Below are 72,089 nucleotides of genomic sequence, written 5' to 3'. Positions count from 1 at the left end.
CTGGACTGCCGAAAGAGATTCTGGTCCAACCCCGAGTTGGTGGAGACATTTTGACTATACTTGGGCCCGCCTGACCCCACCCAAAATGGCGCCGGTATAAACGAAACTCGCAATTCCCCGTTGTGTTCCGGATGCTCAGACTTGAGATCATGAAATATGGATGCAGTTCTTGAAGCACATGGCGGGAGGGGATGAGTATTGCTTGAACATTCGGACAATGAATTGATATTAAGTTCTGACGCATCATTAATTACAGTATTATTGAAAGGTCGATTTTTCAACACTGATGGTACTTGCCCACAATGAATTTTCGATATGATTCTATTGCACTTATCGTACCTTGATGAAATAAAATGACCACCGACTCAGTTATGTTTTCCTCAGATAAATATGCCCTCATGTACAGCCCCAGTCTGCTCCGTGGCTGGCCCACGTGGTTTTAGGCCTGCATTTGTGCGTCATCACTTACGTGGTTGTATGCCTGCATTTGTACGTCATCATTTTTTAATAAAGATTTTGTGAAAACCAAATATAATAGTAGCTCTTGGATTGGTAAGTTCTAATACATAGCCATTGTGTCCGATCTACGTAAAGTACAGGCGAAATAAAGCAAGTCGGTTACTGAAAGGTCAAAAAGCAAAGTACCCAGAAATAGTGAAAATGTAAATGATCCAAGCCTGTTACGTGTATTTTTTTCTTTTGTGCAACATAAGGCAATCGATAAAGGTCCCGGGGTTCTGTTTTACCTTGTATGCCACATATCTCAGGGAAATTGTTTCAGATGTCCCTAAACCAGACCCGGTACCACTGTAGACCGCCCCGCCTACTCGAAGGAGAACACGAGTTCAACCCCACCCTACACTGACTGCCCTTTTGTGTCGAAGACCCCCCCCACACAAGATCCGCAATACCACACGTGGACGATCTATGCAATGTACAGTCCATCAATGATTATGCCCCCCGCACTACCAGTCCCTCTAGGCTTAAAACGCAGAGATGGAAGGGACTGCACCCCGGGGAGATAGGTCGAGTACGCGGTAAGTAAAAACCTTTTTGCGTTTATGCGCGCGGATGTGTCTTAAAACGCTGCCCCCAACCCCTCTTGTTCCCCTTCTCACCGCAGGTCACATCGGAACATCGACTAAGGTATGGAGAAGACCTAAGCAACGAGCCATGGTTCCGCGGGGAAAAATGATACATTATCCATGGGGACTGCCCCTGAGGACATGACGACTTTGGGTGATATGAATGCACGCGTGTATGACCAAATGTGTACAACTCGACAGGCTATACGTTGCACGCGTTGACTCGATAAGAGAGATGTTTTTGTACGACTTGAGTGATGATCGAACGACCGATGGAATGGGGAAAGAGGGGGTCTGAACATGGTGCCTCTTTGTTTACGACGAACAAGCATAGATATAACACTCCCTTACTTAGAAACGACTCACTCTCTGAACCCAACACTGATTTGCGAACGATCCAACACATTACATACATGCACCTCTCGCCATTTTGTCGGTTTTTTGCGCGTTTTTTTTCCCTTACACAATACCATAACAGAAACGTGATAGTGCTTCGCATGCAGAGAGCTCATTGATAAAGACATATTGTCTAACCACTAGCATTTTCATGTATCGTTCCTAAACTGAAAGGCCAGAGACCTTCATCCATTTATTAACATATAATGAGCCTTATTTATGTTAAAAGTGACACACCGGCGGCGCAAGGCCTTCATAAATCTGCCCCAATATACTTCCTCATAAGAGTGTATAATTAATTTTGCTAAACCATATTAATTTTACATCAACTATACCGTTTGTATTTTATGTACTAGTGGCTATACCGATTACTTTGTTTTTTGCAATGTCTGCACTCGTATTAGATAAGAAACTTGCCTTGAAAACAGTGCATTTCTGAACAAACATTTCAAATATACACGTTCTCTCTTTTAATCCATAATCTCAACTAAAATGATTGTATATTGAAACAGTATTCATGTGTTCCACGTAACTTCAGCTGTACTAACTTAATATTTTCTTTTGTCGACCTGATTTACTCATACTAGAACCCACAGGCCTATAACAGCCCGTGAACCCTTTCTTTTACGGTACATGACAAAACAAACAGTTACAGACTTACCTTTACCAATGCTTTGTACGATGTACAACAGTGACAGTCACAAAATAGATATTCGTTTGACGGAAGTCTCAATTATGCTGCTATCACTGCAACCAAAATTCAATGGCACAGATATCCAGTCAATACAGACTCATATATGTCTCTTCAGCCAATCATATTTCCTCCCGCAAAATTTTGTATTCAAATTTACATTTCAGTTGGTTGTCCCTCACAATATTTTCAATGTCACATAAAAGTCACCCATCACCCACTGCCATCTCTGGCTGTTTCCATGGTAACACCTCATTCTGCACCTGGCTGAAGGCACAGGTCAAAAGTTCATATCTCAACGTTCTACAGCAAACTAACAACACTGTTTTCCCTCCAGAAACACCTGCCTATCCACAGCTCTGTTACATGTCATTTTACATAACATTAACATGCAACGTAGTCTTCAATCTTCACGTATTAGAATCAACCAATCATTTTTTGTTTTTCAACCACACCAAGCCTCATCCATTTTTTTATCCTGACTTTCAGCTTCTAACTGCCATTCCTCTTCCAGAACCCATCGGAGTACGAGTGCATCTGCCTTGAAAATGAAGGTTTGGCTTTTAGGACACAGCTATATTCACTGGAGTGGAAAATATGCAGCAAGCAGACGAATTTCCAACCTTGATTTACCAAATGTGCAGATAACGTGGATTGGGCAAAGAGGATTAAGATGTCACCAATTAATACCATTGGTGAAAACTTTTATGCATCTCCCAGAACCAGACCTTATAATTGTGCACTGTGGTGGGAACGATCTAGGCACATTGACTGGGGTAGGTCTGGAAATGCTTCTAAAAGACACCTTTAGACAATTGATGACACTTTTTCCTCGAACTGCCTTGGTATATTCCAATATATGCCAAAGACAGAAATGGAGTTGGTCCAATCAACATTGTGCACAAATTGAGAAAGCAAGGAGACATGTTAATAAATCAGTTTCTGCTTTCCTCAGAGATTATAGCATGGGTTCTATTTACCACAACAACTTGCGTTACCACATGCAAGACATCTATAGGACAGATGGTGTTCATTTCATGGATGAGGGAAACAAAATCTTCCTCTGCAACATCAGACTCTGCATCGGTACTTACTTATAAATGCAGAAACAACTCAATTAACACAAGGGCTCTTTTCAGAGCCACCTTATATCAAAGCACTCAAACTTCTGATTTATCTCCATTTTCACACTCTTGTAAATAGGTGTGCGCGCACCCCGCAACTTAAAAAAAATATATATATATATATATTTTCGCCTTTAAGGACCTTACTGCACCCCCTGAGAAAACCTACGCAGCAAAACAATCTCTACCTTCTCGCCTTTCCATGTTCCAACGCTTTGAAATGACAATATATTTACTCGCAGTGACAAAATGGCGGTCAACACTTCCTGATTTCCTTCGAATCGAACGTTAACAGACGTCACGCAGCAAAAAAAAATTCCGCTCGCGCGCAGCCGCTTGAGTGCGCGCACCCGTGCACGAGTATAGATTTATAATTGACTTTAACTTTAATTTTCTCAGCAACTACTGAACGGACTTACACCATTCCAAAAAAAGCGTAATCTGCGAGCCGGACTCTACAGTTTTGCCAAATTTCTTATAAATCCATTCAGCCGTTCGACCTGTAGCCGTGTCTAAACGTCCTATGGAAAATAACATGGAGAAAACACGTTTTGGGACCCCCCTTTTATCTCAGCCCCCACTTCACCAATCCCCCCCAAACTTTCAGGGAAGGAGCGCAGCGGACCGAGCCATCTTCTTTGAGAAATTCGCAAAGATTCATCCAACAGGGCCAAAGTTAATCCAAATAGAATGTTGAGGATTTCCTATGGAAACTAGGTCCTAACTATAACTACCTACTGGCGACCGCCAGTAGGTAATATATATATATATATATATATATATATATATATATATATATATATATATATATATATATATATATTACCTACTGGCGGTCGCCAGTAGGTATATATAGTTAGGATTTTTTCTCTATGGGATTTTTGAAAATTCTATGTCTAATAACTTTGGCGTTTGTGGACGGAATTGGCTGAAATTTTCAGGAAAATGGCACATTTTGTTTCTGAGCAGCCCCTGAAAATTTTGGGGGGGTTCGTCAAGGGGGGGCCGAGAAAAAAGGGGGGTCCCAAAACGCGTTTTTCCCATGTTAATTTCCATAGGGCGGTTGGCCTCACTTTTAGCCCGAACGGCTGAATGGATTTGCACGAAACTTGGAAAAATTGTAGGGACTGGTAGCCCGATGTGCCTTTTGTAGGTCTCAATATATGTGCTACAGTGGATTTTGAGAAATTAACGTTTAAAAAAAGATATATATCTGTAACAGCGGACTGGGCAGCGGCCCAGGACGCGGACTTTTCGCGCAACGGAGCTTTGTGAAGCGAAGCTGATTGGTTCTCCGGCGTCTGTCAACATTCCAAACAGTCCGTAGCGGCCGCCATCTTGTCTCTCGGTAGGATCGAGAGACAAGAGGAGGTCAAAACAAAGGGGGAAATAACTATAAGGGGGCATAGTAGATCCTCGCTGACCCTCTAGGTTTGATGTGGAGGTTTTAAAAGGGCCCCGCGGGGCAAAAAAAAATAATAATAATAATCGAACGGCTGAATGGATTTGCACGAAACTTGGCAAAATATTAGGGACTGGTAGCCCGATGTGCCTTTGCTAGGTCTCAATATATGTGCTCCAGTGGATTTTGAGAAATTAACGTTCAAAAAAAGATATATATCTGTAACAGCGCTCCGCTTCGCGTAACGGAGGTTTGCGAAGCTGATTGGTCATTCTGTCACTGGGCTATAGTTGGGCTACATCTGGCTGATATTTGGGCTACATTTGTTTTTTTGTGTGTCTGGCGGCCATCTTTGGGCTACATTGGGCTTCATTGGGCTACATTCGGCTAATTAGCAAATAGCTCATCGCAAACTAGGAATGGTAAAGAATCGCTATTTATTCCTTAAAGTTCGCTATTTAGGAAATGCAAAAAACTTTGATGATACATATGGCGGTTCATCTCTAACAAGATAAGAAGCATAGGGATACATTTATGATGACTGGCGCATCACCAGGGATGTGTTAGTCATTCTGTGCCGCTGTTCCGTCACCTATGGTGTGCTGCATTTACAATGCGGCGCATCATGGGGCAAAAACAGCACAGATGCGTGATGTATCTGTGCCGTAAAGGTGGCGCATTGCTGGAGTTGTATCGCAAGTGTGATGAAGCTCCAGCAAGGGTCGGGGGTGCCCCTGTCGCAGGGTTTCTGTTCTCACACAGAACTGTGGACAGAGGATTGGAACCTCGGCGAATGCATTGCTGGAGTTGTATCGCAAGTGTGATGAAGCTCCAGCAAGGGTCGGGGGTGCCCCTGTCGCAGGGTTTCTGTTCTCACACAGAACTGTGGACAGAGGATTGGAACCTCGGCGAATTAGGGTGTCCCAAAACTCACGTTAGTAATCAAAAACTCCTTAGCAAGCTAGGTACAGTGTCACATTGGATATAACAAACTCTCAATGTTTAGACAATCCAGAATATGAACTTATAGTACCTCAGGATACGTGGAACTCATGAACAGTCGGTCGTTATAGATTTCTTAGAAACCAGAACATGGAGTTAAGAAGAACAGATGTGTATTTGAAATGTTTATTTACTAATGCCGTCTTCTCAGGCGTAGTACCTTAGATAATAAAAGTACACATATTATCAGTAGCAAAATTACCAGCATAGTTACTAGTACATAAAAAGTGAATGGTGATAGTATGTTAACATGCTGTAAATGAATAAGAGTTAGCAACACTTATAAGCAGCCGCGGGCCGTGGAGGGAGTTACGGTGAGGCAGGGAGGCGGGGAGGGGGAGAAGCAGGGTGGAGAATACAAGTACACATATTATCAGTAGCAAAATTACCAGCATAGTTACTAGTACATAAAAAGCGAATGGTGACAGTATGTTAACATGCTGTAAATGAATAAGTGTTAGCAACACTTATAAGTAGCCGCGGGCCGTGGAGGGAGTTACGGTGGGGCAGGGAGGCGGGGAGGGGGAGGGGCAAGGTAGAGAGGGCTCCACCCTGCTTCTCCCCCTCCCCGCTTCCCTGCCCCATCGTAACTCCCTCCACGGCCCGCGGCTGCTTATATCTCACCCTCCCTAATACACATATTATATTATTTGCTAAGAAGGTCTCTTTGTGTTGGTTTAGGGCGTGCCCATACTTTAGTGTCTTAGATTTGAAGGAATCACATCAGCATACACCAGCTCTCTCTTCATGTGAACCGCATCAACTGTTGTGTATGTGTGTTCGGCAAAGCAATATAAAACCCGCCTCATGCCCAGAATTGGCAGAAGTTGCACTTATGTTATGAGTATGAAGTCGTGGAGATCAGACCTCATAACAATTCTGTATCGTGTTGTTCTTGAAACTTTAGCACTCGCTGTACAGATATAGTTTAACAAGTAAAGCAGATAGTAGACCAATAACATATTATTCTCATGTAAACCACGATGAACTACTAGGTGGAAAGCTAAAGCAACAACTAAGTGTCTTGTGCAGAAGTTGCAAAAAAGGAAAAATGGCGTTTAAACCGGTAATGAGCCCATGCTAACTTAACACGGTGTAAAGATATCCAGGACCTAGATGACACCTCCCCATGATCCGGAAACGAACTGAATAAGATAATAGAAGTGCCATCTCATGAGAGCAGATTGCAAGTTTATATGTGGACGGTCCGCAAGGTAAAGCATTAAAAACTAGGAAAATTTAATGCTAAAGAAAAATAAAACAGCCAAGTACTTTATCGAGTCTTAAGCCAATAGGCAAGGTAAATAATAAAAACTTGACAAATAAGTCAATGAATTGTCAATGAAATGCTAGTACTCAGCATATCAAACATGAAAAAGGTCTATGACATAACTGTGTATGTAAAATAAGCTGCAACAGCCTCCAATAGGAAGTCACCGTCTTCATCCGAAAACAGTTCAGCCATCCAATTTAAAAGCGGAAAAGAACATACGTGCTCTCCCAGCACCGGATCCTCTATCACCATCAGAGGACAGCTCGGTGGGTTTTCAAGAAAGCTCTGTTCCAAGAAAGACTGTGCTGCCGCCAGTAAATTCCAGGGACCAAGTAGTCCATGCATCAATGCCACAGCCATAATCCTTTCGCCAGGACAAACCAACTCGTGAGTAATGATAGGAGTCATCAGCTGATTAAAGTCGACGTCAGGAGAAACCGGTCCGCAGAGACACAAATCAATGGCCCAATCGAAATCACAGGTCAGGCAGTGAAATACAGGCTGGACACAGGTGAAGTAGGAGAATCGAAAAGATAATCCATATGCCGTGCTTAATATCGCCAACGGCATTGTGCCATAATATTCTAGCATGCGATTGCGGAACAGTGTCAGCAGCTGCAGGGTGGGAGGTTGCATAGGAGGGACATCCATATTTAAAAATGTAAAAAAGCACAAGAGCGTCCGCTGGTAATGCAAGTAAAAATGCCAATCCACGAACCAGAGTGGAGAAAATGGAATGAAAGGAAGCAGGGATGACTCCAAAGATTTTCTCAAATGAAGTCACGAGACCACTGGTAACAACTTTAAAAAAGTGCGCCAGGGACTTTGTGGAGGATGCGTTAAAGATAGTCGGAAACATGTTGCTGAAATTGAAAGGCAAATCTTAATTGAAAAGGGTGTGCACCTCTGTACGGGTGTTCGCTATGTGAAGTACGAAAGTTTCACGGGCCGAACTCAAGGCCACCTCTCTCTGAGACAAAAGAGCTCTTATTCTTGCCATGCCGTTGAAACGTGTCCCAAGGTTGGTATTTGTGGCCAGATCGAAAACTCCCTATGTTCATGTGTGGGAGGAAATAGAACATTTCTGCAGCAAATAACCCGTTCACTTACTGTTACGATAAAAGGAATACTTTTAATTAACTCAGAACAATCTTCATTATTGAGCATCAAATAACTACCATTTTCCAACAACTTGAACGTGGGGATGATAGCAGGAACTGGCGTGCCTTGCAACACGCAAGCCATATTTGGTCGGTGTTTGTTGCATGAACCGTGTAACTGTATGTGCCTACACATTAGTGAATGATCTGGCGTCTCAGTGCATTCCTCTCCATTCAGATAAACTTCTTGATCATCTTTGAAACATCTGTATGTGTATGGAAGCGACCAGACCTCATGAAGAAAAGCACTACCTAAAGGTTCATAACGACCTATTGGTATATATTTCATACAATTTGAAAACTTATATAAAGCAAAAGGCAGCGTTATTAAACCGTGGATAAGGCATGTTGCCAAAAAACCCGCAATCCTCTGCTGATGATGTCACTGAGCATGTCATGAATGATGTAATATGTGACATCATCAGCAGTGGATTACGGGTAATAGTATCTCTAGTTTACTCCCCTATAGCTGTCTTTCTTTTAACATAAGTGTCTGTTTCCTTCCCTTATACTTACTGTTTTTGGTTCGCTTCCGGTTCGCGTACCGGCGAGCGAACTGGGAAGCGAACTAAGAGAAATAGAGGTTGGCACAGTTCCAAATATTGTACCAATTTTTGAATAACGGGGAGGTAGTTCTGAAAATAACTTTTTTTTTTATTTTTCTGAACATTTTTTTACTGTTTTTGAATTTTTCGGAACAGTTTTATATTTTTTGGGGTTTTTCTTGGAGGGGGCAATGAAAACGATTTATTGTAAAGGGCTCAACAGGAGCAACAAAACAAAAAAAAGAAGTATTTATTATTTTGGGCGTTTCGTACAAACTTGCATATGATAGTCAATAGCTCTGTTGATCAGAGTGATGCTTTTTTCTCCGTAGGAAATGAATCCATCGCAAAATACGCAGATGTATTTTACATCACCAAATCTCATTTGTATATTTGGCACCATCTCCCTGCCCTCTGGTCCCGTTACTTCCGGTACAACAGATCTTCTGGCCATAATAGGGAGATTATCTAGGTCGTTCCGAAACTGTGCAGCACTGTAGTTGTTAGGATGCCACCTAGTCATATGGCGATGCATTGTGTAGTTTCCGAAACTGTATTTTTTGTCGGTCCCTCTGGACAGTCTATCTTGACATATAAGGCAAGTTACGTATCTTGCATTTACTTTTTTCTGACCTTTGGGAATTTTAAAAAATTGCCAAATGAAGTTTTCTTTCCGGTGAGACGTCCTGGGCTGCTCAGGCAAAAACTGCCTCTCTTCGTGCTCGTCCTCCTGTTCCTCTTCTTCTTCTTCTTGTTGAATTATAACTTGAGCAGGTGGTCCACTCTTCCTTGGATGTGGTGGAGGTGGTGGGGAAGCACCAGCTGAAGCTACTAAAGAAGCCATTGCTCAGTGATCACAAAGGGTCTTTCTCTCACAATGATAAAGTCAGAGTGAGGAAAGAAGGAGGGATTTTCATCATTTGGGAAAAACAAGAGTTCTCAACCAATCAAAAGTGTTCATTTTAGATTATATGACCTAGTCTTACATCATTAGGAAACCAAAAGTGAAATGAACCAATGAAAAGTGTTATTACCAAGTCACATGACTTGCTGTGTTTACGTTAAGCGCTTTGCAGGGCCTCCCGGTTTGCTTCCAGAAACCTGCGCTTTGCGACTCGCTTCGCGTACCAGTTCGCTAACGTAGTACGTCATATGACGTATCACGTGACAACGTGAAACGTCATGCGGACGGGAGGCGTCACGATGTTGTTTTGTAACGCGGCACTTGCGGTAAAGAAACGTTTACCTGCTCGCGGTCTATTTCGCGGCATCAAGGTCAGCTAACGGGAAGCTTCCCGATTTGCGAAGCGGGAACGAAGAAAAAAAAATATTTTAAAAAAAAATTATTCATAAACATATAAAATATATTTTTGGATTTAAAGAAGAATACATTTTACAGCTACAGATATTAGCTGTTAAAAAACCAATGAAATTCACAGAAAAAACCATAGGTTATGGACCATATATAGTTAGGAATTAGCATTTACAAAACCTTGAAAATTCACTGAAAAAACCATAGGTTATAGACCATATATAGTTAGGAATTAGCATTTACAAAACCTTGAAAATTCACTGAAAAAACCATAGGTTATAGACCATATATAGTTAGGAATTAGCATTTAAAAAACCTTATTTTACTCACACAAAACCATTGAAATTCCATATATAGTTAGTTGCACTAACTATATATCGCGCACCCGCAATCCACTGCTGATCATGTCACATATTACATCATTCATGACATGGTCAGTGACATCACTGATGACATCACTGATGACATCTCAATTGACATCACTGATGACATCACTGATGACATCTCAAATGACATCACTGATGACATCACTGATGACATCTCAAATGACATCACTGATGACATCACTGATGACATCTCATTTGACATTACTGATCACATCACTGATGACATCATTCATGTGATAATACGATAAACCTCTTCAGACTCTAATATAACCTTAGATACACTCAGTGTAAACAGACACTCATAGACTGTCACTCATCCATGGAGTTACTCAGACACTTAGTCAGTCATGCAAAGAATCAATCACACCTCCATTTCCTCAACTATACAGTTATACACACCTTACTTATTCAAACATATACTAAAACATATTTACTCACTTATACAATCCTGGATACAAGTTCACAATGATCCATACAGCCACTCACACATTCACTGGCTCTTATGCACAGTTATTTATATATGGTAACTCTCACATGTACTGTGTTTTACATATGTACTTACTTTGACATGTAGCACTGAGATATCCATTCACTCACCAATACACTCATGCACACAGTCAACCGCCCATACAGCTGTTTCCACATGCACTTTTGAACCCATACATCCAGTCAATCAACTGCTCACACATCTATGCAGAGAGTCATACACCTCCCAGCCACCCACACACACACTCAGTCTCCCATACAAATGCTTGGGCAACCAATCAATAACCCATACAGTTAATCATATAGCTAATGATCAACACATGCAGCAGTTTACAGAACAACAGACATAATGATGCACAAATTAAGACAGTTTAGTCACTAACCCATGCACTCAGTGAGACACATTTAATCAGTCACTCATACAGTCAGCCATGCCCCTACTAAATCCTTCATCAAGACACTTATACATCCATTCATTCTTCAATATGTAAGACATATTTTAACTTTACAGAATTATACAGTCACTGGATGACGTCATCAGTGATGTCATCAGTGATGTCATTTGAGATGTTATCAGTGATGTCATCAGTGATGTCACTGACCATGTCATGAATGATGTAATATGTGACATGATCAGCAGTGGATTGCGGGTGCGCGATATATAGTTAGTGCAACTAACTATATATGGAATTTCAATGGTTTTGTGTGAGTAAAATAAGGTTTTTTAAATGCTAATTCCTAACTATATATGGTCTATAACCTATGGTTTTTTCAGTGAATTTTCAAGGTTTTGTAAATGCTAATTCCTAACTATATATGGTCTATAACCTATGGTTTTTTCAGTGAATTTTCAAGGTTTTGTAAATGCTAATTCCTAACTATATATGGTCCATAACCTATGGTTTTTTCTGTGAATATATCTATATATATATATATATATATATATATATATATATATATATATATATATATATATATATATATATATATATATATATTTATATATATATATAAATTATATATTCACTGAAAAAAACATAGGTTTCAGAGATGTTATAGTTATAATTAGCATTTAAAATACCTCAGAAATTCACTGAAAAAAACACAGGGTGTTATAGATAGTTGGACATTTCACTCACACAAAACCATTGAAATTCCCCCATTATAGTTGGTTGTACTAACTATAACTCCTGCGCCCGCAATCCACTGCTGATGATGTCACATATTACATCATTCATGACATGGTCAGTGACATCACTGATAACATCACTGATGACATCTTAAATGACATCACTGATGACATCATCTGAGTGACAATCTGATACATCTTATCATACACTAGTATAACTTTCCAACACTCATTATAAAATATGAAGTACCATACTTGAAACCATTGACACACCAATACAGGTTTTTAAAAACCCACTTAGTGATTCCTACATCTACACACACATCTAAACACTTACCTATAGATTCACTCATACATGGTAACAAAGATCAATAGAACACTATTAAATATACTTATACACCTACATCAACATTATACACCAGCACACATCCTATCCGCTTATGCAGTCATCCTACTCACTTATGCAAACAATTGATCATACTTATATTTACTAAGCTACACACTTACACAAACACTACTTTATTTATTCATGTAGATAGTAACTCATACTTAGGGCTCGATTAGGATCGCGGATTTCCCGCATCCTCCGGGCTGGCGGAAGCCCGGGCCTGCCCGAAGGATGCGGGAAAACCGCTGCTGAGGCACAAAAGACCCACCGCCAAATTAGGATGGTGGTGGGTCTCCATATCCGTCCGCAGCTTTTCCGCCGCAGTCGCCTTCCGACCGTGGCGGAAAAGCTCTAACATGGCTGGCGGTGTCTATCAGACACCGCCAGCCATATTAGGATGGCGGAAATCATATGCTTTTCCGCCGTGGAAAAGCATACGGACATTGACTTCGGGGGCCCGTTGCGGGCCCCCTTGGTGAAGGGGGGGTGGGGGGTGCACATGGGGGGTACCTATGGTACCCCCCAGCATTTGCGTGGACAAAGCAGCAGGCACCGCTTGAAGCTGCACCAGGCCGCAATGTTAAAGATTGAGGATGTGACCGCCACCCTGGCGGTCACATCCTAATCTGCACGGAGGGACCGCCGCAGCTCCTGTGGACGGTCCCTCCTACACTATGGTGGCGGACGGACTCAGGTCCATCCGCCATCATAATCGGCCCCTTAGTGTGTTATAAAATCACTATTACAAGTATACCGTTATCCATACGTCACTCATACAATCACTGACTCTTTTGTATACTTATTTATATACAACAACTGTCACATCCACTGCCTTTTCTATTTCTAGTTTGTTGGACATGTATCATTGACAAATATATTTACTCATCATCACACCCATAAAGAGATTCACTCACCCAAACAAATGTTTCCGCATACAGTCTTAACCTCATATAGCTACTAAATCAACTATTTACACATTTTTGGACAGTCACACATCACCCACCCAATCACACACAGATTCATTCACTATCCCATACAAATACTCATTTAACTAAATAATAACTAATATACACTTTCACATAGCTAGTAACCAACTTATGTAGTAGTTTTCACAAGAAGAGATAGAGAGTGATAAAAGTATTGACAAAGTTTAATCACTATCCTATGTATGAATCTTCCCTAAAACTGAACGGGTCCGAGACAGAGATCATGCTACTAGGGAACAAAGGATCCACCCTCCCGCCGAACATCTGGCCCACCTGTTTGGGGGAGCCCTCATCTCCAAAAAAGGAGATCAAGAGTCTGGGGGTCTGGATGGAACAGGACCTATCCTTAAAGTCCCAAGCCAAAAAAGTAGCGGGAACCTACTTCGGCCTCCTTCGATCGGCTCGGAAGGTCCTGCCCCTCCTCCCGCAGACCTCCCGTAAGCTGCTCATCCAAGGATTGATCCTGTCCAGACTGGATCACAGTAACGCCATCTTCCTTGGAGCGCCGGAATCCACCCTCTACAAGCTCCAACAAATCCAGAACGCCGCAGCACGGCTTCTCACGGACAACCCAGCCAGATCAGCAGCCAGACCAGCACTGAAACTGCTGCACTGGCTCCCAATACAAGAAGGGATACAATTTAAATCCCTCTGTCTGGCACACAAACTACTACAGGACAAGGGCCCCCCCATCCTTAAAAACCTAGTCGTGCCCTATAAAGCCTATAGATCACTCCGCTCAGACCACGAACGCCTAGAGAAAAAAGGCACGGACAGGGGGACGACGGTTCTCGGTCAACACAGCCAAACTGTGGAACTCCCTTCCCCTCATACTTAGGAGCGAACCTTGTCATCTCCGATTTCGGAAACTCCTGAAAACCCACCTCTTCCCCTGATCTCCCCTCTTTTCTCCCTGTCTTCCCCTCTGATTCCGCTGTCTTGGTCTTTAGCGCTGGGATGCTTTCGGGTTACTACGCGCTCTATAAACCCACATTCATTCATTCATTCATTCATTTAGTGAGACACTTTATATTCGTCACTTAGACAGTCAATCACATTGCTACTAAATCCTCCTTTCAGACACTTATACATGCACTCAGTCTTCAAGGCAGATTGATATATATACATATATATATATATTCACAGAAAAAACCATAGGTTATAGACCATATATAGTTAGGAATTAGCATTTACAAAACCTTGAAAATTCACTGAAAAAACCACAGGTTATAGACCATATATAGTTAGGAATTAGCATTTAGAAAACCTTATTTTACTCACACAAAACCATTGAAATTCCATATATAGTTAGTTGCACTAACTATATATCGTGCACCCGCAATCCACTGCTGATGATGTCACATATTACATCATTCATGACATGGTCAGTGACATCACTGATGACATCACTGATGACATCTCAAATGACATCACTGATGACATCACTGATAACAACATCCAGTGATTTTTTGTTTCTATAAAGTTTAAATATGTCTTACATATTGAAGAATGAGTGGATGTGTAAGTGTCTGGACGAAGGATTTAGTAGGTGCATGACTGACTGTATGAGTGAGTGATTAAATGTGTCTCACTGACTGCATGGGTTAGTGACTAAACTGTCTTAATTTGTGCATCATTATGTCTGTTGTTCTGTAAACTGCTGCATGTGTTGATCAGTAGCTATATGAGTAACTATATGGGTTATTGATTGATTGCCCAAGTATTTGTATGGGAGACTGAGTGTGTGTGTGGCTAGCTGGGAGGTGTGTGACTCTGTGCAGATCAATCTGTACTTGTATCAATGATTGTATAAGAAGGTAAGTATGTGTTAGTATATGTTTGAAAATGTAAGGTGCTCTATGTTTAACTGTATAGACAAGAAAATGGAAGTGTCATTGATTCTTTACAGGACTGACTAGGTGTGTGAGTAACTCCATGGATGAGTGGCAGACTGTGAGTGTCTGTATAGGTGTATGAGTGCATATGATAGTGTTGTAAAGATGAGTGATTGTATGTATGAATGATTGTATGGGTGAATGAGTGAAGGTGTGTGTAGACGTAGCAATCAGTGAGTGCGTATGTAGTAACTAGTATTGGTGTGTCAATGGTTTCAAAAATTATACTCTCTTTTTAACACTGGGTGAAACAGAGGTTATATTAAAATGTGAGGAGATGCATTGTATTGTCACATGAATGATATCATCAGTGATGTGGTCATTGATGTCAAATGAGATGTCATCAGTGATGTCATCAGTGATGTCATTTGAGATGTCATCAGTGATGTCACTGACCATGTCATGAATGATGTAATATGTGACATCATCAGCAGTGGATTGCGGGTGCACGATATATAGTTAGTGCAACTAACTATATATGGAATTTCAATGGTTTTGTGTGAGTAAAATAAGGTTTTCTAAATGCTAATTCCTAACTATATATGGTCTATAACCTGTGGTTTTTTCAGTGAATTTTCAAGGTTTTGTAAATGCTAATTCCTAACTATATATGGTCTATAACCTATGGTTTTTTCTGTGAATTTCATTGGTTTTTTAACAGCTAATATCTGTAGCTGTAAAATGTATTCTTCTTTAAATCCAAAAATATATTTTATATGTTTATGAATACATTTTTTTTTTAATATTTTTTTTTCTTCGTTCCCGCTTCGCGAATCGGGAAGCTTCCCGTTAGCTGACCTTGATGCCGCGAAATAGACCGCGAGCCGGTAAACGTTTCTTTACCGCAAGTGCCGCGTTAGAAAACAACATCGTGACGCCTCCCGTCCGCATGACGTTTCACGTTGTCGCGTGATACGTCATATGACGTGCTACGTTAGCGAACTGGTACGCGAAGCGAGTCGCAAAGCGCAGGTTTCTGGAAGCAAACCGGGAGGCCCTGCAAAGCGCTTAACGTAAACACAGCAAGTCATGTGACTTGGTAATAACACTTTTCATTGGTTCATTTCACTTTTGGTTTCCTAATGATGTAAGACTAGGTCATATAATCTAAAATGAACACTTTTGATTGGTTGAGAACTCTTGTTTTTCCCAAATGATGAAAATCCCTCCTTTTTTCCTCACTCTGACTTTCATCATTGTGAGAGAAAGACCCTTTGTGATCACTGAGCAATGGCTTCTTTAGTAGCTTCAGCTGGTGCTTCCCCACCACCTCCACCACATCCAAGGAAGAGTGGACCACCTGCTCAAGTTATAATTCAACAAGAAGAAGAAGAAGAGGAACAGGACGACGAGCACGAAGAGAGGCAGTTTTTGCCTGAGCAGCCCAGGACGTCTCACCGGAAAGAAAACTTCATTTGGCAATTTTTTAAAATTCCCAAAGGTCAGAAAAAAGTAAATGCAAGATACGTAACTTGCCTTATATGTCAAGATAGACTGTCCAGAGGAACCGAGAAAAAATACAGTTTCGGAAACTACACAATGCATCGCCATATGACTAGGTGGCATCCTAACAACTACAGTGCTGCACAGTTTCGGAACGACCTAGATAATCTCCCTATTATGGCCAGAAGATCTGTTGTACCGGAAGTAACGGGACCAGAGGGCAGGGAGATGGTGCCAAATATACAAATGAAATTTGGTGAAGTAAAACACACCTGCGTATTTTGCGATGGATTCATTTCCTACGGAGAAAAAAGCATCACTCTGATCAACAGAGCTATTGACTATCATATGCAAGTTTGTTCGAAACGCCCAAAATAATAAATACTTCTTTTTTTGTTTTGTTGCTCCTGTTGAGCCCTTTACAATGAATCGTTTTCATTGCCCCCTCCAAGAAAAACCCCAAAAAATATAAAACTTCAGAAAAATTCAAAAAAAGTAAAAAAAGTTCCGAAAAATAATAAAAAAAATATAAAACAACAAAAACAATAAAAAAAAAGTTCTTTTCAGAACTACCTCCCCGTTATTCAAAAATTGGTACAATATTTGGAACTGTGCCAACCTCTATTTCTCTTAGTTCGCTTCCCAGTTCGCTCGCCGGTACGCGAACTAGAAGCGAACCAAAAACAGTAAGTATAAGGGAAGGAAACAGACACTTATGTTAAAAGAAAGACAGCTATAGGGGAGTAAACTAGAGATACTATTACCCGTAATCCACTGCTGATGATGTCACATATTACATCATTCATGACATGCTCAGTGACATCATCAGCAGAGGATTGCGGGTTTTTTGGCAACGTGCCTTATCCACGGTTTAATAACGCTGCCTTTTGCTTTATATAAGTTTTCAAATTGTATGAAATATATACCAATAGGTCGTTATGAACCTTTAGGTAGTGCTTTTCTTCATGAGGTCTGGTCGCTTCCATACACATACAGATGTTTCAAAGATGATCAAGAAGTTTATCTGAATGGAGAGGAATGCACTGAGACGCCAGATCATTCACTAATGTGTAGGCACATACAGTTACACGGTTCATGCAACAAACACCGACCAAATATGGCTTGCGTGTTGCAAGGCACGCCAGTTCCTGCTATCATCCCCACGTTCAAGTTGTTGGAAAATGGTAGTTATTTGATGCTCAATAATGAAGATTGTTCTGAGTTAATTGAAAAGGGTCTGCACCTCTGTACGGGTGTTCGCTATGTGAAGCACGAAAGTTTCACGGGCCGAACTCAAGGCCACCTCTCTCTGAGACAAAAGAGCTCTTATTCTTGCCATGCCGTTGAAATCTGTCCCAAGGTTGGTATTTGTGGCCAGATTGAAAACTCCCTATGTTCATGTGTGGGAGGAAATAGAACATTTCTGCAGCAAATAACCCGTTCACTTACTGTTACGATAAAAGGAATACTTTTAATTCAGATTTGCCTTTCAATTTCAGCAAGATGGTTCCGACTATCTTTAACGCATCCTCCACAAAGACCCTGGCGCACTTTTTTAAAGTTGTTACCAGTGGTCTCGTGACTTCATTTGAGAAAATCTTTGGAGTCATCCCTGCTTCCTTTCATTCTATTTTCTCCACTCCGGTTCGTGGATTGGCATTTTTACTTGCATTACCAGCGGACGCTCTTGTGCTTTTTTACATTTTTAAATATGGATGTCCCTCCTATGCAACCTCCCACCCTGCAGCTGCTGACACTGTTCCGCAATCGCATGCTAGAATATTATGGCACAATGCCGTTGGCGATATTAAGCACGGCATATGGATTATCTTTTCGATTCTCCTACTTCACCTGTGTCCAGCCTGTATTTCACTGCCTGACCTGTGATTTCGATTGGGCCATTGATTTGTGTCTCTGCGGACCGGTTTCTCCTGACGTCGACTTTAATCAGCTGATGACTCCTATCATTACTCACAAGTTGGTTTGTCCTGGCGAAAGGATTATGGCTGTGGCATTGATGCATGGACTACTTGGTCCCCGGAATTTACTGGCGGCAGCACAGTCTTTCTTGGAACAGAGCTTTTTTGAAAACCCACCGAGCTGTCCTCTGATGGTGATAGAGGATCCGGTGCTGGGAGAGCACGTATGTTCTTTTCCGCTTTTAAATTGGATGGCTGAACTGTTTTCGGATGAAGACGGTGACTTCCTATTGGAGGCTGTTGCAGCTTATTTTGCATACACAGTTATGTCATAGACCTTTTTCATGTTTGATATGCTGAGTACTAGCATTTCATTGACAATTCATTGACTTATTTGTCAAGTTTTTATTATTTACCTTGCCTATTGGCTTAAGACTCGATAAAGTACTTGGCTGTTTTATTTTTCTTTAGCATTAAATTTTCCTAGTTTTTAATGCTTTACCTTGCGGACCGTCCACATATAAACTTGCAATCTGCTCTCATGAGATGGCACTTCTATTATCTTATTCAGTTCATTTCCGGATCATGGGGAGGTGTCATCTAGGTCCTGGATATCTTTACACCGTGTTAAGTTAGCATGGGCTCATTACCGGTTTAAACGCCATTTTTCCTTTTTTGCAACTTCTGCACACAACGCTTAGTTGTTGCTTTAGCTTTCCACCTAGTAGTTCATCGTGGTTTACATGAGAATAATATGTTATTGCTCTACTATCTGCTTTGCTTGTTAAACTATATCTGTACAGCGAGTGCTAAAGTTTCAAGAACAACACGATACAGAATTGTTATGAGGTCTGATCTCCACGACTTCATACTCATAACATAAGTGCAACTTCTGCCAATTCTGGGCATGAGGCGGGTTTTATATTGCTTTGCCGAACACACATACACAACAGTTGATGCGGTTCACATGAAGAGAGAGCTGGTGTATGCTGATGTGATTCCTTCAAATCTAAGACACTAAAGTATGGGCACGCCCTAAACCAACACAAAGAGACCTTCTTAGCAAATAATATAATATGTGTATTAGGGAGGGTGAGATATAAGCAGCCGCGGGCCGTGGAGGGAGTTACGGTGAGGCAGGGAGGCGGGGAGGGGGAGAAGCAGGGTGGAGCCCTCTCTACCTTGCCCCTCCCCCTCCCCGCCTCCCTGCCCCACCGTAACTCCCTCCACGGCCCGCGGCTGCTTATAAGTGTTGCTAACTCTTATTCATTTACAGCATGTTAACATACTGTCACCATTCGCTTTTTATGTACTAGTAACTATGCTGGTAATTTTGCTACTGATAATATGTGTACTTCTATTATCTAAGATACTACGCCTGAGAAGACGGCATTAGTAAATAAACATTTCAAATACACATGTGTTCTTCTTAACTCCATGTTCTGGTTTCTAAGAAATATATAACGACCGACTGTTCATGAGTTCCACGTATCCTGAGGTACTATAAGTTCATATTCTGGATTGTCTAAACATTGAGAGTTTGTTATATCCAATGTGACACTGTACCTAGCTTGCTAAGGAGTTTTTGATTACTAACGTGAGTTTTGGGACACCCTAATTCGCCGAGGTTCCAATCCTCTGTCCACAGTTCTGTGTGAGAACAGAAACCCTGCGACAGGGGCACCCCCGACCCTTGCTGGAGCTTCATCACACTTGCGATACAACTCCAGCAATGCGCCACCTTTACGGCACAGATACATCACGCATCTGTGCTGTTTTTGCCCCATGATGCGCCGCATTGTAAATGCAGCACACCATAGGTGACGGAACAGCGGCACAGAATGACTAACACATCCCTGGTGATGCGCCAGTCATCATAAATGTATCCCTATGCTTCTTATCTTGTTAGAGATGAACCGCCATATGTATCATCAAAGTTTTTTGCATTTCCTAAATAGCGAACTTTAAGGAATAAATAGCGATTCTTTACCATTCCTAGTTTGCGATTAGCTATTTGCTAATTACAAATTACCCATTCATTTCCTTCATTTCCATAGGGCGGTTGGACTCACTTTTAGCTCGAACGGCTGAATGGATTTCCACGAAACTTGGCAAAATTGTAGGGACTGGTAGCCCGATGTGCCTTTGCTATGTCTCAAGATATATGCTCCAGTGGTTTTTACGAAAATTAACTTTGAAAAATATATATTGGGCTACATTGGCCTATATATATGTTGGAGCCCAAATGAAGCCCAATGTAGCCCAATGAAGCCCAATGTAGCCCAATGTAGCCCAAAGATGGCCGCCAGACACACAAAAAAACAAATGTAGCCCAAATATCAGCCAGATGTAGCCCAACTATAGCCCAGTGACAGAATGACCAATCAGCTTCGCAAACCTCCGTTACGCGAAGCGGAGCGCTGTTACAGATATATATCTTTTTTTGAACGTTAATTTCTCAAAATCCACTGGAGCACATATATTGAGACCTAGCAAAGGCACATCGGGCTACCAGTCCCTAATATTTTGCCAAGTTTCGTGCAAATCCATTCAGCCGTTCGATTATTATTATTATTATTTTTTTTTGCCCCGCGGGGCCCTTTTAAAACCTCCACATCAAACCTAGGGGGTCAGCGAGGATCTACTATGCCCCCTTATAGTTATTTCCCCCTTTGTTTTGACCTCCTCTTGTCTCTCGATCCTACCGAGAGACAAGATGGCGGCCGCTACGGACTTTTTGGAATGTTGACAGACGCCGGAGAACCAATCAGCTTCGCTTCACAAAGCTCCGTTGCGCGTAAAGTACGCGAACCGGAGCGCTGCCTGGTCCGCTGTTACAGATATATATCTTTTTTTAAACGTTAATTTCTCAAAATCCACTGGAGCACATATATTGAGACCTACAAAAGGCACATCGGGCTACCAGTCCCTACAATTTTGCCAAGTTTCGTGCAAATCCATTCAGCCGTTCGGGCTAAAAGTGAGGCCAACCGCCCTATGGAAAACTCAATGTTAAAAACACGTTTTGGGACCCCCCTTTTTTCTCGGCCCCCCCTTGACGAACCCCCCCCAAATTTTCAAGGGCTGCTCAGAAACAAAATGTGCCATTTTCCTGAAAATTTCAGCCAATTCCGTCCACAAATGCCAAAGTTATTAGACATAGAATTTTCAAAAAACCCATAGAGAAAAAATCCTAACTATATATACCTACTGGCGACCGCCAGTAGGTAATATATCCATATCCATACTAATATTATAAAGAGAGAGCCCGAACCTTTGAGGCGGGTAATCTCAGTAACCACAGCACCAATCACAACACCCAATACAGCGTTGGAAAGGGCAGTCGCAGCAGAAGGACATAGGCTATGCAGACGGATAAAAAAATGTATAAAACAAATTGCAAAAAACTACATCATACAGAAGGCCGAGGGTCAACATAACATCAAACAGGAAATGATGTAATAATGTGACTCACTATATTGAGACTGAGAGCCTGGTGCCAAATTGATCGTGAACAAGGGATATGCTATCCCGAAACGCGTAGATTTGTGCCTGCCTGCTTGAGAAACTCCATGCTTTGAGGATTAAATAAAAAAAGCACATAAGTGAAGCCAAACGCAAGTTCGTCCCGTTTTTCTCCCAGCTGGGGGAATTGGTTGTGGATTTAAATGCGGCATGGTTCTGCCGTGGGGATTTACGAACCGGCGAGAGAGCACTGCAAATTCTGGCGAAAAGGAACTGAGGGGGTATCAATATATATATATATATATATCCATCCATACTAATATTATAAAGAGAGAGCCCAAACCTTTGAGGCGGGTAATCTCAGTAACCACAGCACCAATCACAACACCCAATACAGCGTTGGAAAGGGCAGTTGCAGCAGAAGGACATAGGCTATGCAGACGGCCACCATATACATTTAAAAGGTAAAAGGACTGTGCCAGCAAAGTAGTCCCTTATGGGCGTGTCTGCGTTCTGCTGTGGGCGTGTGCTGGGTGCGTGACAAATGCTGGAGGCGTGTGGTACGTTCCGACCTTCATGCCATGTGAGTCTTAAATGCGCCGCATCAAGGGGCACGCTGGGGGTGTGACACGCTGGGGCCGTGACAAACGCTGTGGGCGTGTGTCCGCGCCGTGGGCGTGTGTCCGCCCTTCATGCCATGTGAAGCACCAATTATGCAATTGCGCCGCATCAATGGGCACGCTGGGGGCGTGACAAACGCTGGGAGCGTGTGCTACGTTCCTCACCTAATGCCATCTGGGTCGTACATTAATCAGATCGTCTGCTGTGGCCGTGTGCTGGGGCGTCACAAAGGCGTTCACCTCGAATCTTGGTAAGTAACCATTTGCAGGACTCCCTTGGGGGCCTGCCCGTTGTCTCACACATACTGAGGGTGCCGAATGCAGTGTGTGCCTTGGCCTGTGTGCGTCTGAAAGGGCCGAATGCAGTGTGTGGCTTGGCCTGGGTGCGTCTGAAAAGCACTCGGGCCGAAAAGCTCGGTGTGGGTCATAAAAAAATGAGAACAGCGGGAAACAATCCTTCAAGACTCACACAATTCTATTTGGTAGACGGTCGCCGCTGGCCTCAAGCGGGCACACGCGACTGAGCGTGTCTGCAGGGACAATTACTGCAGCCTGTCATGCGCGCTGTTACTGAACTATCACATTAAACCAAATTACACGCGCTGCTAACATCAGCCATGGCTGTAGCCGGGCTCAGGCGGCGGATCACTACACTAATTACATGCGCCTGCTAACATGATCCAGGGCTGCAGCTGGGCCTCAAGCGGGGGAACACGCGAATGACCGTATCTGAATACACACATTACACACATTCTATTTCATACCCGGACAATGTCGGGACGGGCTGCTAGTATATGTATGTATATATATATATATATATATATATATATATATATATATATATATATATATATATATATATATATATATATATATATATATATATATATATATATATTCGCTCCAAGTCCCTCTAAAGATCCCGGGCACTCGCGGGTGGGTGCAGCTTGCGGTTGAGGGCCCCCGCACTAATACCTCGCTCGGCTTCGAAAATAATCTGTTTTCAAAGAACTGCACTCGTTAATCCAGTAAGGTACTCACACCACCAGGTTTATTAAGTCAGAGACAACAGACGCGTTTCAGCCTAAAGCCTTCGTCAGTGTTGATAGCACTGCTTGTGCTGACTCTGTTTTATATGCATTGCTTCCTGTTAGCAGACAATGATGATGGACTACAGATGTGTGTCAAGTATGGGCGCCATCTTGGAAGATGCCTCTATACATATTATACATTTTTATACATATTATTTACATTGTATATGTTCCTATATCAGGCATCCTACACATTGAGGCGCACTACTTGCCAGCACATGTGTTCGGAAATATTTAATAATCTTGCCGTGTATCGGCATTGCTCCCCTCGAAATTCGAAGGGAGATATTGGGGGTGTGAAGCCTCGCATTCCCAATTTAAATTTCCTTTAGTCCATCCAGCCATGTATTGGCTTAGTATAGTTTTACTATACTATTAGTTTGTTTTACGTTAGTATAGCATAGCATGTGAGACCCTGAATGTGGCAGTGAGTGCCCGGTGTATGCCATGTGTTCGTGCGTGCAAAACCCATACAATTGTGATGTGATATTGTAACGTGTCATGTTCATTCGAGACCTCCTTACATATCAACATTGTGTGCACTTATTTCCTTAATCAACCAATTATACCAAATTCCTACATCGCAAACTATTAACATTATTTACAAAGTTGTCCCAAGATCTTTCAGATACCACATTACTTGTAGATTCCCACATTGAGTGTCTTTCATCATCTTAACTCAAATCCAACTAAATCAGTTCAATCAAATTAGTCAAATTAAACAAATTAAATTAGCTGCAATCAAACTAAATAATATTGAATTGAGTTGCGCTGTCCCATAACCCTCACAAATCTCGACACAGTTAAGATCATCCCTTATTGTTCCAGTCTTCCAGTGTTATATATTCGTAATCCAGAGGAAGGTGGTCAGCTTAACGGAGTGATAGTATATGCTCTCTATTCTGCAGTTACCTACCCAGGTGAACTGCCAGTTCTTCCCCGCTATTGAGCCCCATCGGCACCTTAGTCATTAGGTCTATGATATACCTCGACTCCAAGCGTCTTAGCTTTTTTAGCCTATCTCCTCCTCTCATACTCTCTGGTACACAGTCTAGCCCAAAGTACTGCAGTTTGCTTCTGTCTCTTTTGTGTACTTCGTCAAAGTGACGTGCCACCGGGTATGCTGGGTCTGCCTTGTCAATTGCCCTAAGATGTTCCAGGACTCTGATCTTCAATTGGTTTATCGTGCTTCCAATATACCTGAGGCAGCACGGACAGACAAGACAGTAAACTGCATAATTTGTACTACATGTCAAGAATTTCTGAATTCCTTTCGAAATATTGGCAGCTGGTACCCAGTAAGAGCGAACTCTCTTGCTCCCAGCACAGGCCTTACATTTACTGCAGGGATAAAAACCCCCAACACTTGCAATTTCACCTCTTCTCGGTGACATTTTCTCCAGATGACTCCTAACTAGTGCATCCTTTAATGATCTTGCCTTTCGAAATGTCACTAGAGGTTGTGATGGAATATCATCCTTTATTACTGGATCTGTCTTCAGGATGTGCCAATTTTTTCGGAGTATTCGTTTTAGATTATGGGAATCAGTGGAATATGGCGTAATTAGCCGGAATTTACCTTCCATCTTTGATTCCAATTTCGGAGATTTCTGTTTCATTAGTTCTGACCTAGGGATTTTTTTGACCTTCACTAAGGTTTTTGTTAGTAGGTCTGGGTCATACCCTCTCTGAAGGAATCTCTCAGTACTCGCTCCTGCCGCCAATTCAAAGTCTTCCTCCCTGCTGCTATTTCTTTTTAATCTGAGGAATTCCCCATATGGGATACTTTGTATTAGTCTGGCTGGATGGTTGCTATCGGCTCTTAAGATGGAATTTCCTGCTGTGGCTTTCCGATAAAGTGAGGTGTGTAGCCCGCCTTGCTCCACAATATATATATATAGATAGATAGATAGATAGATAGATAGATAGATAGATAGATAGATAGATAGATAGATAGATAGATAGATAGATAGATAGATCGATAGATAGATAGAGATATATATATATTCACTGAAAAAACCATAGGTTATAGACCATATATAGTTAGGAATTAGCATTTACAAAACCTTGAAAATTCACTGAAAAAACCATAGGTTATAGACCATATATAGTTAGGAATTAGCATTTACAAAACCTTGAAAATTCACTGAAAAAAACATAAGTTATAGACCATATATCGTTAGGAATTAGCATTTAAAAAACCTTATTTTACTCACACAAAACCATTGAAATTCCATATATAGTTAGTTGCACTAACTATATATCGCGCACCCGCAATCCACTGCTGATGATGTCACATATTACATCATTCATGACATGGTCAATGACATCACTGATGACATCACTGATGACATCTCAAATGACATCACTGATGACATCACTGATGACATCATCCAGTGATTATGTGTTTCTGTAAAGTTTAAATATGTTTTACATATTGAAGAATGAGTGGATGTATAAGTGTCTGAATGAAGGTTTTAGTAGGTGCGTGATTGACTGTATGAGTGAGTGATTAAATGCGTCTTACTGAATGCACGGGTTAGTGACTAAACTGTCTGAAAGTGTGCATCAGTTGTGCAAGCTGCTGCATGTGTTGATCAGTAGCTATATGAGTGGCTATATGGGTTATTGATTGGTTGCACAAGTATTTGTATGGGAGACTGAGTGTGTGTATGGCTGGCTGGGAGGTGTGTGACTCTGTGCAGATCAATGTGTACTTGTATCAGTGATTGTATAAGAGAGTAAGTATGTGTTAGTATATGTTTCAAAAATGTAAGGTGTTCTGTGTTTAACTGTATAGATGAGAAAATGGAAGTGTGATTGATTCTTTTCAGGACTGACTAGGTGTGTGAGTAACTCCATGGATGAGTGGCAGAGTGTGAGTGTCTGTATAGGTGTATGAGTGCATATGATAGTGTTGTAAAGATGAGTGATTGTATGTATGAATGATTGTATGGGTGAATGAGTGAATGTGTGTGTAGACATAGGAATCAGTGAGTGCGTATGTAGTAACTAGTATTGGTGTGTCAATGGTTTCAAAAATTATACTCTGTATTTAACACTGGGTGTAACGGAGGTTATATTAGAGTGTGAGGAGATGCATTGTATTATCACATGAATGATATCATCAGTGATGTGATCATTGATGTCAAATGAGATGTCATCAGTGACGTCATCAGTGATGTCATTTGAGATGTCATCAGTGATGTCATCAGTGATGTCACTGACCATGTCATGAATGATGTAATATGTGACATCATCAGCAGTGGATTGCGGGTGCGCGATATATAGTTAGTGCAACTAACTATATATGGAATTTCAATGGTTTTGTGTGAGTAAAATAAGGTTTTTTAAATGCTAATTCCTAACGATATATGGTCTATAACCTATGGTTTTTTCAGTGAATTTTCAAGGTTTTGTAAATGCTAATTCCTAACTATATATGGTCTATAACCTATGGTTTTTTCAGTGAATTTTCAAGGTTTTGTAAATGCTAATTCCTAACTATATATGGTCTATAACCTATGGTTTTTTCAGTGAATTTCAATGGTTTTTTAATAGCAAATATCATAAGCTGTCGAATGTCAAGTACGTGGTAAGTAAAAACATTTTCGTGTTTATGCACACTGATCTGCTTTGAATGCTGCCCCCCCCCCTCATTTCTATTAGGAGTACTCTCTCTTTGCAGATAGTGAAAGGTAGTTAACGCAGGCCTTTGCCCCCGTTGTAATACGTCGTGCCTGCTTCTCTCTCCATTTGATTGATTGTTATCCAAGCATTTACTGTTTTAGAATTGGTTCTCTTTGGTTCATTCTCTATTTACAAACAAACACAGAGTCGCAATACTCTGTTTAGTCTTTGCAGATAACGAAAAATTGTGTAAAAAAACAAAAGGAATCGAGCAAAATCAGTAGGCCACTAATGGGATCTCTTTTTGACCTCGCTAAAATAGAAACATTAGGAACAACCCCTCATGACAAATACGAAACTAGTGAGATGAACTAAACTCCACACCATGATGGCTGCAATACAGCTCGGCTCCGCCACCCACCTCGCCCAAAATAACGATAAAGAGCGGCTGCCATGATTGCTCGCGGAATGGCCACGACGGAGCTACGAAATGGTGGTGCTCTCATGCTAACCCCAGCTTCAGTCTGAAACATCCAGAAACACTGTAGACTACCAATTCGATCAGTTCCGGTAGCGCCCCAACGTAACCCGGTAGAGAAGAACTAGCCCTCCCCTCTTTAACTGATGGTTCTTGTTGCCTGTCCCTTCTGTTGTCATTTAACAGAACTATTTAGCCTGCTGAAAAGGGTTGTGTTCCGACCGCTGGTTGGTGGAGACATTTCGACTATATTCTTGACCTGCGTTGTCGCGTAATGCGTCATATGACGCGCCGCGTTAGCGCATCCGGAAGTGATCCGGGGCGCGACGCGCAGCGCGTAACGTAAGCATAACAGATCATGTGACTTGTTAATAAAACTTTTCATTGGATCATTTTACTTTTCTTATTCTAATGATGAAAGGCTTGGTCATATGACCTAAAAATTACGCTTTTTATTACTTCCGAACATTATTTTTTCTTAAACATATATGTTATAATGTTCCAGGCTAATGTACTTTCCCGGAAAATTTACAACTGTCCTGCAAGTAAAATATATTCTTTTTTCGAGAAAAAGGGCGTTTCTTCGTCCCATGACGGAGCCGTTGAGCAAAAGAGGGTCGACCTGCTGTCTTGGTTGCCGATACGCCTGAATATGAGATTCTTATCGATCACTTTATGTTGCAGGAGTAGAAAACACAACAGCCCTTGACCATTTATCTTTACTGCGTTCCTGCGTATTATACCTTTTACCCTTCATGTAATTGGTCTGCTTTATTTCACTTGCCTTTTACTGATTCTAAAACAGTGACTATTATTAAAAACGTTACCAATGTAAATACTACTACCATGTTTTCTTTTAAAAACTTTTATTGTGAAAATGTCAGTATACAAATACGGGCCTATAACCACGTGCGCCGGCCACGGAGCAAACTGTAATCGTATATGATGAGGAGACATTTACACTGTAGAGGAACGTAACGGGCGGGCCATTAGGTTGCAAGAACTAAGGTGTCTAACAGTTGCGGAATCGGTGGACGTACATTTTATAATTAAAATACGACAGGGCCAGTTACAATAAAATTATCTAGATATACATTTGCGGGCAAGTACCATGGGTGACGTTAATTCGAACTTTCAATAGTACAGTAATCAATAACACATCACAACTTAATATCAATAGAGATGTCGAAATATTCAATCTATTCTCGTCCCCGCCCGCCATGTGCTTCAAAACTGCATACGTATCTCGTGATATCAAGGTTGTACAACAAGTACACAACAAGGAGTTACGAGTCCCATTTATTCCGGCGCCATTTTGGGCGAGGACGGGCAGGTCCAGGATATAGTCAAAATGTCTCTACCAACCATCGACTATCATGATGTTCATATGCTGTATTTATTAGAGTAACACTCATCTGTCCACATGAAATTAATTTGCCACAATCTAAACATGTCATTTTAATCTTTCCAAAGTTCTTCTAAATATTTGGGACCGTTTCCCTTGCCTCTGATGCTGTCAGTGCCACTTCTTTGATGAATGTACTGGCAGGTCGGGGGTTCTTCTCCAAATCTCTCTTTTATGCAGCACTATAATTAATCGGTGCCACCTCTCCATATGACGATGCATGGTATAGTTACCATAACTATATCTTTTTTCGGTTCCTCTGGAGAGTACATCGTGGCAGATGAAGCGTGTAACGTACCGGGCATTTACCTTTTTTTGCATGTAGAGGAAAGGAAAAAAAATTCAAGCGTCCGAGTTCTAAGGTGTCCCAGGGCCATTTTAGTGGACCAGGCCCAAATCCAAAGAACAGGCCGCCATTTTGAGAGTCCTGTTGCAGCCGCCTGTCGCTGTAGCATCAAGAGCGGCCGAAACTCAGCTGAATGGCAATTGAAACGGTAAAGGGGCGCCCCACTACAGAAGACGAGCCTCCACCTAGGAAGGCCCGTTCACGCCGCCTCCCCCCCCCCCTTCGGGCACCCCACGCCGTTATTCGGAGCAGTATTGTAGGATGGCCACACCAGTGCAGCAACTTGCTAGACACCACCTCGGTGGTAACCGAATCTCAGCGCCTTGTGGTGTCTTCTAGTCAGAAAATATTGTTGCGCTGCCTTTGGCCCCATTCGCACATCGGTCCGCTACTGACGCCACCTCACAGGCCAACGGGGCGCCCCACGCCGACTTTCAGCATTGTAGGATGGCCACACCAGTACGGCAACTTGCTAGACACCACCTCGGTGCCATCCGGATCTTGGCATCTCAGCGCCTTGTGGTGTCTTCTATTCAGAAAATATTGTTGCGCTGCCTTTGGCCCCATTCGCACATCGGTCCGCTACTGACGCCATCTCACAGGCCAACGGGGCGCCCCACGCCGACTTTTACCATTGTAGGATGGCCACACCAGTGCGGCAACTTACTAGACACCACCTCGGTGCCATCCGGATCTTGGCATCTCAGCGCCTTGTGGTGTCTTCTATTCAGAAAATATTGTTGCGCTGCCTTTGGCCCCATTCGCACCTCGGTCCGCTACTGACGCCATCTCACAGGCCAACGGGGTGCCCCACGCCGACTTTCAGCATTGTAGGATGGCCACACCAGTACGGCAACCTAGACACTACCTCGGTGCCATCCGGATCTTGGCATCTCAGCGCCTTGTGGTGTCTTCTATTCAGAAAATATTGTTGCGCTGCCTTTGGCCCCATTCGCACATCGGTCCGCTACTGACGCCATCTCACAGGCCAACGGGGTGCCCCACGCCGACTTTCAGCATTGTAGGATGGCCACACCAGTGCGGCAACTTACTAGACACCACCTCGGTGCCATCCGGATCTTGGCATCTCAGCGCCTAGTGGTGTCTTCTATTCGGAAAATATTGTTGCGCTGCCTTTGGCCCCATTCGCACATCGGTCCGCTACTGACGCCATCTCACAGGCCAACGGGGCGCCCCACGCCGACTTTTACCATTGTAGGATGGCCACACCAGTGCGGCAACTTACTAGACACCACCTCGGTGCCATCCGGATCTTGGCATCTCAGCGCCTTGTGGTGTCTTCTATTCAGAAAATATTGTTGCGCTGCCTTTGGCCCCATTCGCACATCGGTCCGCTACTGACGCCATCTCACAGGCCAACGGGGCGCCCCACGCCGACTTTCAGCATTGTAGGATGGCCACACCAGTGCGGCAACTTACTAGACACCACCTCGGTGCCATCCGGATCTTGGCGCGTTGTGCTGCCTTCGGCCTATTCGCACATCGTTCCGCTACTGACGCCGCCTCATGTGCCAACGTATTTTCTCCGCATTTTATACCCTATGCCGCATAACAGGTCATGTGACTTGTTTATAAAACTTTTCATTGGTTCATTTTACTTTTGGTTTCCTAATGATGGAAGGCTTGATCATATGACCTAAAAACAACACTTTTCATTGGATGAAAACTTTTTTTTCCCAAACGATGAAAGCCCCACCTTGTTTCTGGATGTTTCAGACTGAAGCTGGCGTCAACATGAAAGCACCACCATCTCGTGGCTCCGTCGTGGTCATTCCGCGAGCAATCATGGCAGCCGCTCCCCACCAGAAGCCTGCAGGAGTCGGGGGCCCCCAAAACTTTTGTTGAATCCTCAAGGCGGAGGGGATGCTTTCGAGAATGGGGTCCAAGACCTAGCAGACAAGCGTGCGATTTCCAAGGTGTCCCAGGGCCATTTCAGTGGACCAGGCCCAAAAAGGAAAGAGCCTGCCGCCATTTTGAGAGTCCTGTGACAGCCGCCTATCGCTGCACCGCAAGAGTGGGCGCAACTCAGCTGAATTGCGGCTTTTGACACAGTGGACCAAAAGCGGACGGAATGGCAACTGAAACGGTAAAGGGGCGCCCCACTACAGCAGACGAAACTCCACCTGGAGAGGCCCGTTCACGCCGCCTCCCCCCCCGGGGCGCCCCACGCCGTTATTCGGAGGGCGGCAACTTACTGGACATCACCTTGGTGCCATCGTTCTGCTGCCTTGGAACTATTCGCACAACAGACCGCTACTGATGACCCACCCCCCGCGACGCCCCACGCCGGATACCGAAATCAGTGCGGCACCCAGGCAACATCACCTGGGTGCCGTCCAGAAATCTGGACGTTGTGCTACGTTGGGACTATTCGCACAGCCGACCGCTACTTCCTTCATTTTCCCTAAAAATGTTTAAATGTTTTTACTGTTTTTGTTTTGTTGTATATATTTATAAGTTATTAAAGTTTTATAATCTTACTACTTTGTTGGAGTGCTATATATTTTTAATGTGACACATAATTGTAAAAACTTTGATGTGCAAAGAGTCATCCCTGGAATCTTCCGCTTCAGGCTCGGTCCCCTCCCCAATCACAATACAGGATGGTTTTCAGATAGTAGGAACGCGTGTGCTGTGACGGATCTCATCGGGTGTGGGCCTTGATCTACTATAACTCCTTTGAAGAGGGGTGATTCTTTACAGCTGGGGCCATAAACTACATCTGCAGGGCTAGCTGATAGCCTAGGACGGGCCTGGACAATCGGACACAGAGGAAAAGGAGTGTCAGAGGGTGCGGTAGTGAATAGGGCGAAAGGGAGGTGTCGGGCGGGCACAGGGTGTGATTCTCAGGGAAGAGCAGCGCAGATGGGGGGAGGTTTATTACCCATGCATAAGACAGAGAGCGGGGGTGACCAGTGCCTGGGGGAGATGCTTGCGAGGGTGGGGAGCCATGCTAAGGATCGACAGCGTACAGAGAGTGGGTCTGGTCAAGGCATCTAAAATGGCTGCCGTGCACGACAAAAGTGTGGCATTTGAAAAAAGGCAAGATGGCGCAGACAATGTTTTTCAACACTTCCTGATTTCCTTCGAATCGAACGTTAACAGACGTTCGGGCATATTACCAAAGTTAAGCGATATTTATCCCTAACGATGCTTAGCAACGAATTTTTTACCGCTAAGCATCGTCAGAAATTATCGCAGATAAACCTTGCTATTATCAAGGTTTATCGCAAATGCGATGAAGAACGACCGCAATGCATTAATATCGCTGAAAAGTCAGCGATATTCATGCATTACCGAGCTAATGCTCTTAGCCATGTTATCCACCTCCCATTGGATAACATGGCTAAGAACTGCTCAGGGCAGGTGTTACTTTTTGGAGATATTCGCGCTTAGCGCGAATATCTCCAAAAGTTGGTAATAGGAGATAGCGATGTTAGCGACTGTTTCCAGTCGCTAACATCTTGGCATGCCCAGTTTGCATGTCATTAGTGATAAATATCACTGACATGCAAAGTGGAGCCCAAGATGGTCGCTATCTCCTACTAGCGGTCGCTAACTGGTGTTAGCAACAGCTAGGTAATACAGAGATAATTTTATCTCCGCGAAGCGGAGCGCTGTTACAGATATATATCTTTTTTTGAACGTTAATTTCTCAAAATCCACTGGAACACATATATTGAGACCTAGCAAAGGCACATCGGGCTACCAGTCCCTACAATTTTGCCAAGTTTCGTGCAAATCCATTCAGCCGTTCGATTATTATTATTTTTTTTTTTTTGCCCCGCGGGGCCCTTTTAAAACCTCCACATCAAACCTAAGAGTTCAAGGAGGATCTACTATGCCCCCTTATGGTCATTTGCCCCTTCGCTTTGGCCTCCTCTTGTCTCTCGATCCTACCGAGAGACAAGATGGCGGCCGCTACGGACTGTTTGGAATGTTTACAGACGCCGGAGAACCAATCAGCTTCGCAAAGCTCCGTAACGCGAAAAGTACGCGAAGCGGAGCGCTGTTACAGATATATATCTTTTTTTGAACGTTAATTTCTCAAAATCCACTGGAGCACATATATTGAGACCTAGCAAAGGCACATCGGGCTACCAGTCCCTACAATTTTGCCAAGTTTCGTGCAAATCCATTCAGCCGTTCGATTATTATTATTTTTATTTATTTTTTCCCCGCGGGGCCCTTTTAAAACCTCCACATCAAACCTAGGGAGTCAGGGAGGATCTACTATGCCCCCTTATGGTCATTTGCCCCTTCGCTTTGGCCTCCTCTTGTCTCTCGATCCTACCGAGAGACAAGATGGCGGCCGCTACGGACTGTTTGGAATGTTTACAGACGCCGGAGAACCAATCAGCTTCGCTTCACAAAGCTCCGTAACGCGAAAAGTACGCGAACTGGAGCGCTGCCCGGTCCGCTGTTACAGATATATATCTTTTTTTGAACGTTAATTTCTCAAAATCCACTGGAGCACATATATTGAGACCTAGCAAAGGCACATCGGGCTACCAGTCCCTACAATTTTGCCAAGTTTCGTGCAAATCCATTCAGCCGTTCGGGCTAAAAGTGAGGCCAACCGCCCTATGGAAAACTCAATGTTAAAAACACGTTTTGGGACCCCCCTTTTTTCTCGGCCCCCCCTTGACGAACCCCCCCCCCCCAAATTTTCAGGGGCTGCTCAGAAACAAAATGTTCCATTTTCCTGAAAATTTCAGCCAATTCCGTCCACAAACGCCAAAGTTATTAGACATAGAATTTTCATAAATCCCATAGAGAAAAAATCCTAACTATATATACCTACTGGCGACCGCCAGTAGGTAATATATATAGATATATATATATATATATATATAGATATATATATGAGGTATGTTGACGTCCCAAGTTCAGCGAAGGAGCTAAAGCAGACGAGGCGAGACCCAGAAATTGGTGCAATTTATTTATTCAAAAGCCCAACAACAATCTGCCATAAATATAAGTATTATATATATATAATACTTTTTTAATTATCGAACCAAACCACACTCACTGGATGATGTCATCAGTGATGTCATTTGAGATGTCATCAGTGATGTCATCAGTGATGTCACTGACCATGTAATGAATGATGTAATATGTGACATCATCAGCAGTGGATTGCGGGCGCGCGAGTTATAGTTAGTACAACTAACTATAACAGGGGAATTTCAATGGATTTGTATGAGTAAAATGTTCAGCTAACTATAACTGGTGTGAAACCTATGGTTTTTTCAGTGATTTTCAAAGGTTTTTTTAAATGCTAATTTCTAACTATAAACACTCATTTTAAAATGTATCAAATATTATATGTATTTGTTATTATACAAATGTTCTATATTGTTTACAATATTTAAATTTTAAATTTGATTTATGTAATATTATTTACTAATTTTTTTTTTTTTTTTTATAATTCTGCCCTTTTTTTGTGGTTTTTAAAGCTGCACGCACTCCACGAAAATGTGTTCATTCCAAAAAGTCATTTCTGTAAATGTAATGTACATAATAACCCAAGACATTCTGTGACATAACTATAAAAATAGTATTTTTGACTTTTAAGAACCTTATATTAGCTTTAAAAGCATTTACGAAAATCGGGTAAAACGTCATTCATACATGACTCGTGCGCGCCCCGGTAGCGCTGCGTGCGAGCTCCATCTTCGCTCCGTGCGTGCGTAAAGTCATGTGACTTGAAAAAAACACTTTTGATTGGTTCATAGCAGTTTCTTTTCCAAATCTTCAAACACCCCACCAACTTCCCTCGCTGTTTCACTTTCCAGGGAGAAACATCTACAAGGAATTGTTTGTGCTTTTCACCTTCTGAAAATGGCAAAACAGCAGCAGCCACAGCACTCTTCCTCTGATTCAGATGTGGAGTTTGTTCCTGAACAGCAACCTCCAAAGAAAACCAAGGAATCTTTCATTTGGAAGTTTTTCACAGAAGGGGCAGAAGAAGGTTAATGCCTCTAAGATAACTTGCAAAATATGTGATACCACCGTTTCTAGAGGTGATGCAAGCAAACATTATTCCTTTGGAATAGCGAGCATGACTCGCCACGTGCAAAAACTTCATCCTAATAATTATGCACAAGCATCTACCCAACATATGAGGGACAACCGTGCAGCTGCTGTCCCCAGCACCTCTTCATCTGGACCAGGCGCAACACCATCATCAGCTGGCCCAGACATCCGGCCAGAATTTGGAGACCTGAAGATACATTGTAAATATTGCAATGAACTATTGTGCTATGGGGTACAAAGCGTCAATTTGATTGTCCAAAAGCAGAGGCAACATAGATGCTCCCGTTACTAATTGTATTCTTTTATTGTGTTTGTTCCTGTTGAGTAGTTTCTGGCTACCTGTTTATTTTTTTTCTTCAAAAAATCCCCAAAAAATATAAAATTGTTAAAAAAACAAAAAACATTTTAAACAAAAAAAAGACAAAAAAAACTGTTCTTGTAAGTACTAACTACACTTCTCCAAGAAGAGCTATATTTCTTATATACTGTGTCATACTTTATTTGAATGAATGTGTAGTGTATAAATGAATGACTGAAATGAGTGAGTGAAGGTGGTGGAAGGGACTGAGTGAAGAAGTGAGGAAAGGGGAGTATGGTGAGTGAGAGAAGGGGAGTCAAAGAATGAGTGAAAGAAGGGGACTATGGGTAGGGGAGTGAGGTAAGGGGAATGAAAGAGTAAGGGAAGGGCAGTAAAGAAAATAGAGTGAGGGAGGGTGAGTGAGAGATGGGGAGCGGGGGAGGGAGACAGGGAAGGGAAGTAAGGGACGCAGAGGGGGAGGTAGAGTAGGGTAAGGGGAGTGAAGGTAAGGGAAGTGGAGTGACGGTGAGGGAAGGGGTATGAGGATGGGAAAAAGTGGGTAAGGGAAAGTGAGGGTCTGGGAGTGAGGGTGAGAGAAGGGGAGTGAGGGGAAGGAAGGAGTTAGGGAAGGGTAGTAAGTGACGGAGAGGGGGAGGTAGAGCAGGGTAGGGGGAGTGAAGGTAAGGGAAGTGGAGTGATGATGAGGGTAGGGGTATGAGTATGAGAAAAAGGGGGTAAGGGAAAGTGAGGGAATGGAAGTGAGGGTGAGAGAAGGAGAGTGAGGGGAAAGAGGGAGTTAGGAAAAGGGAGTAAGGGAAGGGGAGTAAGGGATGAAGTGAGGGAAGGAGAGCGAAGGGTAGTGAGGGAAAGGGAGTGACAAAGGGAAAGGGAGTGAGACACACACAGGAGAGGTAGAGTGGGGAAAAAGGAGTGAGGATGAGTGAAGGGCAGTGACAGTTCGCGAAGGAGTATGAGAGTGAGGGAAAGGGACTTAGGGAGAAGGAAGACAATTAAAAGAGAGGGAAGGTGAGTGAGGGAGAGAGGAGGAGTGGTAGAAAGAGAGAGGAAAAGAGATTAAGGGTAAGAGAGAGAGGGAGAGAGTGAACGAGAGGGCGAGTGAGGGACAGAGAGGCAGTTAGAGTGACACAGAGGGAGACAGGGAGAGAGAAGAAAGGGGACTAAGGGATAAAGAAGGAGTGATAGAAACAGAAAGGGAAAGACAGGAAGGGTTAGGGAGAGAGAGGAAAAGACTGAGAGAGAAAAAGAGAGGGAGAGCGAGGAACTGAGAGGGAATGAGGTGGTTGGTTAGAGTGAGACAGAGGGAGAGAGGGAGAGAGAAATGGAGTGAAGGGGAGTTGGGAGTAAAGGAAGGGGAGTAAGCAAAAGGGAGTGAGGAAAAGGGAGTGAGGGAAGGGGACTGACAGATGGAGTGAGGGAAAGAGAGTGAGGGGGAGTGAGGGAATGGAAGCAGGAGAAAGGGAATGGAAGTTAGGCACAGAGAGGAGAACATGAAGTGGGAGAAGTGGAGTGAGATTGAGTGAAGGGCAGTGACAGTGAGGGAAGGGATATGAGGGTAAGGGAAGGGGAGGGAAAAAGAAGAATATTAAGAGACAGGAAAAAGGAGTGAGTGAGAGAGAAGGATTTATGGAAAGAGACAGAAAAGAAAAGGAAGAGAGGTGGAGAGAGACGGAGACAGTGAGATAGAGAAAGAGAGGGAGAGTGAGGGACTGTGAGGGAGTGAGGCAGTTATAGTGACTAGGACAGAGGAAGAGACTTAGAGACGGATTGAGGAAATGGGAGTGAGGGAGGGAATAAAGGAAGGGGAGTGAGCGAAAGGGTGTGAGGGAGTAAGAGAAGGAGAGTGAGGGAAGGTGAGTGAGGGATGGTATGAATGAAGGAGAGTGAGGGTGGAGTGAGAAGAGAGTGAGGGATAGAGCAAGACAAGGGTAGTGATGGAGGAAGAAAGGAAAGAGAAGTGAGGGACAGAGAGGCAAAAGAGGGAGCAGGAGAAGGTGAGTGAGGGAAGGGTACTGATGGTGAGAGAAAGAGTGTAAAGGTGAATGAAGGGGAGTAAGGAGAGTGAGGGAAGGGGAGTAAGATGAGTAAAGGAAGGGGAGTAAGGGATAGAGTGAAGAAAGGGAAAGAGGGAAAGAGAAGTAAGAGTGTGATGAAAAAGTATTTTTTGTTTTTCATACTTACCTTATAAGTAATGACAAGTTAATAATACATTTTTTATAAATATAGTATCTGTGGAAGAGAAGAAAAAATTGAGTTATAATATATATTTCACAATACAAAATAATTTGTACAATATGTTATGTATCTTATTTTGCTGTTCTCAGAATATATTGAATTTCACTGAAAACAGTGAGTTCACTAGTACTCATCATATAACAGCGGGCAAAAAAAAGACAATCAATAAGATTGTCTTTAAAAAACCCATTCAACATTTTCATTAATAATGTAAAAATTACAAAAAACATATCTTAAATGCTTTTTTCGAACCGCAATTTCTGACGTAAATATGGGACATCTCCAACAATCACAAAGTAACAAAACATTATTACTTCTTTTTTATACACTCTAAATAAAGTTATGTACAAACATTTACCCGAAATAGTCATTTTTTGTTTCAGATAGTTTTCCTCATGGCCAAATAGTATGTGTGAAATCCTTAGTTTGGAAGTTACTTAATAGTACTCTTAAGCGTCCGTTTCCCAACCTTCTGAATTAAAAGCACCAACATCTTTTGTACCATCTAACAATGGTTATACCTCCACCCGATGCTATTTATCATGTACATAGAACCTTAAACAACTAGCATGCTATCAGAATCTGAACATCATCTGGTATGCCGATGACACTCTGCTCATCCTTTATCTTAGCAAGGAGCTGTATACCATTAAAAGAAACCTCTACAAGGGAATACAAAATGTCACCAACATCTACAACAACTACAACAAATCTTAAACACCTCTGCCTCACTGGTGATCAACATCTCCTGTGATAGCCACATCACCCACTATCTGATACACTTACACTACCTCTATGTCAACTACAAGAATTTTTTTAACCTGATCACCCTCACTCACAAAGTACTTTTCAACACCAGACTACCCTTTCTTAACAGCAGTAATTTTCCCAGGCCAAATTTTTTCCCTAAAATTTGGGTTGTAAAAACACTAGGTAAGAATTTGGTAAGTCATAAGGCAAACATTGTTTAAAAATCAATTGAGTATCATTAAAATGTGTCCAGCCTTTTGTACATTTTAAATACGCTGTGTAATGTCCTGATGTTTAGAAGGACCATCGTGGAAAATAATTGCTACAATTACAAAAGTTCTTCCTGATATTGATAGTTGAGAAGCCACAACATTTTTTATTAAAGTTGTTAGTTTTCTTCCATCAGGTCTGCATCGTTGCAGCATTAAAATTACATACTGCCCATATCTTTGTATAAATAATGTTGATAACATTTGTGAGTTACATTGGGTACAGACCATGTTTTGATTTGCTTCTCTAACTAGATTATTAAAAGACACTGATTTGCAGTCTGGTAAAGTCAAATATATAAATCTTTCAGTGTCACAGTCATGTTGCCATTTATAACAAAGGCCAAAAAGAGTTTCAATATCTATACCCTTAGCTTGCAATACAACAAGCATATACATTAGAACTTCCTGACAATTTTGCTGAATATTCTGTGAAAATTGATTCAAACCGGAACATATGTCTAAAACATTTCGAATATCAGAAACACTTTCTATTTTAGTTTTATCACTACTACATTACTCAAACACAGAATTCAACAAACAAGAAAATCTTTTGTCCCGATTTTCAACAATTTGTTGTTGTAAAGTTTCAAGAAAAAAAACAACATTAACCACTACATTAGCATAGCAGTTGACACCAGAACTGTTTTCAAACTGAAAACCAACAACTTCTTCAACAGTATCCTTTTTCTTTTTGCTTACTATCACTGGTTCATCTAGTTTTTTTCTTTTCTCTACAACCTTGCTGCAATTTTTCTCAGATCTTCTTTTTCGACCTACCACACTCTTTTCAAATAAAGGATATTGAGGTAAATTGGGAGCATGTTCTCTTCTTAACCTATTATACTCTTTTACACAATTTACATCTGCACTAATCTTTGTCCCATCAAAATCAATCAAGTATAATCCAGATAAAGTTCTGACTCGAGATAAAGCAACATATGCCATACCCTCTCTAAACACAGTACTTCCAATATTCACCAAAGCACTATCTACACTTAAACCTTGAGATTTATGAATAGTCACCACATATGCTAAACCAAAAGGAAACTGTTTTCGGCGGGCAAATAAACTTTTACAAGCAAAAATCGAGCTGAACAACGACTCAATTGTTGTACTTCTTCAATTTCATCAAATTTGATTTTCAAAAATCCCATTGCTCCATTTACTAAACCTCTTTCCACATGTAAATTACATCGTAAAATGATCCGACAATTTATACATGCATATAGATTCTTTTCTAAACCAGCAGTTTTAGATATTGATTTCTCTAAAGAATCCAATTTTGACTTTAACTTTTCTGACAAAATAATAGTAGCTCCTTCATGCTCTATTCTATCAATAGCTTCCAGTTTTATAATTTCTTGATTTTCTAACTTTAACATTTTTTCATTGAATATTGAACATTCTTGCAGAGTTGGCATCACGCATATCACTGATTTATTTTCTGCAATTTTTATATATATATTGTCTGGAACAATATTTTTGTTTGGAAACAAATTTGAAAGTAATCGTGCCTGTAAAGCTTCTTTGCCATGTTCACTCACTTTTCCAATTCTTATATCTTCAAGAATACTTTTATAATCAGCATCCTTTGCCTGTCGCATATTTGTAATGAGTTCTGTATATTCGAAATATGACCAAATATTATAATTTCCAATGCTTCCCACGCACATTCTGGTGTCTTCATGTGTAACTGTTTTAAACACTGGTTGTCCTTTCATATGAGTTAGTTGTAGTAGATCTCCAAAAACTATGACGTGTTTGCCTCCAAATAACACATCATACTCTGTTTTAAGGATTTGTTGCATTCTTAAATGCACAAAGGCATTCTTTTCAAGACTCTAGAAACTTCACAACAAGCTTCTCCAGATATCTTGTGGTATTCTAATTTATTTTCATGCTCTACTGGCAGCATCAATAAACGATGTAAAGTAATCCCTTTAATGTTATGTGCTGCCAACCCAGTTGGAGCGGTAACAACACAAGAGAAGGACGACTCAGTTCTTTTCTGTAGATAAGTTGCAATTCCTTTAATTAGAAAACTTTTTCCAGGTCCTGCTTCTCCACTCACGTACAGTCGGACAGGTTTCCATAACAGAGAGTTGTAAAGCTGTACTTGGACTACTCCCTCTACCTTTATAACTCACTATAGAATGAATGTAGCACAGGAATCAGAGCTGTTCTTTGGTAACAAGGTTCTGTCACACACGGCTTCTTTCTGACGGATGGTCTGTGTATTTGCAGTTTGTTCCTGCATTGTCTCACTTAGGCTTGGAAATAAAGATTATTAGTTGTACCATGCTTATGTTACTCTCTTTTATTCATTAAGGTATCTTAAAATACTCATAACGTGCAATGATGCAGACTATATGCTGTGGTTTATCCTCATTGATTAAGGAATGTGTTGAGGAAGAGGATGATGAGATACTTCTTCATTGTCCCAGTTCTTACAACCTTTACACTGTCCCTTCCTGATAATCTTGATCTTTGTTTTAATTAAAGGGCTTGTTATCTCAGGAAGTGAGCTAGTCCTGTCAGCCTAGGGGTGGTCTTCCCCTAAACTGTTTGCTCACTTTCCACCTGTTTTACTTAGTTTGTTTTTGTTGGTCTTAGGACTTTGTGCATTTTACCACTGCTAACCAGTTACACGATGGACAGTAGGACATCACCTACCTACCACTGCTGCCTGTAGATGGATATGGACATGTCTGTTGATGCAACAGCTACAGAAAAGAATAATGATCACATTAGATTTATGAAAGTGTGACTACAGACAGCTGTGATGGGTGTGACAACTTGTGTGGATGAACATAACTATCATTGGGTTTACACCGTATTTCTTAGACAGGGACACCTTTCTAGTTAGACAAACATTTATTAGAGATGGCAACATGGGTTCACAGGATGCAGCTGGATGAACATTGTAGGGGATTGTCTATGGCCACAATCTAATTTGAGAAACGTTTCCTTGATCTAGACCAATAATTAGGCTATTGTGTGGACAACAAGGGATATTGGGTCACTTCAACAGTGGAAAGAGACACATATAAAGCATTGAAGTATCAGCAACCACACAATATGTTGATGTGGAATCATGTCAGTGTTACACTCTGAATAAACGTCTACTGGCTTGAGACTTGGGTGATAGCTACATTGACAATAAGGCAGTGTGCTGTACAAATTCACACATTCATGCTACGTTCTACTAGTGCATATATACGTTGGCATAAGGCATATCACTATACGATGGGAATATTGGTGCATGGAGTGATTGACAGGATACATATACATAGACTTACCCAATCATGTTGCAAAATTCAAAGGACGTGTGTTGTACACCAAGGCTGTAGTAATTAGGGGCCTGATTTTGAGTTTGGCAGATGGAGTAACCTCCATTGTCTTGGCAGAGGACTTAATGTCTGCCAGGCCGAGACTAGTCCACCCACGAAGTGTAGAAATGACCGCCAAGCTGTAAGTAATTTCTATGGCACTTGCAGGACCCACAGTCATGGTGGTTTCAATGTTTTATATAGTTTGGTGCAGGGCTCTGTCAACATGGCGGAGCCTTGTACCAAACAAAATAGCTTTTTATATTCAAAGAGGAAATCCTGAAGCAGGATTTTATTTTTGAAAAAAAAAAAGAAAATTCTCCCCTCTCCATGAGAGCTCCTCTCCCTCATGATGTGAGCATTTACCTGCTTTCACTGCCCCTTGCTACCAAGCTTTTCCTGTTGGTGAAGGGCAATGAAAACGTACCTCTAATTTTGCCCATATAAATCAGGTGGGCACAATTACAGGTCTCCCTCTGGCTACCCTTACTTCAAAGGCTGTTGGAGACATTTCTCACCTCTCAGCCGAGCGTCCCTCCCCTCCCCTATATAATGCAGAGCCCTGCTGGGAAGCACTCGTAAGAACTTCACCTCGGTCACAGCCTGCACTCTCCCGGACAACTTCTGCTATCCATCACGGTCGCCGAGCCCCCTGCCTTGAATGTTCGAGGCTGCTGAGTATTGTCATTTTGGTTTTATTCTGCGTGTTGCATGCATTCATCTGCTATTTCCTTTGTCATTGTTCGGTAATTTAATTTATTTCCTCCTTTATCATTTCTGTGCTGCCACAAGATTTATTTCCCCCTGGCGCCGTCCCCTTCTCCCTCTTCCCACCACTGCTGACCCAGTCCCTCCCCCCTACCCATACCTGATTCCCGCCTCCCCTGTATAATGCAGACCGCTTCGCGGCAAGGCAAGCCTGTCTGCACCCATACGCAATACGAACACGACCAGCGTCAGGAACCCTGACTCTCCCAGGCCCCACCGCTATGACTCTACCATCCTCAATGCACTCAACCCCAGAAGACACACTGACTGCGTAACATCTTTGCCGAACACCACCCACAGAGAGTTCTTGTGCAGAGCCTGCTGCAGATCCTTCACCATTGACATTACCCCCACTATCGCCGAAGGCCCACCTGATGCCCGCACCTCCAACACCCTGAAATGCATCCTTCTCAAGGTGCGCTCTCTACACAGACACACCATAGAGATTTGGGTCCTGATTGACACCATCTTGCCCAAAGTCGCCTTCTTCACTGAAACCTGGATCAACGCCACCTCCGGACCCGATATCGCCACTGCCATCCCTGACGGCTAAATGATCCAGAGTAAGGAATTCCCCCACCGCCCAGGAGGAGACTCGCCATCGATCACAAGACTCCCCTCACCTCGCCACATCCAGCACGAGTGACCCACATTCCAACACAGAACACCTCAACTTCCAGATCCAGACCAGCCCCAGGACCACGCTACACGGCACCCTCATCCACAGACGGCCGAGACCCCGCACCCAGTCTGCAACCACCATCGCCGAGCTCGCCACACACCACGCAATCACATCCACGGATTACATTCTACTCGGGGACCTGACCTTCCACCTCAACAACCGCGATGACCCCGGCACCACTATTCTCCTCAACAAACTTGGACTGAAGCAGCTGGTCAACACGCCCACGGATAGAGCTGGACACACCGTCGACCCCATCTTCACGGGAGGATCAACCATCCAGTTCAGCCACACCACCCAGCCTCTCTGGACAGATCACCATTGTGTCCATTTCACCTTCAACACCACCACCGCACCCAAGCCCGTCCGGCGAACACCACAAAGAAACTGGAGCAAGGTCACAGAGGAACTCCTCATTGCCACGACCAACACCAACTCCGCAGCCACGAAACTTCTGGATCTCCCGCTGCGCTGACAAACTCGCACCCCTCTGACACTCTGCCAAACAATGCCCGCTGAGGGCCGTCTGGTTCACCACTGAACTACAGGAAGCCAGACAATCTTGCAGACATCTAGAGAAAAACTGGCGAAACCAGAAAACCATGGAATCATGGAACATCCACAGGAGCACCCTGAAGGAATACCACCAGAGCATAAGGGACACCAAATGGACCTTCATAAGAGACAAAGTCCAGACCAACGCGGCCGATGCCACGGAAATGTTCAACATCATACAGCAGTTCACAAACGCCCCAGCGAAGCCACGGACGTAACTCCTTCCCAGCAACTCAGCGACAAGTTCAGCTCATACTTCCACCTGAAAATCAAGGCCCTCTATGACAATTTCAACGAACCGATGCCCAACACCACCTCCCCCCAACGCTGCCAACAAACCAACCATCATGACCTGGAACCCTGCTACCGTCACACACGACACCACCACCATGCAGAAAAACCCCTCTGGAGCCCCTATGGACCCCTGCCCACCGCACATATTACACAGGGCAGCCGCCGCCATCGCACCCGAACTTGGATGGATCATCAACGCCTCTTTCTGGCTATTCACCAAATCCTAAAACTGGGAAGGCCCATCCTAATCCTCACATAGCGCCAAGACGCCTCGGCAATAGTGCGCTTAATAAATAATTCAGTCAGTCAGTCAGTCAGTCAGTCAGTCAGTCAGTCAAGAGAGCCACGTCCGACCCAACGGACCTGAAAAACTACCGTCCCATCTCTCTCCTCCCTTTCGCGGTCAAAGTCACCAAGAGCCCAGCTGACCACCTTCATCGAAGAGAACTCTATCCTAGATGCCGCCCAGTCTGGATTCCACAGCAACCACAGCACAGAGACCACTCTCGTCTACGCCACTGACTGCATCCTTTTGCTACTCTACCAGGGACACCCTGTGGCTCTCATCCTTCTAGACCTCTCTGCAGCCTTCAACACCGTTTCTCATCGCACCCTTGCAGTCAGACTTCACCACGCAGGGATATAAGGAGCCACCCTCGACTGGATCCGGTCCTTTCACTTCGGCAGAACCCAGAGGATCAGACTCCCTCCCTTCCTCTCCGAAGCCACCAATATCAACTGCGGAGTACCCCAAGGCTTATCACTCAGCCCCACGCTTTTCAACCTCTACATTGCTTCCAGGAAGGAATGAAGTATGTGGCAGCCTGGATGAAAGACAGCTGCTTGAAGCTCAACTCAAAGAAGACCATGGTCCTCATCCTTGGAGCCTGCATCTCTGCCTGGAACAACACCTGGTTGCCCTCCGCCCTCAGGAATCCACCCACTCCTACTGACCACGCACGAAACCACAGAATCATCCTCGACTCTTCCCTCTCCATGAACCACTAGATCAACGCTGTTGCCTTCACTAGCTTCAACTGCCTGCGCATCCTCCGCAAGACCTTCAAATGGATCCCCCCTTTGCAGAAAGACCGTCACCCACGCACTCATAACCAGCAGACTGAACTGCTGCAACGCCCTATACGCTAGAATCAACAGAACTCTACTAAACAGACTCTAGAGCATCCAGGATGCCACTGCCAAACTCATCCTCGTAACTCCGCATCACAAACACATGACCCAACACCTGCGAGACCTCCAATGGCACCAGCACATCTTCAGGAAGGACCTCAGGACCTGGCTCTTCGACTGATCCGGAGCCCCCCCCCCCCGCAGTGCCTTGAGACCCTTGTAAGTGAGTAGTGCACCATATAAACCCCCTGATTGAATGATTGATTGATTGGATCAGTTTAATAACAGTGGAGACAGAGTAGGCTTCACTGTGATTAAACCTATGGTCCACCCGCATGCAAATCAGGCAGGAACACCATTATCTTCGCCATTATGATGGAGTATGCTTACATATAAATCAAGCCCTCTTTCTGTTACTTTGCCCATTACATGTGGTTGTGAGAAATGCTAAACACATGGTTCTTTGTGTGTCAGTGATTCACATTTTCTCTGTCCTTAAATGTATGCAGAAACACATGTGCATAGCCTAATATAGATTCATATGAATGTGGACTTACTAGCCTTTGTCATTCATCTAGTATCAGAAGTCTGTCCTTGTGTCTACATAGGAAGTTCAACAACAATGGAGCTGGTGGTAGAGGAGCTGTCAACAAACGGCCTACAAGTGCGACAATAACGGGATGCAGATGTTTACATTTGAGGCCAGTTCATTGATTCTTTCCCTATGTGTCTCCACATGTGCAGGCTACGTACTTTTATGGCAGTGTTGAGCTAGGATATCGTGGCCCAGATTCTCAAAGATTCATGGAACGCAGGTCAGCAACCAAAAATGCTGCACTGCATTGTGTGACAGGGAGGGAGCAGGAGAGTGCCAAATGTACAGAGATATGGCACTCTCCTCCTGCCTCCGTAGCACAAGCGCAGCTCTTAGCTGCCGTGTACCAGGCACACACCTTAGCGCCATAGTGCTAGGGTGCATGCCTGAGTCTGCTATTTATTTTGTACAGGAAGAGTACCTTTCCTCTACAAAATACTTTGCCTAGACACTCCATAAAGCAGTTGCTATTTTCTAGGTGTGCTGCACAGTTCAGCATGCATGCAAAGTCAGAAGATAAAGGAGAAATTCAAAGATTTCTCCTTTTATATCCTGCTTTCTGGCAGCGTTAAATTTTGCTGGGAAACCTCATCTACTACTGTTAGTAGATAGAGTTCAGCGTCAAAAAGCTTGGGTGGTTGTATGGAAATGCCCATGTGCCTCCCATGTAACGCCCCTTGATGAAAAGTGATGCAGAGCAGTATGTCGCGCTGCTGTACATAACTTTTCTATACAAACCAACGCTAATACCAATGAGCATTGGTTTGCTAATCCCCAAAAACGTGTAGCATCGGGTTACAGTTAAATAAATAACGTTAACCTGATGCTAAACCTTTGTGAATCTGGGCCCTTGTGTTGCACATTCAAATCAAATCAAATAAATTATCTTTATTTAGATATAGCACATATATCTTTAAAAGAAAGTTACAAAATTCACATTGTGTATCCATAAATAAGATAAAAATCAGTGAAGAATAAAAGCATGGTCATTTAGCAATCATTATAAAAATAGGAAGTGTCTTCTCTTAAGCCTCTTTAGATAAAATAGAATAGTTTGAAGCATGGTGTACAAGGAAAAAAGTCATCTCTTCCACCCTTTTGTATTATACTCGGCATTGATGATATCCTACTTTTAGGAGGTGATCGACATTCGTGAAGCTACAGCTCACTTTATTTTAACCACCGTAAGAGTTGGCAGGTGGAAGGGAGTCTTTAGCAGGGCCTCTTTTGATTAAAGTTACGATATGCATGCAGAATAAAATTTGTGAATCTTATGTTTAACAAAGTATTCTCCGGGTTCAAGGCTTCCGTGATGGCTTGCCTGGAGGTCCTAACACCCAGCCTATTCCATTCTGGATTAAGTCTCCGCCTCCGTTCTGAATTAAAAACTGGACACAGGCAGATCACATGCGACATAGTTTCAGCTGTTTTACCACACCCTCTACATGTCAAATCTTCCATGGTGCGTCGCCAGGGGGGTAGATCTTTCAGGAATCGCCAGTCGCCCATTCTAATGGCGATAAGGCTGCGTTTTAGATGGAGTGAATATGTGCAGGCCAAATAGGAGGCAGGGGCTAGCCGTCTATAAGAGTTTACAAGGGCCCAGGCATGACTACGTTTCAAGAAGAATGATTTATCGGTGATACTTGATGTCATTCTCACACCCTTTTTGATCCCTATTTTAAATGCTGTCTGACTGGGATTCAGGGCCCACAAGTCACTCGCAGACATTTGCTGGATGGCCTCTTTAAAGAGACGGCCGTATGTTCCACCTGGGTTATTCCGGGTTAATTCCTACCAGAGCAGGGATTCTAATGTGTTGGGATCCGCTTGTCTTAATTTGTGACAGAAATTAAGATCTGCCCCGATGTTGGAGGCATTGTAATTTATCAGCCCCATCTCCAGTCTTATCTGTGCAGCAGATGCAGATTTTGGCAGCTGGAGCACCTTTTTATAAATTTTGGTTGTGTGCTGGTTCAGGGCTGTATTCATTTTCCCCCCAAATAGCTTTATACCATACGATAGAGTAGGGCCAATTTTTGCTCTCATCACCTCCAAAAGGGGCGATAGAGTTGGGCCGGAGAGATTTTTTGCAAGCTTGCCTAATGATACCGCAAGAGTTGTTGCTTTGACTGCAATCTCATTACGCTGCTTTCTAAAATTATATTTAGAATCCAAATGGACGCCTAGATATTTATACGACTGGCCTGTTATGAGGCTTATGTTGTTGAAAGACCAGCCTCCACCTGTGTGTCTTTTCTTACCAAAAGGAACGACTTGCGTTTTTTTTAGGTTGACCTCTAATTGGTTGATAGTTGTGTAATCATACAGTTTATCAAGGAGCCTTTGTAGGCCCACCCTAGTGAGGCTAAAAAGGACAAGGTCGTCGGCGTACAAAAGGTTGCTTAGACCCACGCCACCGATTTTTGGAGAATGGCTGTTGATGCCATCCAGGGTCGCCGACAGATCTGCTATAAACAGGTTGAAAAGAAGGGGGGCCAACACACATCCTTGCTTCACGCCTCTAGTTGTCATTATTTTCCACGAGAGATGTGTGCCGGACCCTAGCTTCACCCGAACCCATGTTTGCGTATGGAGTTGAATGATTGCCTGTAATAGATTCTCTGGAATCCCCCACTTCCTTAATTTTTACCCATAGAGCCTCCCTGGGTACTCTATCAAATGCTCCTTTGAAGTCGACAAAGCAACAAAACACCAACCTAGATGTTAATATGGCCTTGTCGACTATAGTTGAAATTGCTAGCAAGTTAGTGCTGGTCCCTGAGTTTGCAACAAATCCTGTTTGATTCATTGGCAACAGTTTATGGTCCTTTGCCCATAACCTTAGATCCTCCCGTAGGAGGCTCGCATAATGCTTGGCTTCAATGTCCAGGAGGGCGATAAGTCTGTAGTTATTCGGTTGGGCATGTGATCCTGATTTAAAAATTGGATGGTTTATAGCGCCCCGCCATGAGTCCGGGATGGTTGCTGTTCTCAGTGCGTAGTTGAAGAGATTAGATAGTATTCCAGACCAGAAGGCAATGTCAAATTTAAACAGGCTCTGTGGCAGGCCATTTGGGCCCGGAGCCCCATCAGATCTTGCTTTTGACATTGCAGTAGCTACTCTCTCTTGTGTCACTTCGAGGTCCATGTCGGTGGGATATAAGCAATCAGCGGGTAGACTCCGTGGGCTGGCAGGCCCATAGATAATCTCATTTAAAAAGTTACTTCCTTTGGTATCAGGGTGTTCTGGAGACTTGAAATGGTCAGACAGGTATCTTACCCAGTCTGATTCCTGGATGTTTGCAGATCCAAAGCTCGATGTACTAGAATTGAGATGATTAATAAGAGCCCAAAACTTTCTAGAGTTTTTTTGCTTACTCTCCCACACCAGTTTACACCAAAGTTGGTTTTCATGAGACCTTTTGTCTTTTTTGATCGCCAGCTTGAAGGATCTTTGTGTGGTTTGATAGTGAGTTGTACATTCACTATTCCCCGGGGATTTAGCCAGTGCCCGCAGAGCTGCGTTTCTGGCTTTCTTAAGTGACTTGGTCTGCTGTGAAATTGTAAACTGACGCACTGTGTTGCACATTTCAGAAGTCTATGGTTGTTTCAGTCATAGTAGAGAATTCTAATGACAATCACAGTGTTACATTGTGCACAACAATTGCATCATCTTTGTTAGTTTTTCTTTGAATATGTTCCTTTGTATGTATTTGCCATTGATCAATGACACACAAATATTTGTTCTTTAGTATTTTTTGTCATATATCATTTTAGATTTTTGATGTGTTATGTTGAAGAACATAAACGTTTTACTTTAAACATAGTTTATTTCATACTTGTTTTCAATGTCCTCAATGCATTTCGGGTAGCAAATAACTGTATCAGGATGTATTTTTTAAAATGGGGAGTTACCAGATACCTGTTACACCATAACCTACCTGTTGAACCAGTATATGACAAAGTATTGCAAGTAATCACTGTAGAATATTCAGATAAATTACCCCACTTACAACCCATTTTGCAAGTCACCACATACCTGTGCATCCAGACTTTCTTACAAGTTAGTGATGTAAATAGAGCATCTCATTAATTGAACAAATGCTCAAGTGAACTTCACTCACACCCATTTGTGCGGAATCTCAGTGTATCATTTTGTGACATAGGTATCCCTTTCGTGGGAAGAACACTGGAAAATGAGGCATAACTTGATTGCTTGTGTCCATTAGTAATCCATTTTGGAAACAGTCTCCTCTTCAATGAAGTTCCTCCTGAATGGGATAGTGAATGTCCATGTTGGATGTAACTGGTATCCAGCTACAGGATATCTTGCAGCCCAGGGGAAAGATGGCAGAACTGTGGCTTGTGCTGTAAGTAAGTATTTTATTTGCACACTTAATTAAAATCGTGTGCTGTAATTTTGTGATTCCACTTGTAATAATTCTGAGGTTTGTGTGAATTTCTCCAGATAATATACATTTTTATATTATTTTCAACGTTTGGCTCGAAGTACTTTCGGCGCAGATTTCCAGTTACACTATGTAGAAGTACGTTTAGCAGATTCACATTTGTGAATTGCCATGTTCAGTTTGTCCAGTGAGACGCTCCTTGGTGTGATCTAGTTGACTTGCTGTGTGAACAGTGGGTATAAACTGGCATAGTGGTAAGACATAAAGATATGATTTTGTATTTTAAAAAAAAACAAAAAGCGAGTGCAAACCATGCAAAGGGCTCAATTAACAAAGGCATCGTTAGCTGTCAAGTAAGGTTCATTTCCCGAAAATGGCTTAATTTACACTTGTCAGGAATTATCAGAATGATTCCCGATAGGTTGAAATGTAGTTGCACTTGGCCAATTATCCACCACAAGTGCCTGGAATTACACAATAGCTATTCCATGACAGTGGTGGGGAGTGGGCAGAGCAAGGCGTGGCTTGCCCGGCAAGTGTGTGACCACCCACAAACTTGTGAGTTTTTTGCCATTTACAAACTCTATATAGACTCTTTCCAACCTAGGAAATGGTTGAAGATTTTCTCCAGAAATGGGTGAGGCAAATCCCCTTCTAGGTTGGGAAGGGGAATGAATGGATACTCTCCAATTGCTTAGCGGCGGTAGCAGAAACGGGGTTGGCCAAGGGAATAACTCCTTTGCCTGTGAAGAAAATAAAAATGAAAGTTGTCCATTCCTCTTAAGACTACATTTCCTCAGTGTGCAAATCTGCACTTGGTACAATTACGAAATGAGAGCCAGGGCAATATGTCAGATGGTATTCCCAGTGGTGGGCATAGAAAACTGCACCTAGCACAGCATTCCAGATATATAACTGGGAACGTTTGTGAAATGAAACAAGGTTTCTATCTGACACGAGTATGTCCACATGTACATTTTGCCATTTTTAGATGACTCGAGCCCAAAGTGTTTGAGTTATTACAATAAAGGTTTACAAAAATATTCATGATCATTAAACCAAATCTCAATAGTTGGCTTTGATAACTTTATATACTTCCAAATACGTAACAAAAAATAGGGCAATGTATTATTCTTCCACTTGTGGATAGCTGTAGGCTCTCGGTTTTAGTAGCAAAACCTTTCCAGTGCCTTTTTCCTTTCCTTAAAATGCCATTCATCAAACAGGATTCAAGAGTTGTCTCCATAGCAACCCCAATAAACTGCAATTCTAATGTCATGTCTTAGAGCTGAGGAAAATAACACATTATCTGTCACTCTTCCCTGCCAGTGGCAAGTGCTCTCCCAGAGCCTCTGTTCTCCTTTACAAACAGAAGCAAAGATGTAAGCCGGTCCTCTAGGTTTCATTACATCCAAAGAAGTTCATAATTTATCTCATCAGCAGGTGACATTCACTTGCCGTTAAGGTTAGCACTTAATGCTGAGTTCTGCATGCAACCCGCAGCACACAGCTATGAATCACGGCATGGCAGACCCGGCGTTTCTGCATTCTGGATTAGTTTGATTAGGATCATAATTACTCATGTTGTTTATCAATGCACTGTAAGTATTGGAATGCACTTTATAAAACACCCATTATCATCTTTTTTTAAGGTTCGCTTTATTTTTTGCACACAGATAGACTTCATGTGTTTGCGGTTAACGCTTCACCCTTTCCTCTTTTACCGATCTCTACGACAGAAAGGGTTAACGCTCACCCTATACAACTGCATCCTTTAATCAAAACTCATTCACACTTTTTTCTAAAAAATATATATTTAAACATATCTTAGCTTTTGTGTTTTATGGGCTTTAATTTTGCTGCCATGTCACAATGCACTAGGAAGCAGTGCTAGCTCAGGTAGAAGATATTGTGTGGTGCTTGGTAGGTTCCCAGCAGTGTGCCTCATTTTGACCTCTGAGAAAGGTCTCAAGATACTTTTTCCTTCTGCATGACTTGTTCCTGTAGGTCCTTGCATGAGAGAGTTCCCTCTTATGTGCAGGAGCTTAAAGAAAGACCTACAAAAGTAGGACAGATGGCTGCATCCAAAAACGTTTGTTTTCGTTTGTTTGTTATATTGTAGTTTGTCGTTATGTATTCCACACACGTTTCTTTCAAGTCTGCTTTTCTCATTGTTGAACGATTAGCAAACACATACTAATGTCAAACTCTTTTAATTGGCAATGTGTTTTGAGATGTCTCGCTTCTAAGGCCCTCATTTATGGCATTTTGGCATAGAGTAGTGCAGCAAGGCACCTTGTTGATCTGCCCTACACCAAAGTGAAAGGGTAGGGATGCACAGTATTTAAGCAAGACTGTGCATTTCTGTCTTTTCTGCCTGTGCTAGCACCATTTTGGCAGCCTCGCACCAATGTAGGTAATTTTGTACCATGGCGCAAAGGTGCCTCTGTTGCTGCCAGGAATGTTAATATGCAGGAAGGGCCACCTTGTCCTTGCTGCAAAATGCACCACACATGGAAAGAGGAAGAAACAAGGAGAAATAAACACATTTTTTTTTACTCATCACGCCTCACCTCGGGAGGAGTGCAGATTTGATGCTTTCCCAGGTTTATCACTTTATAAATCTGGGGCAGAGTCAAAATCCATGCATGCTGCATGGGAAAACCCACTGCAAAGGCCAATGAACGCCTCCCAGGTGCAGAGTAAGGTGATGCAGCGATTTGCACAGCATCTTCTTTCTCATGAGGCCACTCAAAGCCATGCTGGGTGGCTTTGTGTGGCTTCATAAATCTGTATGCGAGCCCTGCATCATGCATGTACCACTTTACGTGGTGCAAAAGTGACACAGGGCTCTCATACATAAGCCCCTACGTGAATGAGCTATTATGGAGGTAAAGTCTTTAACCTATTTCTAAGTTTGTAGGAACAGTCTGATCCCTGCACAAAAATGCATTTATGCAGGGACTTGAATTTTGAGCACATCTGTAATTTTCCAATAACATAGTTCGACATTTAAAACCTGCCAACATTTATCAGGGAAACATGTAACTTCTCCAATGCATAAAAAAGGACATCTTCTTAACCCATTTATTACTAAGGTTTCTACCATGACATTGGAAGATCCCCTCCTAGTCTGGTCTGATCATACATTGTCCCATTCTTCTTCCAAAAAGAGCAATTCTTCTCCTTTCCAGTAATCAAGGTTCAAATTCAAAATTCGCTTTATTCGCTTTTCATTTTGGAATTACAAAACCATAAAAGCACAGTACACGGTGTACGTTTAGACTTATTGTAAAACACTCAATTTAAATACATTATTAGGAAAAAGTGACAAACATGACAAATTATTATTAATTTCATTACTTCACATTTACCATGATAAAAACATTTCTCAATATGGGATTCAATTATTAAAAATGGTTATACAAATAAGTCAGTATATTAAAATTCAAAATTGTTTCCTAAGTTTGATTACAGCTTTTAAAAATAGTGCAATATTTCTTGTGTAGCATTCATTGTCCAAAAGCTGCAATGCAAGATAGGCAGGGCGACATTGCCTCAGGCCCCAAATTTTTAAAATGGGTAGGATCCACCTTTTTCTTTGATCCCAATATTATTTACAGAATAAAACGACATGAATTGTCGATTGGGATGAGGATCCATCACAGAGGCAAAGTACTAAATTTTTTGACCAGTCATTTGTAGTAGGGAACAATACTATTCGATAAAAGAGGTCTAGTCTAAAGCGTGTAAGTACAACTCTTTTGTACCCAGACCCATGGTAAGTTAAATATGGTTGCCTTGCAGCAGAAGAAACAACGATCATTTGATTTAATGGAATTGTTGAGTTAAGAACCTCACTGGCATACCTAAGTTCTTCCAGGTGTGACAGGCATTGTTTTTGAAAAACATTCCTGGAGATAATACTCATCTTTGACGGATTGTGAAAAAATTCTGTCTGTCCTAGGTCCCTCATGAAGTCTTTAATAAACTTCAGCCATCTAATAGCTAGGGCTTGCTCCAGTTTAAGGGAATCTCTTAGGACATTTTGATTAAAAGTAAATTTTCTTGAGGTCCAAATTCAATGCCACAATAGAACTGTCTGCACCCTTATTTTATCTGTAATGTATTATAACCCCAGCTTGGTGTGCAAATATAGGTTGACGTTGACCGGGGGACAGCCAAAAAATAGCTGATGAAAGCATTTTTCACTTTCTGTATAATAATAATAGTAATGATAATACTAACAATAATAATGATAATAGGAGGCTTATAAAGAGCACGGCTACCCCTAACGGAGGTGTCCCGGCGCTGATAGTGCTGTTGATCTAGTTATATGACAAATGTTAGGAGTTAAGGAAGAGTAAAGAGCCATGTTTTTAATGCTCTCCTGAAAATCTGTTCAGGATGTATCTTCCTTAGGTAGTCATGCATAGTGTTCCACAGCGTGGCCATTTTAAATGAAAAGGAGCAGCCTTCGGTCCTGGCCTTTGCAAACCGTTGAATGACCAGCAAGTTCCTATCATTAGATCTGAGTGCTCTCTTGTTGCTGGATTGTACAAGTCTTCACCTCAAATGTAGAAGATTGATGTTGTTCATTGCTCTATGGGCCAAAGTAATGGCTTTGTACTCTACTCTTCTTTTTCACTGGTAGCCAGTGAAGACTGATCAGGTGGGGTGTTATGTGGTGGCGCATTGGCACGTTACGCACAAGCCTAACCGCTGCATTCTGAACAGTCTGCAGTCTTCCTAGTAAATACTCCGGAAGTCCCATATACAGACTGTTCGCGTAATCAAGTTGGGAGGTGACCACTGCATGCACCACAGTCTTCCTGCAATCCATGGGAAGATAGTGGAAAAAGCTCCGAAGAGCCTTCATCTTCCAAAATCACTGCCGTGAGACATGGGCAATTTGCACTTTGCTAGACAATTGTGTGTCAAACTTGAAGCCCAAATTTCTGGCAGAGATAACTGGAAGATGAGGGGGGTTTAGCTCACCCGGCCACCAGAGCTCTGACCGTGGGGTAAAAGGTTGATTAAAGAAGAGAACCTCCATCTTTTCTGTGTTCAATCTCAAGCAGTTTTCTGTCATCCATGAGGAAATGTTCAGAAGACATTGCTTAAAATTAACAAAGGCTGTCTCACTTTGGTCTTTAAAGGAGAACACTACTTGTGTGTCATCCACATATGAGACGACCTTTCACCCCAAATTTCTCAATTACTGCTGCCAAAGGAGTGAGGTACACTTTAAAAAGCGTTGGGCTCAAGGTTGAGCCCTGAGGAACCCCACACTTAAGGAGGCTAGCAGTTGAAGTGCAGGGTTGGAGAACCACTTGCTGCGGGCGTCCCTCTAAAAAGGAGTGGAACCAGGCCCAGTCCGTGCCTGGCACCCCAAGACCCTTAAGTCTTTTTAAAAGGATCCTCTGTGACACGGTGTCAAAAGCTGTGGACAAGTCCAACAGCACCAGCATCGCACACCTTCCTTGATCACCGGTTTCCTGGATAGTCTCTGCCTCTTCCAGCAAAGCTGTTTCCGTACTATATCCGGATCTGAAGCTGAATTGGGAATCGTGAAAAAGATGGTTCAATTCTAGGAAGTCCTTAAGTTGTTTCTGCGAGCAGTGAAGCGGTGAAGCGGTGAATCTAGACTGCTAACCTCCTAACGTAGGACGGTATTTTAAAAAGAGTATGCCCCCGGAGCATTAATCACAGCTCCACAAGTTCACAGCACACAGTGACAGTTACAATTTTAGAAACAAATGCCAAGATGGAAAGTCGCCAAATATGACACTCCTCCCTCAAGCCCTGCCACAGCTTGATTAAAAATTGTCAGAATGTATGTCCGTTACATTGCAATATCCCCAGATACCAGTCCCATATATTACTGCACTGACACACTTAGCTTGATAAATCTTGATCAGTTCCATTGGGGGCCTTTTACCTAACTTCTGTGAAAAATTTACATGGGCTGTTGTAGTTCTCAAAAATAACAATTTTTTATTATTATCTACGAGAATACTTAAGTATGGGTATGTTTTTGTACTTTCGAGTTTCTTGTTCTCGATAAAGATAGTCCTTTGTTTTCTACTAGCCTTCACGCAATTCATTATGTAAGTTTTGGTAACATTAATCTTTAAATCAAGACTTTCCATATGCTCATTATATTTATTAATGGCCCGCTGTAACTCTAATGGTGCTTGGGCCATTATCACTGCATCGTTGGCATAGAGTAGGGTAGGTATAGAACAATGTTGTACTTGCGGTAGGGCCTGACACCCCTCAAGCATTACCTGTTCAAGGCTGTTAGTATACGAGGTAAACAAGAAGGGTGCCAGGACACAACCCTGTCTAATCCCCTCTCTACTGGGAATGGAGCTGTATATTCCCCATTTGGTCCATACCGTACCCTGGCTCTAGCATTCAAATATAGTTCTCTTACAATTTGGATTAAGTGTAGTTCGACTCCCATCTCTTCAAGGGTCTTCCACAATTAATTGTGGCATACGCAAACAATTGCAGTGGAGAGATCTACAAATGCTAGGTACAAATTTCCTTTTTTCGCTTTAGTGTATTTTTCCATTAAGATTGTTAAATTGAGGCCCTGTTCTTTTGTTCCTAGGCCTTCCCTAAATCCAATTTGCAAGTCCGGTAATACAACATTATCTTCAGCCCATTGCTGAAGCCGGTTTAGAATAATGGGGCCCAAGACTTTTCCCACCGAGTCCAGTAAAGAAATCGACCGATAGCATGTTGGATTCTGTCTATCGCCTTTCTTGAAGATCGGTACCATTCGTGACTCAGACCAGGTTCCTATGAGTCCTACTTTACAAGCTGCTGCAAGGACTTGTTTTTATTAAGGGACCCCATTGCTCTAGGTTTTGTTTAAATATGTCTACGGGTACCCCGTCTGGTCCCGGTGCCTTTCCGCCCTTGCTAGCTTTCAAAGCCAGTTGAACTTTACATAAAGTGAAGTCTATATTAATTGGGAAGTCCTCAATTAAGGGGCTAGTAGATAAAGGACAGAAAACTGGGTTGCTAACCTCCTTTTTCTTAACATACTTTTTAGAGAAATGATCTACCCATTGTCCTTCGATCTCAAGAAAGGAGAGTTGACCACACGCCAAAAGGCGATATTATCCCTATCTGTACTCGCCTTATGTAAGTCGGCCCAGGCATTCCTTTTTACTTCCCTTTTTCTTATTTTTAATGCTTGATTATATGCATGCCTACATTGCATTATTTCGGCACTATCCCTTTCCTTTTTGTGTAGAGCGTGCTTTAGACTAGTATAGGCTTTTGCACGGTTATTATCAAACCATCCACTTTTCTTCTTCCTGTTTCCCAGTTCCCTTTTCAGTGTGTTCCTAATTGTGTCTGTTATATGTATATAGGACCCCAAATTATCTTTATATGGTGTAGTCTCATTAAGTAATCAGGGTTAGGTTGGTGCTGGTCTACATTAAAGAAAATAAGCTGGAAATCCACCTTACTTACTTAATTCCAATCTCCAAAATAAATACTACATTCAATTAATGAATTAAAAATTCATTGGATAAACAAATATCGTTGACATTGCACCAAACCAGCTGACCAAAGAGACAGGCTGTGTGGTACTCGGCAGAGCTAGTAGAATTTAAAAAAGAGTTCATAAGAAATGGAAATGAAGTGAAGGATAAGCTATAATGCCAAAAGTTAAGAATTGTACAAAAAGGATTACAAAAATATCCATATGCAATAGAAAAGCTTGAATTAATGACTTCAGTTTGAGGATTTATAACTCCTCCAGTTCATCTAGGGAAATTTATGACATAGTCAACTATGCTCGATTCCAGGTGATGCTCCCTCCTTGGCAAACCAGAAAATTGCAAAATTGCTGTTTGCCGACGATACCCTTTTGGTATCCAAAACTCCCATGGGCCTTCAAAAGATTTTGGATCAATTTAATGATTTTTGCAATATGAGGGGTTTGGTTATCAACACTGCCAAAAGTAAGCTTATGATGTTGAATCCCCGCAGCACCTTCAAACGAAATTTGGTCTTGGATAATGTTCCATTAGAGATGGTTAGCTCCTTTGAGTATTTGGGCATAAAGCTATCAGATAGTATGACATGGAATAATCGTTTAGATAAGGCGACCCTGAAATTCTCACAGCAAACTGGGGCCTTGCGGCAGGGGATTTGCATCACCAAGCCTGTAGTTCAAGCTCTCAAATTCTATAGTGCTAAGGTAGTGAGCAGTGTTCTTTACGGGGCAGAATTGTGGGCTGTAGCAGACGCAAGCAAGCTAACCACTGTGGGAAACAAGTTTGTTAGGAGTCTGGTATGTCTCCCTCAGAGCAGCCCCCTTCTCCCCTTAAAAATGGACCTGGGAGTTAGGTCAATTAACGACCAAGCGAGACTGCGCCCATTGCTCTTTTGGTACAGACTGGTTACTACCCCTGTTTTGGCCCTTTATGCTGCTGCTTTCAATTAAGTTTCTACCCGAAAAGAAATTTAAAAAATCAGGTGGATTAAATCTGTGAATACCATCCGGGCAGCAATTGGTCTCCCAAATGAGCTTGTTGGTCCCCAGCCCCTGCATACTAAGGAAAAAATACAACTCCAATATTGATCATGGGTAGAGAGGATTCCTTATTTGAAAATCCACCATGGTAGCCTAACTGATGCTTTTTACATATTAAAACTGTTAAATGTCTTGAGAGCTTGGAGACAGGAAACTGTATAGTCAGTTTAGATATGGCTGTCTACCTAATAACGGTTTTACCCATTCTTGAATAATAACAGCCAGCCTAAGCGCGGTCCCTCTTGCCCAAATCCAAACTAAACCATTGGCCATGTATTTTTTGCATGTCCTGCGTATGCAAGACCAAGAAGGAACTGGTTGGCTCATGTATGTAAACTGTTGGGGACCCACAGTCATTATGAAGCCCTTTGTATCTTAAAATCAGATACAAGATCACTATTTGTGTGTGCAGTCACAACATTTCTTGGCTATTAGGCAGAGTCTACTGACCACTCCCTCAAGTGTTGCAATCCAACTGTAGGAAAATACCATGGTATGAGGGTGTTTCCCTAAGATAATTACCGCAAAATCTGGTTTGAAGTAATTTTAATGTGTTTTATTATTCTTATGTTTATTGTGTAAGGGGTAAACGGCCCCCAACAAACTATATAGAGTTGTTGGGCCTTACAGAATAACTAATCATCAACAAAAGAGTGACTGATAGCGTAAGAACAAATAAAGTAACAAAAACGGAAGAGGGGCCGGTGTGATGGAAAAAAATCTATTTTTTAAAAGAACTCCACTCACCAACCTAGTTGGTGACATGCTTCATCATTGAGTTCCCACCAGGGAGACTGAGTGTCTCCCTGGTGTGCTTCAACGCCTGAGTTACAGCGTAGCTGATTTTTTTACAGTGTGCTAGTGCAAAAAAAGGAAAGGGGGTGCAGTTTTAAAAGATGGCAAGCTGCACCCAGAAATACTTTTAATAACAAGGCAGCTTGCAATCATGAAAAACAGGTGAAGCAGACACATGCTGGCAATGAGCCAACTGTATCCCAGCTTTTAAAGCACAAGAGTGGTCGACATGTTTCTGCTTGTGACTGCTATTTTAGCTAAGCTTTCATCAGGACCATAAAACTCTGCCGTGTTATACGCACGCTAAGGCGTACCCAAACCTGCGGAGTGTGTGTGTGTGGTGGTAAAACTCACGGTTTTACCAGATTGGGCGCTCTTGGGATTTCCAAGGGCCCTAATCTGGAAGAGAAATAGACAAGAAACAAAACATAAATGCATCCATAGGTGTACACTTATTTCTCTTATGGTTTGCCGAGGTGCGTTTCCATCCGTGACCTCGTATTTTATGAATCACGTCATGCCCCCAACAGTGCTCATATGTTTTTTGTGACACTAGTGAAAACCTCTGTTACCTGGTCATGCCAGAGGTTAAATGTAAAATGTCTTATGGTACAATCTTCTTGCGATACATTGTATCTTTTTGTGAGCGTACTCAAGTGGTACACAAGTGAAAACTATCAGTGTGCCCCACACGAAGTACATGCTTAGTTCGTGCTATCCCCTCGAAAGTATTTAAAAAAGAAAGCATGATCAGGCTTTCACGCTACACATGTTACCGCTGAAGTGTGTGCACCGTAGCATGGAAGAATATCGGAAAAATTGGGCGGCTTACGTGAAGACAGAAATGTTTTCACGTCATGGGGTCCGCGGCGGGGAGTTCTCGCCATGTGACTTCTTAAAAGTTAAGGAAGGAAGGAGTGAATGAATCAAATCGGTGTGCCATCGCCTGAGATGAGACGGCACAGCAGAAGCTCTCATACGCATGCACACACTTACTTGTATACACACACACTCCTCAGGTTAGAGTACGCCTTAGCGTGCGTATACCGCCGGGGAGTTTTATTGTCCTGATGAAAGCTTAGCTAAAATAGTAGTCACAAGCAGAAACATGTCGATCGTTCTTTTACTTTAAAATCTAGGATACAGTTGGCTCATTGTAAAGGCCAGCACATGTCTGCTTCACCAGTTTTTAACAATTGCAAGCTGCCCTGGTATTAAAAGTATTGCTGGGTGCAGCTTGTCAAAAGGTTGAAAAAGACCAAGAGTGGGGTGAGCTAGTTTCTACACTAAGGGGTCTATTACAAGGTTGGGCGGATCGCCACAGCCATGCGGGCCGTGGTGATCTGCCCAACATTATCACCCGCTCGCCTCCCATTTCCCTGCCACATTATGATGGCGGGTGTCCCATGGCGGATGAGAAGGGTTGAATATGGTAGCGGTGTCTGCTAGACACTGCCATCCATATAACAATGTATACCGTGCGGTACCTGCCACGTTGTGCATGCAAATGCGCAAGGTGATCCACAGCATTGCGGCGGGTGGTGCTGTGTGCACCGCCCGCCACAATGCTGTGCATGGGTGATGCCACCATGGCTGTGGCATCCTAATTGCAGGTGTAGGAGCTCCGCGCCACTGGCGGACGGTCCCAGCACTGCTAGGGTGGCGGGCGGACAAAAGTCCGCCCCATCCTAATAGTCCCCTTAGTTCCCAAATTATGGAATTACCATCCTCTATTGCTCAGGCAGAATGACAATTTACTCAGGTCAGGAAACAGCTTAAAACATACTTGCTTGTGCAATCACAATGTTGTAGAAGTCTGGCAGACCTATCAGAACTAAGAAGCCCGTCGAGTAGCCATGCGATTAAGAAATGCTTTGAATTGAATTGATTCTCTGATACATGCAGAATTCAGTGTGGTAAACACTGATGTCACAAGTAATTTCACAATTTCTGACTAAAAACTCTCAATAGTAGTTAGTTATTGCAATCAATAAATACCTCATCACAGGGTATCAGTGTGTTCTGCGTGTAGTAAATACTTTGTCCTTTAACAGTCCTATTATAATCACAACCTCAGATATGAATTATCCAAAAGCCATTTCTGAGTGTTTGTGCACTATAAAGGACACTCAAAGTGATTTGTTCTTGCATAATCGTACACATGTATAATGTTGTATTATGTGTGAATTTATGTGCTCCAATGGGCTACATAGGTGTTCCAGAGATGTTGGAAACTAACTGAACCCTTAGATTCCCGCAAACATATGGTTAGTCCCAAATTTTGAAATGCACATTCACTCCCTGGAGAGAGTCACATATTTAATTTACCCAAGTGCAGAAGCAAATCTCTATCCATTCAGAAATAGGGAGGTAACACCATCAAAACTGATGGCATTATACTGAAAATGGCTTCCCTAATACTTATAAAAGCAGTTCCACTATTTAAACATGTGTACCTTCTCTCACAGGAGAGGAACATGGTTTTGAAAACAGGATTCCAGATTAACTCATGAGAATCTACCCTATTCCAATAATTAGTAGGTGGAAGAGATAGGTAGGCATGGACCGAGATCTATAGGGATACAATGTTTTGCATGGTAATTAGAATATCTGAAACAAAAATATTGTGGGACAAAATATTGTGCCAAGAATATTGAGGACAAAAACATCATGAAGGTAAGTTTCTGGAGGTAAACAAAGTTTTACTATATGTAGCTCCACATATATTTTTGACATTATATTCTATTCACACAATATTTTTGTTTCTGATAATCTGTCAGTGATCCATGTTACATACCTTCGAGGAAGTTAGTGAGGAGTATGGGTTCTACTCTGGCCTATTCTTGGCATATGGGAGTATAGTGAACACGGCAGTGTGCTCATGGGGTAGGTGGTGAACGAGCCAGAAGTACATGCAATGTCAATATTGATACATATGGCCCTGGTCTTAAAATAGTGACAAATCTGTATTGTGCATTGCTTGGAAAATTTAAATGAGAACCCATAGTGTCATGGCTGCAGCACTAAAGACACGGTAGGTTTCTTCCAAATACAATTATTATCAGTGTAAGCCATAACGAGCCACCAGTAGGCACACATGGCAGAAACTGTTCCAACTGTCACTCCAAAACTTGGTAAAGAAACTTGGAACCACAATTTGCACCATTCCATTTCATAACCATTATATGGGCTTTCCCTTTTATAAATAAACAAAGATATAATCCATAACAAGGAATACATAACTAATAAAAAATAACTATTGTCAAATAGTAAAGCTACATATCAACAAATATTTTATGCACATATACCGAATAAAGTAATCCTGAATTTCTCGTAAAGGACTTATTTGATGAACTTTTCAAGGCAATAGGCACAAAGGAAGCTCTGCCTGAATCACTCTCTAACACTCAAAGGTACATTTTTACCCAGCTTCTATGCCTTGTACTCCCACCAGCACTAGCTCTTCCAACTCTTCTCCAGCATTACCCTCACACTCCTTGTCCCTGCCACATCTTTTGCCTACATGCTCCATCATGACCACCTGACAGATATTCCATCACTGATTACTTGCAACCTGAATAGTGTTGCCTTTTACTTCTAGAACACTAACAGGTCAGCCAAAGTAGGTACTCCCTTCCTCACATGCACTTGTTTCTTTACACATACTGTATGACCAATTCCATATTTTAGATCCTTAACCTTATTTTTCACAACAGAATACCTCTTTTGTTTTTACTGAACCACTTCAACACATTTTCTTACACTCTCATCCATTCACATGTCATGTTTGACCCATTTTTCATCTAAGCTGAACAGAAATACGTTGTGGCCCTGCATCTATGTAGCAATTCAAATAGTGACACACCTGTGGTTGCATGTGAAGTCAATCAATAAAACCACAGCATGGCGTTAACCACATTCACAATTACATATTTGTTAGCCACAGCACAATGAATGCACTTCCCCAACATCCTGTTCATCCTGTTAACCAAACCATTGGTTTGAGGGTGATTTAGTGAGCTCTTCAAATGTTTTCCTCCACTAGACTGCAAGATACACTCACTTCTCTGGACACAAATTACGTACCATTATCAGATAATAATGTATCAGGAAAACCATCTGTCAGGAGCACATCCTTAAGAAATTTCACCACTTCACCTGACGTTACCTCATTTACATATTTGACCTCTGGCCACTTAATGTAATAATCCATCATGACCAATGCAAACCTGGATGAACTAGCAAAAGTCTAAAAAGGTCCCATGATATCAATCCCTACTTTCTCCCACAGTGCAGAAGGCAACTCTATGCAACACAAAGGAGGTATATGTATCTTCATAGTTTTGTCACAACTAGAACAGATAACACCCTCCTTCACTACCTGGTCAATCTCACTCTCCATTGAGGGCCACCAAGAAGACAGCCTTACACCCCTTTTCATTATTGTCCCTCAAAAGCCCATATTATAATGGCATTCCTTAAAGAAACAGGTGGCACACACTTGTCCGTCCTTACTAACAAGCCACCTTCCATTGATCTGACAAGTCCGCCTTTGCATAAGTCTTCAAATCTCTCTCTCGGCCAACCTGACTCCACATACTTCATAACTAAGCTCTTGGAGGAATCACACTTGACAGCCTTCCAACATTCATGTTCAGAGAATGCTCACACTTGTGATAAATCCACTGCTGCCACAATACACTCCTCCTTATCTTCATCCCCCTTTCCATAATTTCCTACCTCAACACACTCAGTGGAACATTGACAAATAGTCTGTACAACCATTTTTACTGCCCGAAGTTTGTTCCGTGGAGGTGTGAAATTGTAACAGTTTTGAGGATAAATGGGAAATGTGCAACATAAAATCTCTCGCATTTCTTCTACTCAGAATGTAGATGAAGGATTTGTGGTCTGTTTAGATTATGAACTTCCTTCCCCACACATAGTTTCTAAACTTCATTACCACCTACCAGCAGGTTAATAGTTCCTTTTTGATAACAGAGTTTTGCTTTCAGCACCTGTCAAAACCTTTGAGGCAAAACCAATGGTCCTAACATTACCACCTTCTTCTAGACTGAGAACTGCATCTAACCCCACATTGCTGGCATCAACAATTAACACTCATTGCAATTCAGGATTATATTGTTTTAAAATCTTCAGAGAAACCAACTGCTACTTTACCCACTCAAACACTTCTTGACATTCAGTAGTCCATTCAAAGGTAACACCCTTAATATGCTCTGGAACAAGGGTCTCAATTTGGTGGCAAAATCCAGTGGGAAATGTGAAATAATATCCACACAAACGCGACATGGATTTCAACCCTGCTTTGTGTACAGGCAAATTAGTTTGACTTAGCTGGATACTACATGCAACAAGAAAGAGGATCAGGGATACGGAGCGAAAACAGCGGAATGCAAAAATATCGTAATGAACTGAATATGAACACAAGGTACCAATGTAAAGGTGATTTACTAAATGCACCGAACAGCACCAATCAATAGGATAATGCATGCTTTATATATACATGAACATAACAGATTAAGACGGATTTAACTATAATGTATGCTACCTCTCTTTCCTCAGTTCAGCAGAGAACCGTGTTGGTCCATATCAGGAACAAATTGAACTGGACCACATAGAAACCAGGGAACAGTGTTTCACCGGGATTGAAAAACAAAGGGATCCTCCTATTCTATCAGTCCTGACAACAGCTGCTGACATGATGGGGTGCTGGTGGGCTGAAACATGTAGACCTGTTTTCACTAAGTGAGGTGAGGGACAATATATATATATATATATATATATATCCCAAATGCACATGTGTTTTCTTTTTTAACCTTACCCCTATCTAGGCTAATAAATAATTTCTTTTTTAGATTTCACATTGTGATGCTGTCATAAATCTCAACGCTCACACCCATGCTAAACCCTCTTAACAGGTTTCTACTCACACAAAAATCTTCTTGATGGGCAACTGGTTCAATCCCTTATTTTCTTGATTCCTCATTGTTTTGTTTTTTGAGGTATGAGTGTTTATATATAATTCTTTTCATGTAAGAGGTGTGGCGCCGCGGCCAGGGCGACTGACGCTGGAATCTGGGGACCACGGTTCGATCCCCGGCTCCGGCGGCAGGTTAGCCCAGCACCATGTGACTCTGGGCAATAGCTCTCTTAATCTTCCCGACGGCCCCCCAGCGCCTAGAGACCCTTACGGGTGATTGTGCGCTTTACAAATATGGACTTTACTTTACTTTACCTGTGAAACATAGCCTGTGAAGCTATTGTATTACAGAGGTAAAATCTAAGATGAAGGAAGAATTACACGTGATTATCTAAAGAACAATCACTGGAAACATCACGTTGACTCAGAGCAGGTAGTAACATCACAAGGAATCTGTACAATAGCAACGTGTTATCTCACATGCCACAAATGCATGCGAGTGGTGGTCTCGGCAGGTGTTCTAGGTGCTTTCATGTGAAAACTGCCAAAATGTTGCACGCGTTTATGAAAATCAACACGAACGCTACAGGTATTTAAGTTGCTCGCGCCTCCATAAATGCGCTTGGTCTCGTCAGCAACGGATCCAGAACTTACCTGATTCTCCTCTCCTGATTCTTCAGCGACCTCGCAGTGGTTTCCTTGCCTCCTCTTGGTGCCGTCTTCCATCCTCTGGTGACCTCCAGTGGTGGTCTTGATTTCCGGACTGCCTTCCCTTCTGTGGACCGGATCTTCCTCTCCACAATCTCCTTCCGGTAAAGCACTTCTAAGAAAAAGAAATAGGACAAGGTGAAAGTTAGTTCAATACTGATAGAAGGCTTCTCTCGATGAGTACATTGTTTAATTATTCAAAGGAAAAAACGTAAAAGGAACAAATACAGAAAACTCTTGAAGGTGTTAGTCAAGAGTAAGCACACTTGACTTTTATTTAGCTTTTGATTTTATGATTTCAAAAAGAGACAATGCTAATACATGCAACAAGGTGCTCAAGGAAACTAGTGTCCAGACTCAGAAGAAATGACCTTCACAGACATTTGTTAGGTCGCATTTAAGAGACACTTGTTGACCTTTAAGAGACATTTTTTGAACGTTAAATATGTGTTAAAATCATCCTTCACAGGTATTTTAGTTATGTATAAGAAGAAAACCAAATACCACCATAACCTCAGAATTTTACTATCTAGTATGTGATTAATCAGAATCTTGGAACATTGCTATTTTTTGTCTATTCGCTGGATAATAACCCAGTCAATTATATCAATCTAAAAATTCCGAGAGAAATCCTTCAGGCGTTCTAGAATGTTATAATAGGTATTGGAATGATACTTAGGGGCATATTATCAAGGGGGTTTATCTCCGCTTTTTTGGCTTTAAAAGCCAAGAAAGCGGAGATAAAATGATCTCCCTATTACCAAGCTGTCGCTAACACCAGTTAGCGACAGCTAATAGGAGATAATGACCATCTTGGGCCCCGCTTTGCATGTCAGTGATATTTATCACTAATGACATGCAAAGTGGGCGTGCCAAGATGTTAGCGACTGGAAACAGTCGCTAACATCGCTATCTCCTATTACCAACTTTTGGAGATATTCGCGCTAAGCGCGAATATCTCCAAAAGCTAACACCTGCCCTGAGCAGTTCTTAGCCATGTTATCCAATGGGAGGTGGATAACATGGCTATGAGCATTTGCTCGATAATGCATGAATATCGCTGACTTTTCAGCGATATTCATGCATTGCGGCCGTTTTTTATCGCATTTGCGATAAACCTTGCTAATAGCAAGGTTTATCTGCGATAAAAATTGCCGATTTGCGGCGATAATTTTTGTCTTTAAACAAGTTAGAGACAAAAATTATCTCTATTGGTTGGTAATATGCCCCTTAGTCTTGTAATCTGCTGAGTGTTATATTTCAAATTTCAGATCTTTCTTTGATACCTTTGTATATTTTATTATTAGACATAACAGAACATCTTCCAGCAACCTGAAAGGCAAAAATTCGAAATCCCAAGATAGGACAAAAGAAGGCGGTCAGTGAAGACAGAGGTTTTGCATTTGAAAGGAAGGTTCTACATTTCTTTTCTCTCATTCCCATGCCCCATTTCCCCCTGGGGTCTTTCTGAGTGACAGAGTTTATTTCTACCTCTGTGGCTCGGGGAAATTCTGGGGAGATTGAGGTTTGCTCATCACCAAGGGAGAGCAGGAGTTTCAGGTGGGTGCTCATCTTGACAGAAGACCAAGCTGCGCTGCGCTCCTTTTGGCGACAATCAAACATGGAATTTCCTGAAGAGAAATCCCAACTTTCTCAAGTCATAGCAGTTATTAGAGAATTACAAGCTGAGATGTAACAAGTTAAGCACGAGAATCAACTCAAGTTCTCAGGGATGAACAAGCTAAGAGTAGGACAGGGTTCACACAATGGAGGGAACCAAAAGATTCAGTCACACAACCAGTTTTGACACCCCCTAAAATCTTTCCACATTCCTTAACTACTGCCCTACCACAGTCAGATCAAAACATACAAGTTACAGTGGTGTCACCATCTCCAGTTCCTTTACCAAATCCAGAACGATTTACAGGGGATAGTTCCTGGATTGCGGCTTTCATGAGTCAATGTCAACTCCATTTTCTCTGTAAACCTCAAGTGTTTAATTCAGATACCGCTAAAACAGTCTTTGTGATCTCCTATTTAGATGGTGTAGCAGCCAATTGGGCGATTCCTTTGGTTAATACTAATGACCCTCTTTTGCAAAATTTTGATAACTTTAAACAAACACTGACACGCTGATTTGCTTGTCACGTTTTTGTACAATCCAGTGATATTGAGCTTTTAAAGCTTCATCAGGGAACCAAGGAGCTTGTTATATACATAACCACATTCAATTGGCTCCTTACCGAAACACGATGGCCGGAAGATAAACGTACCTCATTGTTTTACAGAGGTCTAACAGCTTAACCACAGCGGCAATTCTGCCGCCATGGGGTGGTTTTATTTACTGGGTGGGGCCGTGTCGGCCAACAGACGTGTGCAGCGCTACGGAGGAAGTGCTTGCGAAGGCCGTTGGCCGACAGGCGCATAGAAGGGTTAAGAGATGACCTAAATGATTTTCTGGCACACATAGTTGATTTACCAGATGACTATGGGGAATTGGTTGATCTTGTGGTCGAACTTGACCACAGGTTAAGTGAAAGAAAGGGAGAAAGAACAAAGACATATTTTCAACCATTAGTCTGACAGAAAAGATAAGGAACTCAAAAATAGTGAACCTGACGCATGCAGATAGGTGATATTAGAGAGCCATTGATGCCTGAAGAGAAAGAACGGAGACGTTAGGAAAAGTTATGTCTCTATTGTGGTAAGGCCGGGCATTTCGTCAAGGAATGTACAGTAAAACCACAGAATAAGAAAATAGCTCATTAAAGTCAGAACAACCTGAATCGGGAAACTAATTGTCTCGAAGAAAGTAGAGATCGTCTCTTTGAGCAAAAGAAATAAACAGATCTCAAAACACGTTATGAGCAATAATAAAAATATCCCAAGACACATGATGCTCTTAATGATGGTAATAATTACGGTTCAACAAAGACACATTTTCCCCATACTACTAGTTTCTGGTGCTGCTGGAAACTTTTTTGATATTCAGTTAGCACAAAAATTAGGTATCTCACAAATACCTAAATCTGAACCAGAAGCTGTAAGAGCCATGGAAAGTTCAGCCCTATCTTCTGGATTGATTCGATTTCATACAATACCCTTGACAATTGTAAGTGAAAATGGTCACACAGAACAAATTATGTTCCATTTAATTGATACACCTACCTTTGGAATTATTCTAGGGATACCTTGGTTAGAAAAACATAACCCTAGTGTAGATTGATCTCAAAGAAATGTGAGTTTGGATTCTAGTTTTTGTCTGAGTCATTGCTACGAGGATGCTCAAGATCCAATACACTGTGCTAGTACACAAGTGGAACAGGACATCTTACCTACCACCTATAAAAAATATTCTGATGTCTTTAATCCAGTTCAAGCTACTAAACTTCCTCCATATAGAATCTACGACTGCAGGATTGATTTAATACCTGGGGTTCCTATACCCTGCAGTCGCATATACGCCCTTACTGAACCTTAGACCCAGTACTTACAAAGTTATCTTGATGACCTACTTGAATAGGGATTTATTCGACATTCCACCTCTCATGTGTCATCTCCACTTTTTTTGTAGCCAAGAAATCTGGAGATCTTAGAGCATGCACAGACTACCCACGGTCAATAAAGCCACAGTTAAGAACCGTTATCATCTTCCCTTAATTCCTGTTCTTCTAGATCAGGTTAAAGGTTCAACGATCTACACTAAATTGGATATTCAGGTGCGTATCATTTGATACGCGTCAAAGAGGGTGATGAATGGAAGACTGAGTTTCGAACAAAGTTTGGATTATTCGAATATACTGTTATGCCGTTTGGTCTATGAAACGCTCCAGTGGCGTTCCAGTATTTTATATATGAAGCCTTCCAGGATCTCCTCGACATCTGTGTTGTAGTTTACATAGACGACATACTACATTTTTCAAAAAATCAAGACGAGCATGTAGGTCATGTAAAAACAGTTCTACAAAGGTTAGAGGACAATTCTCTCTATGCTAAACCAGAGAAATGTGTATTTCATGGTCAAACTGTTGAATTTTTAAGATATATTCTTGCACCAAATGGAGTGACTATGGACCCCAAGAAGGTTGATGCTATTCTAAAATGGCCTACTTCCACTTCGGTAAAAGATATCGAAAAGGTTTTAGGGTTTGCCAACTTTTACCAGTGTTTTATCATGAATTTTTCCCAGATAATGACTCCTATAATTACTAAAAAAGGGACAAATCTTTCATTGGACAGACGAAGCTAATACAGCTTTTCGTACACTTAAGGAAGCTTTCACTACAGCCCCAGTACTTTCAACACCCAACCAAGATTAACCGTTCTTTGTAGAGGCTGACGCCTCTCAAACTGCGGTCGGGTGAGTTTTGATGCAAACATACCCTAAAACCAGTCATCTTCATCCCTTGACTTATTACTCTCATAAACGTCACCCGGCTGAACAAAATTACACAATTGCTGATCGAGAACTATTGGCTATTAAGGATGTCTTTTCTGAATGGAAACATCACCTGTTAGAAGCCAAACATACCATAATAATTTATTCAGACCACAAAAATCTACAGTTTTTTTACATCTGTTAAAGCTCTAACTCCACGACAGATGAGGTGGTTACACTTTTTTGGCGACTTTGACTTCCTTATTACTTATTGCCCAGGACAAAAGCAAATGCTGTCAGACATCTTATCTTGTCTAAATGAAAAAGGCTCAAAAAGTCTTAAAAATCAAGCCCCACAAGTAACACCAACTGAGTGCATTGTGGCCTTGACTCAATCTGACACCTTTTTAACAGAAGTAAAAGTTGAATCTCAAAAAATGTATCAGAACAATTGGATACTCAAGGCACATAATTCAATGAAGGATGGGTATCTGTTCCATAAAAATAAATTATGTATTCCATCTAAAGAAAAAAGAGAACACATTATTACGTGGAATCATGATTCAGGTGTGGCAGGATATCCTGGTATCCAGAAAACTCTGGAACTATGTCAACAAAATTTCTGATGGGATACTATACAGAAAG

This window comes from Lissotriton helveticus, chromosome 2_1, assembly GCF_964261635.1.
Source record: "Lissotriton helveticus chromosome 2_1, aLisHel1.1, whole genome shotgun sequence".
NCBI lineage: Eukaryota > Metazoa > Chordata > Amphibia > Caudata > Salamandridae > Lissotriton > Lissotriton helveticus.
The sequence above is the reverse complement of the archived record's forward strand: the minus strand, read 5'-3'. Positions refer to the sequence as shown.